The sequence below is a fragment of the Stegostoma tigrinum genome, chromosome 16 (assembly GCF_030684315.1).
Source record: "Stegostoma tigrinum isolate sSteTig4 chromosome 16, sSteTig4.hap1, whole genome shotgun sequence".
NCBI classification, from domain to species: Eukaryota; Metazoa; Chordata; class Chondrichthyes; order Orectolobiformes; family Stegostomatidae; genus Stegostoma; species Stegostoma tigrinum.
This window is the reverse complement of record NC_081369.1, coordinates 46611247-46683335: the sequence shown is the minus strand read 5'-3', so window position 1 is coordinate 46683335 and position 72089 is coordinate 46611247. Positions and strand designations below refer to the sequence as shown.

General features: G+C 40.9%; 1 protein-coding gene across 1 annotated transcript; it reads left to right on the top strand.

The window, feature by feature from the left end:
* The first annotated feature begins 17190 nt into the window (after positions 1–17190).
* On the top strand, positions 17191–56591 carry mphosph6 (M-phase phosphoprotein 6). Its single transcript, XM_048546764.2, has 5 exons — positions 17191–17377; positions 30495–30607; positions 44276–44366; positions 47039–47136; positions 54567–56591. Exons 1-5 carry the CDS (start codon positions 17327–17329, stop codon positions 54700–54702), a joined length of 489 nt encoding a protein of 162 aa, XP_048402721.1. The 5' UTR covers positions 17191–17326; the 3' UTR covers positions 54703–56591.
* The last annotated feature ends 15498 nt before the right edge of the window (positions 56592–72089 follow it).

Here is a 72089-nt window from a genome sequence, read left to right as displayed (position 1 = left end):
AACAAAACAGGACAATTCTGAATGGTGAAGAAAACCTTGGCTTAGGAAACATGTACAGTCCCTTAAGCGCAAAAGCAAAAAAAGGGAAAGAAACATCAAGAAAGATCAAATGCCTTAAAATTGTTTCAGTGCTGTGGTGTCAAATAATCCCACAGACCCAAAGAGTGTTGAAAAAAATATAGAATGCTTTCTCCGCAGGATAACTGGTCATCATCGTACTCTTAAGTAAAACTTCTTCCTTTCCAGCTTCTGAAAAAATTATGTCTTCACACACAAGGTTACACATGAACTGAAAGAACTCCACCAAGAGTAACAAAAGGATTTTCCTCAGTGAGAGCAATTACTTTAATCATGTTCTCTGAAATGCAGATATGTATGTCAGACATATTACCAACTTAAAACTAAATACTGAATCAATCCCCCTCAAAATCCCATTCCAACAAAGGATGAACGAGTGTGCATTTAAATGATAATTACATTTCTCCTGTCGTGCACAAGACAGCCAGGAATTGTTTGATGTGCTCTTTCCGCCTTTTACTTCCATTCCTTAATAAGGTGGGCCAAAGGGTATTCCCCACAAATCCTGATTTTTGAGTTTCAATTTTTGAAATAACCTACAGCAAGAGCCTTTAAGATGAACTCAAAAGGTAATGTTTATTAATAAAACATTAGAAGTGGACGGGATGAGGAACATCACTTCACTACTTCATCCACAAACACAAGCCATCAGGAAATCAAGAGAGGCAGGAGAGGAGATAGGTTATAAAGTGCAAGTTTTGGTAAATCTGGAAGTACTAAAAATCAGTTCATGTGAGTTACAACTCCCGAGTCTATTCCCCATAGGGTGTCCTTTAACAGTTTCCCTAGTGAGCTGGGCCCTGTAGTTTTCCGTCTTATAGAAGAAGTGTAAAGACTTCTGTTCAGCCAGACCATAAAGCATGGTTATGTAGAGTTCTATGTAGCACCTTAATATGTAATAAATGAATCATTGTTAGAAACCACTATATAATCCCTTTAAAAACAGTCTAACATACAGCAGTGATTGCTGATGCTGCCCTTTTTCCATGTCTAATTCCAAAGGGGCAAAAATGACCCACAAAATTCATGAATACTATAGCATTTTAAGGAAGAGAAAGCAGCCATCTTCAAATATTCAATTCGGTTGCCAAACACAACAGTAAATCTGTTCTCATCCTTGTTTTCACATTTCTTGATAATCTAGGCCTTTTCCCACCTTGTCCCATAATCCTCCCAAATCTCTCATGCTTCTCTAATTGTGGCCCACTGAGCATTCCGGATTATAATCACTGCATGGTGATGTCTGAGCTTAAACAGCCTTTGCTCAAAGCCCTGGAATTTCCACCCTAAACCTCTCCACCTCACATTTCTCTTCTAAGGCATATATTAATTATTTATGGATAATGCATGCATTATCTTTTAGTGAGTTACCCAAGGTACCAACTATGCACGCATTGTTTTCATTCATTCGCAGTTCTGTATTCTTGTCAGTCTCTATACGCAAGTTGCACGTACAACTTTTCAATCATGCCAATCTCTGGCAATGTGGTTGGTGACTGCAGAACCATGTTAAGTTCCTTCTCTAGAGAGTGCCATTTTCTTGTTATTTTTCTTGCTAGAGTGACTGCTGTTGTACCCCCAAGTTATAACTTATTGTTTCTGATGTTAGATGTCATCCAAATCAACGTTCCCTAAAATCCCTTTAATACGTATGGCACAGTGGCTCAGCGGATAGCACTGCTCCCTCACAGCACCAGCGACCCAGGTTTGTTTCCAGCCTCAGGTGACTGTCTGTGTGGAGTTTTCTCAGTCTGCCTGTGTCTGTGTGGGTTTCCTCCTACAGTCTGAAGATGTCCGGGTTAGGTGGATTGCTCATATTAAATTTCTCCTGGTTTCCGGGTATTAACTAGGTTGGTTGATTAGCCATGGGAATGGAGGGTTGCAGGGATAGGGCAGGGGTGCAAGTCTGGATGGGCAGCTCTTTGAAAGATTGGGGTGGACTCAAACGGCCTACTTCGGCACTGTAGGGATTCTACGTCATATATGTTTCAAGTAGAATGATCAAAGCTCTATGCCATTCTCCAGAATTGGCCTCTGCATTGATCACTACAATCTACCTGTTCTGACTTGTAGTTCTATGCTATCATTCATTGTAGACTTAAAATATCATCTCTTCATTTTTTACTCTTTCACGTTACTTAAATATTAAATTTAAATGGTGTTTTCCTTTTGTGGAGTCAGCTATTGAATTCTGGAGTTGATCTTTATCCAGTTTCAAAACTTACATTTAAAGTGGAACCCTTTCATGGTATCATATAATTTATAAAGTTGTGCCTTCTCCTTCTTTTACAATCTGGAACTACATTTGTCATCTCCACATCCTCAGTACTACTCTGCTATGTAAGAAACTCTAAATAACTCGTTTAAGAGGGTTATTTATTTTCGCTCACTGTTTCTTGAGGATTTTAAATACTCTGCCTGGTGTGACAGAACGTGCTTTTGAATAGATTGTAGCTTGGTAGCCGAAATAACTGCACAAAGGCTGGTATCCCACCACTAAGTCACCCTTTATTTAGGGAGATAGTAGGAACTGCTGATGCTGGAGAATCTGAGATAACATGGTGTGAAGCTAGATGAACACAGCAGGCCAAGCAGCATCAGAGGAGCAGGAAAGCTTGACGTTTCAGGTCAGGACCCTTCCTCAGATATAGGGGAGGGGAAGGGGATCCTGAAATAAATACGGAGACGGGGAGGTGGATAGAAGATGGATTCAGGAGAAGATAGGGTGAGAGGAAACAGACAGGTCAAAGAGGCAGGGTTAGAGCCAGTGAAGGTGAATGTAGGTGGGGAGTTGGTGGGGGGAGGTAGCGGAAAGGGTAAAAAAAAAGGTCAGTCCAGGGAGGACAGACAGGTCGGGGGGCAGGATGAGGTTAGTGGATAGGGGATGTGGGTGGGGCTTGAGGTGGAAGGAATGGTTAGGGAGACAGGGACTGGCTGGGCCGGTTTTGGCATGTGGTCAAGGGAGGGGAGGGGAAGATTTTGAAGCTTGTGAAGTCCACATTGATACCCTTGGGCTGCAGAGTTCCCAAGCAAAATATTTTGTACAGTACAGTAAATGTGGCCAGCCCACTCAGTCAATCCACTGGACTGAGGAGGCCCTAATCTCCTGGTTATATTGATGACCGAGGACTTTCCTGATTGATTAGCATTGTTAACCTGGGCCAATGATCTTGTAGTCAATGAGGTCAACCTGATTCCAATAACTATATCCCAACCCCCCAGTCCAGGGTTGTAGGCCTGGTCTTTGGCTTGTAGCTTTTCCTGTGACAATCTTGCCCCAAGTCCCATTTCTCTGATTTGGACTCTGATACAGGTGGCATCTACCAGACCACAGCCTGCCTCTTGTGTCTGGATCATCTCAGGACATTTTGTTTCTCTTCTTCTGGCAGTAATGGTGTTGAGACTGCATCCATCTTGGATCCTGAGGTTTGCTTGACACTAGATGGAGGGGGAGAACCTATGGTTTCCAACGGGTCTTGTGGCTGTACTGAGGGGCAGATATGTTTTGCTGCTGCCCTGGATGTGAGGTAACAGCTTTCAGATGACCCACGTGTTTGTTCAGGACTGTATCCCCTACCCAAACTTTGTAAGTCACTGGACCTTGTCAGCATCCAACCACGGCCACCAGACATAGCTTTTTGCTAGTATCTTCATCTCAAGTGCCTGGATGACCCTGGTGGAATTCAGCCATTATCTGGTGGCAACCTTCACAGGGGACAATCACCCTTGCTCCCAACAGTAAGATATTGTCCTCTACAGTGATCTGGTCTTGCCAGGTCATTTCAATCCTGGTTGTGATGGTCCTTCTGTTGTGTCTATTACCACCAGCTGTTTCAGTTTTGTTCAGGCAGGATCTTTGTGTCCACAATCAGATATTGTCAGCAATGATTGGAAGGGTGTCCAGGGAGTTGAAAACCAAAATGGACTTTTCCAAGGGAGGTACCACCAGTGGAATATCTGCTAGTGGGAGGCAGCTGAAGACATTCGCATTAACCACTTAGCTTCCTGGAAAGGGTTCTAACTTGTATGCAGTGGGTGTAAAAGCCCAATGCTGAATTCTACCAGAAACTATGGGCAGCACCATCCTGTCTTCCTTCAGTAGCCTAACAGGAGTTTCAAATCTGTTACTCTGACAAACTCCTGTCCATACTGGTGGAAGTTCCTCATACCAAAGATGACTGCCAAACTTACTTCTCTATTTAGAGATATTTGTGTTTGACATCAGCTAAAGTCTGGGAAGCATATGCTATGAGACACCAGTGATACTGTATGGGGAGGCATCACATGTTAGCACTACATCTCCTTCGAATCTCTGTGGGCCAACATCTTTGATGATGATAGCTGCTTTTTCACTTCCCTAAAAGCTACTTCTTGGCTGCATTTCCAAGGCTGACCTTTTTTTTCCAATAGCAGATGTTTCTAATGACAAGGCCAGTTACATTATTAATCCCACATACCAAATGGTCACTCAGCATCTCATTTAGTGCTAACTCAAAAGACACATGCCTCTGCCAGTCATATCAATCTCTTCAAAAATCCTGATATGAATTCCCCTAGTTCTCTAACAGTCGAATAAAACCAATAGTGTCTCAGCCTTAGACGAGGTTTGGGGTTGTAATATTCCTTCACCAACCCTGTCAACTCTTGGAAGGTTTTAGTGTTCAGTGCCTCAAGGAAAAGGTAAGTATAACTGAGAATGCTGCATGTTCGCAAGCAGTCAGAAAGCCTCCTCTTTGCTTTTTATTTGTCCCAATGTCATTTGCCCAGAAAATGTATTGCATTCTTTCTATATACTGGACCCAATCTTTGACAGCAGTATCAAGGGAGTCAAGCATCCCGAATAAAGACATGATGCCAGAAAAGCTTACCCAAACTCCAAAATGACGGTTGCAAGTGAATATTGTTCAGTCACATCCTGTTGCCACTGAAATAACTACACAGAGGCCAGAGGCCAGAGGCCAGTGTCCTGTCACCAAGTCACCTTCTATTTACCCGTGCACAATACACTGGCTGTGGCCAGCCAGCTTGGAGTCACTCCCCTGAAATGATGAGATTTTAATCCCCTGGTTTTCCAGAGCCAGGGTTTTCCTGATTGGCTCAGGTTTATAACCCCAATCAATGGCCTCAGAGTCAACAAGGTCAGCCTGGTTCCAGTTACTATAGTAGCTATGTCTGTAAATTCAGTTTAGCATGTATGGGCATTTTTTCTTCATGCTGTAAAGAATGTTTGGTCTTTCGTTTTTCTGTTTGTTTTGTTGTTGTTGCCTGACAGTAGAAAGAGGACTGCTTTAAAGACAAAAGATTATGGAATAGACTGCTGAACTTTTACAATACCTACCAACGCACATTGCAAGAGCTGTTAGCACTGTTGATTGTTTAAACAGCGGAGAGGGTTTTGGGGGGTGTTTCCTGCAAATAAGCTGAATTCAGAGCCTGAGTATAAAGAGAGATTTGGCCAGTAGCTGGTTTGTGGAATGGTAGCCAGTTGTAAATGACTACAGCCTTCTGCCTGCTGACAACTGTGTGATTGGCTCCATAGGTGCTGAATGGCTTCTGGATGAGATTGATAGGGTCAGAAGTCTTCAGACCTCTTGGAGGAGAAGTCCTGCCTTTCTTTCTGCAGAAATGAATGACTGGGCTGTCATAATGAAACTTGCCTGAGAGCCAGTCAGTTATTAAAACAGATGCACCCTAGAATACACATTGTTTTATTGATGGCTCTTGACCTGTGCTCTACTTTGTCAATTGCACAATGTTTATAAACAAAAGATAAGAGGATTTAAGTCCTTGCAGTTTCTATGATTAGCACATTAAAAAGTCTGGGGAATTTACAATCTTGCTGGCCTTTAATGAATGAAGATGTTTTTTCTTTGAATTAATAACATTTTGTCAAAGCTTTCTATTTATTCTATTGTTACAACTGGGTTCAATGGTTTCCTAAAGAACATATTGTAGGTAAATGGGCATTAAGTGCTGTTACTTGGCATAGGTGGCAGGAGTTGGTATGGGTGGAGCATGGAGAGTAGGAGTAAAAATAAGGAATAGAGGGCTGGCCATTGTTTTGCTGTAATTCATTCCATCTGGGTCTGAGTGCCAGACGTAGGCCTTTGAAACAGCACATGCCTGCAGATTCTAGGAGTGATGGGCACATATTCTCCTTTTAAATAAAAATCCTGTGTTGGCTAACAGTTTTTCTCAAGATGGGTACACCAAGCCGGGAAATTTCTCAACTCTTACTATCTGTTTTTAGCTGAAAATCCAATCTCATGTTAAACCCTCTGATGAAATAATAGTGATTCATTCCTGAAAGCACCCGTCATCCTGGACACCACCCCAAGTCCTCCTACCCTCCCTCGACCTCTTCATCTCCAACTGCCATTGTGACATCAATCGCCTCAACCTCTCCACCCCTCTCACCCACTCCAACCTTTCGGCCGCAGAACATGCAGCCTTCCGCTCGCTCCGCTCCAATCCCAACATCACCATAAAACCTGCGGACAAGGGAGGCGCAGTTGTAGTATGGCGCACTGACCTCTACATCACCAAGGCCAGATGCCAGCTCTCCGATACCTCCTCCTACTGCCCCCTTGATCATGACCCCACGCTCGAACACCAAACCATCATCCTCCAAACCATCCACAACCTCATCACTTCAGGTGACCTCCCACCCACAGCCTCCAACCTCACCGTTCCCCAACACCACACCGCCCACTTCTATCTCCTTCCCAAACTCCACAAACCTGACTGCCCTGGCCGACTCATTGTCTCCACCTGCTTTTGACCCACCGAACTTATCTCCACCTGTCTGGACTCCATTTTCTCCCCGTTAGTCCAGGAACTCCCTACCTATGTCCATGACACCACCCATGCCCTCCACCTCCTCCAGAACTTCCAATTCCCCGGTCCCAATACTTCAACTTCACCATAGATGTCCTACACACCTGGATTCCTCACACAGAGGGCCTAAAGGCCCTCCACTTCTTCCTGTCCCGATCAGTCCCCCTCCACTGACATCCTCATCCAGTTAGCCGAACTCGTCCTCACCCTCAACAACTTCTCTTTCAATTCCTCCCACTTTCTACAGACAAACGGGGTGGCCATGGGTACCTGCATGGGCCCAAGCTATGCCTGCCTCTTTGTAGGGTACGTGGAACAATCCCTTTTCCATACCTAGACTGGCCCTAAACCCCACCTCTTCCTCCGTTACAATGATGACGATCGGCGCCGCCTCGCGATCCCACGAGGAGCTCGAACAGTTCATCCACTTTACCAACACCTTCCACCCCAACCTTAAGTTCACCTGTACCATCTCTAATACCTCTCTCTCCTTCCTGGACTTCTCTGTCTCCATCTCCGGCAACCACCTAGAAACTGATATTCATTTCAAGCCCACTGACTCCCACAGCTACCTAGAATACGCATCCTCTCACTCATCTTCCTGCAAAAATGCCACCCCATTTTCCCAAATCCTTCGCCTCCACCATATCTGCTCCCAGGATGAGGCATTCCACTCCCGTACATCTCAGATGTCCTCATTTTTCAAGGACCGCAACATATCCCCCTCAGTAGTCCAGAATGCCCTCGACCATGTCTCCCGCATTTCCCGCAATTCATCCCTCACAGCCACTCCCAGCAATAACAACCAAAACAGAATCCCCCTCATCCTCACGTACCACCCCACCAACCTCTGGATCTGGTACATCATCCTCCGACACTTCCGCCATCTGCAATTCGACCCCACCACCAAAGACATTTTTCTCTCCCCATCGTTATCTGCTTTTCGGAGGGACCACTCTCTTGTCTGCTCCACACTCCCCTCCAGTGCCACCTCACCCAGCACTTCTCCCAGCAACCGCAGAAAGTGCTACACCTGCCCCTACACCTCCCCCCTCACCCCCATCCCAGGTCCCAAGAAGACTTTCCACATCAAGCAGATATTCACCTGCACATCTGCGAATGTGGTATACTGCATCCACTGTTCCCATTGTGGCATCCTCTACATCAGGGAAATCAAGCAGAGGTTTGGGGACCGCTTTGCAGAACATCCACACTCGGTTCGCACGAAACAACTGCACTTCCCAGTCGCAAATCATTTCACTCCCCCTCCCATTCCTAGGCCATTATCTTACCCTAATGCAAAGTTATGGAAAATGCAAGATTCCCGACAGTACGGTTAGTTCTTCAGTGGCACTAGTGCTAGTGCTTTGGAAGACCTGAAGCCATAAGATGATATGAATCACTTCTGAATGATCACTTCTGATGGTGGTTTGCCATAATAAGTAATGTGCTCGCATGAGCTTCATACTGCTATATGTGCCAGTAATGTGAGAGAAAGGATGATTGCTGTGTCAATCAAACAGTCTAGCTGCTTTGATGCATGCGTCATAAACAAGATCTGCAGGTGTACACGAGATATCTGCGCTAATCATTTTGTGTTGTCAAGGGGTTTAGCTGCAGGAGGGACCTCCACACTAGTGTTAGTTCAAAGGCCAGCATTCCAACCTGCAGATAAAATGCTTCTGTTTTGTTTTAAAGTATGGCTTCTTTTTGCAAGTTTTCTGGTAAACTGATGCAAACATTCAGGGAGGCCAGAAGATCTGGTGATCGAACTCTGTATAATATAAATGGACCATCATTAAACAGCACCTTGAGGTCTGAAAGCATGACAAACAATGGAACAATGGCTACAGTAAAAGGAACCTCTGCTGAGAAAGACGGAGCAAGGGTCTTCAAAGAACAGCCTATTAGACACTGGTTTCTTGATAACACTCTCTAAGCTATTCCAGGTACTCTTCCAGGCATTGTGTCTGAGGCAACACGGGTACAACAAAGACTTGGTCACAGAACTACAGTACCTCCTTCAACATGGCCTAGAACCTTGGACCAATGCAAGAAAGGTGCTGCAAACAGCAGTAGCAGTCAAAGCAATATTGAATTTCTATGTGCTGGTTCATTTCAGAATAGGACATTATGCATAGCCAACATTTTTCGATTTGCTACCTATCAGTGCATCCAAGAAATAATGATTGCTATCTATGCTAGAAAAGGCACACTCAAAATTGTTTGTCATTTGTCCAACTGTGGAATCCTGTTTAACAGTAGATATTGTGTTCTGGGTTTTGCAAGTGTGGTCTGGTTTAGTAGTCGGTCCTCTGCCTAAAATGAACAACCAAAGGAAAATGCTGTTCAGCTCAATCTACCAACCACTGGGACATACAGCCTATACACATCTATCGTTTGATATGATTTCACAATTTGGCAGCAGTTTTTGAACAATCCTGCTTGCTACACTAGCTAAACTAACATAAGTTTTAAAGTAATCAATGAAGCTTGTAACATGCTTTTTTCCACTTGCTGGAAGCAACATATATTTATGCACAGGAATCTATACTCTGCAAATAGAAGGACTAGTTTCAAGCCTTTCACTTTTCTTTGAATTACTTCAGAGATTAGAGGGTTGGGGAGCTGTTTTTCCATGTTATTTTCTCTATGAAAATTCTGCAACTAATCAGACATGTCTTGCCAACAAATCAATACCCTTTTCTCATGTCATGTAAATTGTTGTGATCATTTGAAATGTGGCATTCTTGTAATTGTCCTGAAGAGTGTTAGACAATAGCTTGGTAACATAGCTATCTTTTCAGCAATATTCAAGGTTAATGCTACCAAGTGACAGTAAGCTATACATTTATAATAATTCAGCTTTGGACATATAGCTGCAAATTGAAGACTCTGCTCCTAAACAGGAATTACTCACTGTATTCCACGGTTCTTGATTGAAAGTGGATCAAGATATGGTTAGAATAGGGCCATCTGCAAATCTCATTCTTTGTTACTGTTTTATGTCCATCGCAACAATAAAAGAAACAAGGGTGAGAAAGAGAATTTACCATTGTCAGCCAGTAAATTAAGATTAAGAAATTGTTCTTGAATGCAAAGGCTTGAACAGTTTCCTAATGGATGATCCTTGACAACGTAAAGGGTAGTTCTGCTACTTTAAACATATAATCTGATCTTTTCATCTGTTTTGATCCAATGAAAGATATATGTTTGAAGAAACCTCAGTTTCATGTTTGGCAATTGATTTTTCATTTGTTTGAATGAGTTTTTCCATGACAATGACATTATATATGAATTATATGATGCATTGCAATGTAACCTGCTTAACTATTCTGGATTTGTAAACAGAGATAATGGCTTTAATCAAGCACGTTTTTACATAGCTGTCCCCTCTTTAAAATTGCAATAGAATTAGGATGCAAAAAAAATGAAACTGTAATCCAAATATCTGCAGGAATAGCTGGCTATGTCTGCCAGCCATCAGCCCATATGGATTATTTTTTGGGGGGATTTATATGCAATTGCAAATCTTACGATCTCTGGAGCCCAACATAGTTTGCTCAGGGTTAGCTCTCCGCTGACCTTCACAGCTATTTACAGTAATAATACAATAAATAACGCATATCATAGAACACGATGCTCTTTGGTTCCACTGTGCATTATGAAATAAAATCAGTGAAATGGTCATTCAACACTTTTGCCCTTGGGTTCAAATATGATGTTGCATTTAGTACAACAAATGATGCACTTAATCTATAAAATGTAACGTAGAGAAGATGAAACCACTCTATCAACACAATAGAAGGCTAAAAAGGAGACGCTGGAAATTACAGTTTAAGAGGAAAATGTGGTTTACATATAGAATGCTGACGTGGAAGAAAGCTGAAGTAAAACTGGATGAGAAAACAAGCCAACAGCAGTGTAAAGTTCTGGGCGTAAAATTAACAGCTAGAGAGATAAAAATGCGTTCTGGAAAAACATTCCCGATAGTGGAAGATAAAGGAATTTAAACAACTAGTTTAAATTAACTATAAAGAAAAAGTCAATGTAATGTGATGGGTGTTATTCTATCTGTAAAAGAAGTAAATAAAAATTTTTCTTACAAACAAGCAATAAAATGAATAGGAATCCAACTGTGAAAAAATAAAAGCAAGGAAATTATAGCAATATAATTAAAGATTGTATTTATGTAGTGTCATTAATTTTAAAAAGCATTCCATGATGTTTCAACAAGATTTGACAGTCAGTTATTCAGACAGTCATCAGGAACTTGATCAAAGTAATAGGTTTTCTGAAACATCTTAAAGGAAGAGAAAAGAAGAATTGTGAAGATGTGGGCGCTTTGAATTAATAGCTGAGACAGCTGAAGCAACATTGGTCAGTGGCTCAATGAATGAAATAAGAAATGCGTAAGGGGGCTGAAAGTTGCAGGTTAAGAGTTACGGAGGTGCGAGGGCATGCAGGATTTGTGAAAAAAATGTGGAAAAAATAAAACTGAGTCATAATTGGATGTGAGTCAATGTAGGACGGTGAGCACAAAAGTAATTAGACTTGCTGCAACTGAGAGAAACATAGGCAGAAGCTCAAATGAGTTCAAATATGCAACTATTTTATTCAACTGAATAAATATCAAAGTTGAGATCATTCAGGAGAGTATTGGAATAGTCAAGTTGCAAATCAGTAAAGGCATGGGTAAAGGTTTGAGTAGCAGATAATTTTTCCAGGGGTGGGGGAGGGGTGCATGGGGGTGGCAGATAGAGTAGTAGACTCATAGAGTCATAGAGACATGCAGTATGGAAACAGACCCTTTGGTCCCGCTCATCCATGCTGACCAGAAATCCTAAATAAATTTAGTCCCATTGCCAGCATTTGGCCAAGGTGCCTTTAAAATGTTGTAATTGTACCAGCCTTCTACACTTCCTCTAGCAGCTTATTCCATACTTTTATCACCCTCTGCGTGAAAATATTGCCCCTTAGGTCCCTTTTAAATCTTTCCCCTCTCACTTTAAACCTATGCCCTCTAGTTTTAGACTCTCCCACCCTTGGGAAAAGATCCTGTCTATTTACCCTAGCCATGCCCCTCATAATTTTATATGCCGCTTAAGGTCACCCCTCAGCCCCTGATGCTCCATGGAAAATAACCCCAGTCTATTCAGCCTCTCCCTATAGCTCAAACCTTCCAACTCTGGCAACATCCTTGTAAATCTTTTCTGAACTCTTTCAAGTTTTACAACATCCTTCCTATGGTAGAGAGACCAGAATTGAATGCAGTATTGCAATAGATGCCTAACCGATGTCCTCTACAGCCACAACATGACCTCCCAACTTCTATACTCAATGGACTGACCAATAAAGGCAAGTACACCAAACGCCTTCTTTATTATCCTACCTACCTGTGACCTCACTTTCAAGGAATTATGAACCTGCACTCCAAGGTCTCTTTGTTCAGCAACACTTGTGATGTTACAGACAAGGAGGGGCTAATGGGAATGCATAGTGTGGAATATTACATGGTGAAATTTGTGACAGAATCAGAGGCTTGTCTCGATGTCAGCAGCATCTTGCTGCATCTTTTGTGTATCAAGGCAAGTTTTATACTAAGACAGTGGCAAGTTTCCAGTTAAGGGGGTTGTTGCTTTTCAAATGCCTTGTTCATGACCCAACTCACCTCAACTAGCTTCCTAGCACTGCAAATGTGCTGAACAAGCTAGACATTAAGAAATCTTAACATGGGCTTTGGAGCAGGTACTTGGTGATTTCAGCTCACTGTTGCTCCATGCCTCCAGGTTGCTTAGCACCAAATGGCATCTCAGGGGATGGTCCATGGGTTCCAGTCACATGCATCCCTTATCCATGGACATTGGCATTGGACATTTGCCAACTCTTTGTGTTCATCATGGCGCCTCTCCAATCCACTTGTCGGCTGCTTGGAACATACAACATAGAACATAGAACATAGAAAAGTACAGCACAGTACAGGCCCTTCGGCCCACGATGTTGTGCCATGGAATAATCCTAATCCAAAATAAAATAACCTAACCTACATTCCCCTCAATTCACTGCTGTCCACGTGCATGTCCAGCAGTCGCTTAAATGTCACTAATGACTCCGCTTCCACGACTACCACTGGTAAACTATTCCATGCGCTCACAACTGTCTGCGTGAAGAACCTCCCTCTGACATCTCCTCTATACCTTCCCCCTAACACCTTAAAACTATGACCCCTCGTGGCAGTCAATCCTGCCCTGAGGAAAAGTCTCTGGCTACTGACTCTATCCATTCCTCTCATTACCTTGTACACCTCGATCAGGTCACCTCTCCTCCTCCTTCTCTCTAGAGAGAAAAGTCCGAGCTCAGTCAACCTCTCCCGTAAGACAAGCCCTCCAGTCCAGGCAGAATCCTGGTAAACCTCCTTTGCACCCTCTCCAAAGCCTCCACATCTTTCCTATAATAGGGCGACCAGAACTGGACACAATATTCCAAGTGTGGTCTCAACAGGATTTTGTAGAGCTGCAGCATAACCTCGCGGCTCTTGAACTCGATCCCCCTGTTACTGAAAGCCAAAACACCATCTGCTTTCTTAACAGCCTTATCCACCTGGGTGGCAACTTTGAGGGAGCTATGCACTTGAACACCAAGATCCCGCTGTTCCTCCACACTGCCGAGAATCCTGCCGTTAATCCTATATTCAGCATTTAAGTTTGACCTTCCAAAATGCATCACTTCGCATTTATCCGGGTTGAGCTTCATCTGCCATTTCTCAGCCCAGCACTGCATACTGTCAATGTCTCGCTGAAGACTGCAATAGGCCTCAATACTATCAACGGCACCTCCAACCTTTGTGTCATCAGCAAACATACTAACCCACCCCTCAACCTTCTCATCCAAGTTATTTATAAAAACTACAAAGAGTAGAGGCCCAAGAACAGAGCCTTGTGGGACACCACTCAGCACTGACCTCCAAGCAGAATACTTACCATCTACAACCACTCTCTGCCTCCTGTCAGCCAACCAATTCTGAATCCAGACAGCCAAATTGCCCTGTATCCCATACCTCCTGACGTTATGAATGAGCCTGCCGTGGGGAACCTTATCAAATGCCTTGCTGAAGTCCATGTACACCACATCCACTGCTCGACCCTCGTCAACCTGTCTCGTGACTTCCTCAAAGAACTCAATAAGATTTGTAAGGCATGACCTGCCCCTCACAAAGCCATGCTGACTTCCTTTAATCATGCTATGCTTTTCCAAATAGTCATAAATCCTAACCCTCAGAATTCTTTCCAAAACCTTGCTGACCACAGACATAAGACTGACTGGACTGTAATTTCCAGGGATTTCCCTATTCCCTTTCTTGAAAAGAGGAACAACATTTGCCTCCCTCTAATCTTCCGGTACGACTCCCGTGGAGAGTGAGGAAGCAAAGATCTTCGCCAGCGGCTTAGCAACCTCCCTTCTCGCTACCCGGAGAAACCTAAGATAAATCTGGTCTGGCCCTGGGGACTTATCAATCTTAATGTTTGCCAAAATTTCCAGCACATCAACTTCCTCAATCTTGATCTGTTCAAGCCTGTTTTCCTGCTCCTCAAAGTTCTCATTCACAACAAGGTCCCTTTCCTTAGTGAAAACCGAAGCAAAAAACTCATTTAGGGCTTCCCCTATCTGCTCAGACTCCACGCACAAGTTCCCTACGCTATCCCTGATCGGCCCTACCTTCTCCCTGATCATTCTCTTATTCCTCACGTATGAGTAAAATGCCTTCGGGTTCTCCCTAATCCTTCCTGCCAAACCTTTATCGTGCCCCCTCCTGGCACTCCTCAGTCCACTTTTGAGCTCCTTCCAAGCAAGCCTGTTATCCTCTAGGAAGCACAGACTTGCTGCGGGGTGCACTGGGCAACTAACATTGAAACACTGCTGCAAGAACTTTTTGTGTACACACACAGGCAATCGACTCATGGAGTGGACTACACTGTATCTCAGGGCTGCTCTTTTGCTTGTAGTATTCACTCATTTAGCAGGTACCTGCATGCTAACAACACCCATACCTTGCTTGGCCCTCAGTTGTCTTGCCATATCAATTAGCGCAGTCATTCTACCAGGCAGCTTGTCTTGCTGGTCAGCAAGGGTGCTTACTTACTTGCTTAAATCAAAGTTGCAGCATGCCAAGAGATTCCATTACTCTGACAAGGGAAGGGGAAACTGATATCACATGTATCGCCAATCCTTGTGCACTTTCAGTGTCAGTGGCAAGTGCCCCTGGTTCATTACCAACTGCAGAATATTGATCAATGTGTACAACAATATATGATGCCATGGTGCAATTAAATGTAGATTTGCTGTGGGAGTTGCTGAATGGAGATACCCCTTCCTTCCTAGAAAAAAAAGTCAGAGATATTGCTCAGCTAGTCTCATACCCTCCTTGGCAACAAGTTGTTCATTTTAAAGATGCATTGATAAAAGCTTTATAATGGCCAATGTTGCATACAGAAAGCTGCAAGCTAAAGTCATTGTGCCAATCAAGCTCACTCCTTTAGGATTACGGACAGTTGTTCTTTCATGGATTTACTTCTCTCATAACCAAACATTAATTTTCAAAAGCAATGTCCCTTGAATAGTGTAGTTAAATCTTTTTAGACCCTTCTCAACAATATCAATCAGGCTCCTTTCAAAATTTTCCATAAATATATATTCTTAGAGTTTATTTTGCTCTTAAATGATAAGCTGCAGTGCCTACACCTGCTCCTTTTTTGTGGGGGTGCGGGATTTTTTTTGTAGTCTCTAATCTTTTGTACTTTTTTTCCATTTTCCATGCTGGTCTGATTATTTCCATCTCAATCAATCACATTCACTGTCTTATTTCATACAACAGTTGGGTACAATAGGAGTATAATCTGGAAAGTAATAGAAGTTATGATGAAGGATTAGCACCCTTTTGGGTCTACCAATCATCAAACAGTTACAATAATGTTTTAAACATACAGGTTATAAGAGAGAAAAACAGAAATTTCTGGAGAAACTCAGCAGGTGTGGCAGCAAATCTTTCCCCTCTCACTTTAAACCTATGCCCTCTAGTTTTGGACTCTCCCACCCTTGGGAAAAGATCCTGTCGATTTACCCTAGCCATGCCCCTCATGATTTTATATGCCGCTTAAGGTCACCCCTCAGCCCCTGATGCTCCATGGAAAATAACCCCAGTCTATTCAGCCTCTCCCTATAGCTCAAACCTTCCAACTCTAGTAACATCTTTGTAAATCTTTTCTGAACCCTTTCAAGTTTTACAACATCCTTCCTATGGTAGGGAGACCAGAATTGAATGCAGTATTGCAAAAGTGGCCTAATCGATGTCCTCTACAGCCACAACATGACCTCCCAACTTCTATACTCAATGGACTGACCAATAAAGGCAAGTACACCAAACGCCTTCTTTATTATCCTACCCACCTGTGACCTCACTTTCAAGGAATTATGGAGAGAGAAGCAGAATGACTGTTTCCAATCCAGTGACCCTTCTTCAGAACTGAACACAAAAACAAATGCTGGAGATTACCGTGGGTCAGGAAGCATCCATGGAGAGAGAATATATAATGTTTTGAATCTTCAATAGAGCTGACTGAAGTGTGGAGGGGGCAGGATTTATGCATTGGTTGGGGGTGGGAGTTGGCGTGTAGGGCGCTGGGGGAGAAAAGATGTTGATAGTTCAGATTAAGTGATCAGGATGTGAGAATGGCAGAACAATAATGTGTCCAACTGCCAGATTGGGGGGAACAGTCAGTCCCACTGGGGTGGGGGTGGGGGCAGGGGAGAGAGGACATGATGATAAGGTGAGTGATAATGGGAACTGCAGATGCTGGAGAATCCAAGATAACAAAGATAACAATTCTCTGATGAAGGGTCTCGGCCCGAAACGTCAGCTTTTGTGCTCCTGAGATGCTGCTTGGCCGGCTGTGTTCATCCAGCTCCACACTTTGTTATGATGATATGGTGACCCTTCTTCAGAACTTGCCCAGCAATTTCTGCCCTTGTTTCAGATTTCAAGCATTTTATTTCAGATTCTAGGGAGTATGTCTTCTGTTTGCGGATAAGAAAAAGAGGCAGCTGACAAAAATACTCAGGACAATTTACTTTGCTCTGTCAGCTCCGCTGTCTCTGAGCTGGATGGTGAGCCATCCTGTGCGAAGATCTTGCAGCAGTTGGACAGCTCCGCATCCTGCTTCCGGCCATTGATTAGCCAGGCTGCAGCGGCTGGGACTCGTCCGATCGATTGGTCGCGTCCGTTGTCAACGTGTTGCCCGGGACGGAGGAAGCGCCGGCGAATCTGGTGTGTGGTGTCTATTTCGCTTTTTGCGTTTCTTCGATTCCTCCTCCAAACAATCAAGAAAAAGATAAACAAAAAAAAACACACACAAAAATGGCGAGAGAGAGCGCTATGAAATTATCGAAAAACCTGCTGAAAATGAAGGTAAGTTTGAACTCCCGAGGCCTACTCGTGGGTTTTCTGAAACCTTCTTTTCTGAAGAAGGGTCCAGGCCCGAAACTTTCTGAGGAAGGGTCACCGCGTTAATTCTGATTTTTATTTTTCCTTCACAGATGCTGCCTGAGCTTTTCCAGCAACTTCTGTTCTTTGTTCCGAAACTTTCCTGCTCCTTTGCTGCTGCCTAGCCTGCTGTGTTCATCCAGCTCCACACTGTGTTACCTTTGACTCCAGCATCGGCAGTACTTACTATCTCCAACTCGTAATTTTCGCGTCTCGATGTTGGACTGTAGGCCCCGGGCAATGGCGGCAGCAACAGGAGGAGCAGTGGAGGTTGATTAATTCACTCGTGGTATTACCTCCTTTCCCCTCCTGCACACACCAGCAGTTTTGATTGGCAGGAAATCTTAATGTTGACAACTGCTGGACCAAAAAGTTTACTTTCTCAAAACGTAGAGTTGCATTTTTCTCTCACGCTGACTTCTTGACGTTGTCACCTGCTTGATGCCCCCATTATCATTTCAGGTTATTTATAGAACACCTCCAATGTGGAAATAAGCCATTCGGCCCACTAAGTCCACGCCGACCTTTGGAAGAGCTTCCCACCAAGATCCACCACCACCCTCCTACCTTTTGCCTGTAACCCTGTATTTCCCATGGCTAATGGGGTAAAACTTCTGTTTCAGCTGTTCAAAGCCTTATTCAGACTGTGTTTGGAAGATTGGGAACAGTTTTGCGAACAGTCCAGGCAACAGGCAGTCAAGAGGAACCTAGCCGAACTCGTCCTCACCCTCAACAACTTCTCTTTCGATTCCTCCCACCACCTACAGACAAAGGGGGTGGCCATGGGTACCCGCATGGGCCCAAGCTCTGCCTGCCTCTTTGGAGGTTACATGGAACAGTCCCTCTTCCACACCTACACAGACCCCAAACCCCACCTCTTCCTCCGTTACATTGATGACTGTATCGGTGCCACCTCTTGCTCCCCAGAGGAGCTCGAACAGTTCATCCTCGTCACCAACACCTTCCACCCCAACCTCAAGTTCACCTGGGCCATCTCCAACACATCCCTCACGTTCCTGGACCTCTTAGTCTCCATCTCAGGTAACCAGCTAGAAACTGATGTCCATTTCAAGCCCACTGACTCCTACAGCTACCTAGAATACACCTCCTCCCACCCACCCTACTGCAAAAATTCCATCCCCATTTCCCAATTCCTCCACCTCCGCCGCATCTGCTCCCAGGATGAGGCATTCCACTCCCGCACATCCCAGATGTCCACGTTCTTCCAGGACCGCAACTTTCCCCCCGCAGTGGTTGAGAACGCCCTTGACCGTACCTCCCGCATTTCCCGCAACACATCCCTCACACCCCTCCCCCGCCACAACCGCCCAAAGAGGATCCCCCTCGTTCTCACATACCACCCCACCAACCTCCAGATACAACGCATCATCCTCTGACACTTCCGCCATCTACAATCCAACCCCACCACCCAAGCCATTTTTCCATCCCCACCCTTGTCTGCCTTCCAGAGAGATCACTCTCTCCGCGACTCCCTTGTCCGCTCCACACTGCCCTCCAAACCCACCACACCCGGCATCTTTCCCTGCAACCGCAGGAAGTGCTACACTTGCCCCCACACCTCCTCCCTCACCCCTATCCCAGGCCTCAAGATGTCCTTCCATATCAAGCAGAGGTTCACCTGCACATCTGCCAATGTGGTATATTGCATCCATTGTACCCGGTGTGGCTCCCTCTACATTGTGGAAACCAAGCGGAGGCTAGGGGACCACTTTGCAGAACACCTCCGCTCGGTTCGCAACAAACAACTGCACCTCCCAGTCGCGAACCATTTTAACTCCCCCTCCCATTCCTCAGACGACATGTCCGTTATGGGCCTCCTGCAGTGCCACAATGATGCCACCCGAAGGTTGCAGGAACAGCAACTCATATTCAGCTTGGGAATCCTGCAGCCCAATGGTGTCAATGTGGACTTTACAAGCTTCAAAATCTCCCCTTCCTCCACTACATCCCAAAACCAGCCCAGTTCTTCCCCTCCCCCCACTGCATCCCAAAACCAGCCCAGCCTGTCTCCGCTTCCCTAACCTGTTCTTCCTCTCACCCATCCCTTCCTCCAAACTCAAGCCACACCTCCATTTCCTACCTACCACCTCATCCCGCCTCCTTGACCTGTCCGTCTTTCCTGGACTGACCTATCCCCTCCCTACCTCCTCACTTATACTCTCCTCTTCACCTATCTTCTTTTCTCTCCATCTTCAGTCCACCTCCCCCTCTCTACCTATTTATTCCAGTTCCCTCTCCCCATCCCCCTCTCTGATGAAGGGTCTAGGCCCGAAATGTCAGGTTTTGTGTTACTGAGATGCTGCTTGGCCTGCTATGTTCGTCCAGCTCCACACTTTGTTATCAGGCAATCAAGAGGGTTGTTTACTCTGCCTATCTTCCAAGGTTACGTCCACGCCTGAGTGTCCCTTGAGATGGAGCAAGAGTACAATAATGTACATGAGGCCTTCTGCAACCAATGCATACTTAAGGCAGGGGTTAGACAGCATCATTGACACTGACAAAGTTATTTTAATTTCATAAGTTCCCTATAAAGTTTTTGTTACAGTTAGGTGATAGTGCCCCATATGTCAAGCTCCAGTAAGTAGTCTGATAAATCTTTTTTGCCCTCCTTGCGGTCAAGAGAATAGCAAGAGGTCAAGATGGAACACTCACTTGACATTTCTGCCTGAAGAAGTTGCACATGCTTTTGTTTTGTTGTTTGCTCTGAAATTTTGAGCTCTATCATCATTGAGTCCATGGGTACATTTGGAATCTTCTCCCTTCATGATTAGGTGTGAAAGGACAGCAAGGCTTTGATGAGATCATTTGGTTACCAGGAGTGGGGGTGTGGTGTGTGCACCTAGCATCGTGGAGGGGGATATCATTTGGTCCCTCGCTATATGTCCAGCATTTTCCAGCTGGGTGCTCTCATCTCCTTCCCCATTTGATACTTAGTCACTTCTTCTGCTTGTGACCTTCCTCTTGCATATCTTCATTAGAGGACCTGCTAGCATGTCTTTAGTGCACCTGATGCTTTCCACTGTACTCTCGGCCTGTGGTGGCAGTGTATTTTTCTTCTGAGATTCGTCCTCACCATCTGCCATTCGTGTTGCTTCTCTACTGCTTTCTTCTCCATTGACTTGGTTTTCTCTCCAGTAGGTTGATCCTTCCCTGCAGTATCCTTTTCTCCTTTTTCTCACGCCTTACCCCATTCTAATTTTCTTTTGACTCACTTGCCTTGTTGGAGTGTGGTGCCGTAATGTCCTTTTAAGAACCACTGACCACAGTGCTACCTCTGGCCCATTTGAGCATAAGTGGCTCCGTGACTTGGACAGGCCTTGTTAAGGTATCCTTCCTCACCAAGCAGATTGCAGAATTTCATCCCCTCGCAGTCCTTCATCAAGTGCCCTTCCTGTTTACAGTTTCTGCAAATGGTTGCGTTGAAGTCTGCTACAATGTGCCATGACTCCTCTCCGATTCAACACCCTCTGGGTTGTCCCACATACATTAAGTAGCCTCACTTTCCTCCAGTTGCAAAGCTTTTGCTTCAACCTAAAAAGTTTGTAGCCACTCTTACTCTCTATGACCATGAAGTTAAAATCACACCAGGGTTGGTGCACCATTTTATAGATAATATTTAACTCAATAATGTAAATGATGCACTAATGTAAACGTGTTAATTTTGCTGGATGTGTTCATATTCTTGCCTATTTAAATATAAACATTCTTTGTTTCAGCAGTTACTTTGCCAAAATACTGATTGTTGTTCATTGAACATTGCAGAGGAACTTGAGTAAATTGAACGTGCAATTTACTCTTAGAACAAATACAAGAGTTGGTATTGCAGTGTGGAGTGTGAATGCAGTGCAAAATAGAAATAAATTTAAGTTGATTGACAAAAGAACCAGAAGGGATACGAGAGAAAACACCTTCACACAAGTTATTAGGATTTGGAATACACTGCCTGAGGTTGATGGAGGTGTATTTAGTTGTAGCCTTAAAAAGAGAATTGAATAAAAAAAGGAAGGAAGAAGAATGTCAAAGATACGGGAAAGGAATGGGGAATTTGATTAGCTGGAGGTTGTGTCTCCTGAACTCCTGAAAAGTTCACATTGTGCGTGGAGAAAGGTCTGTGCAACCATTCCTGTGAAAGACTGTCAGTAAAAACATGATATGCACAATGAATATAAGTAAACAAGATGGAATGATGTCACTAGCAATACTGACAGGCACATTTTGCACATGTGCGCTGAGAGCATTCAGGGGTTGTCGGCAGACATTCTCTTTGCTGGAACAAAAGCATGAATTGCTGGAGAAACTCAGTAGCATCTGCGAAGGGATAGTAGAGTTGATGTTTTGGATCCTGTGATCCTCCTTAAGACATGATTGTGGGTAGGAAAAGTTTGGTTTGTTTGTTGAAGATGGCGTAGGGGAAAGAGTGTATGATAGGTGGAAATGGAGCGACTGGTGGAGGTGGAAATGGAGAGAGGGAACAATGGTTGGGCATATAAAGGAATGGGTAATGGTCAGCCTGGGATAATCCAATAGTAGCTGAAATTAGGTTGGTTGTGGTAGCATCCCATGTGATGGCAAGACATGGTATGTGGGGAAGGACATGGAAGAGAGCTCTCAGGCCCTAAAATTATTGAATTCAGTATTGAGTCCTGAAGGCTGCAAGGTCCCCAAGTGGAAAATGTGGTGCTGTTCTTCCAGCTTCCACTGAGCTTGCTGGAGCAGTACAGCAAACCCAAGACAGAGATGCTGGCCAGGGAACGTGGTGGTGTGTTGAAGTGCCAGGCAACCGCAAACTCTGGGTCATTTTGTGGAAAGAATGCAGATGTTCTGTAAAGTGGTTGCCCAGTCTACATTTCATTTCCTTAATATAGAGGAGAGTATATTGTGAGCGACAATTATAGTAGACCAAATTGAGTGAAGTGCAGGTAATTTGCTGTTTTACCTCGAAGATGTATCTGGGGCCTCGGATAGTGAGGAGGGAGGAAGTAAATTGGCTGGTGTTACACCTCCAATTGAATCGAAAGGCATCATGCAGGTGTAGAAGGCATTGGGAGTGGAGGAGGAGTGGACCAAGGCCTCCCAGAGGGAATAGTCCCTGTGGAGGACTGACACGGGTATATGTGTCTCGTGTTGGCATCCTGCTAGAGGTGGCGAAAATGGCAGTTTATGATCCTTTGGAAGTGGATGCTGGTTGGGTGGTAGTGAGGACCAAGGACACCCCATCACAGTTGCTGGAGGGAAGAGAGGGTGTGAGGGCAGAAGTGTAGGAGATGGGTCAGACGTAGCTGAAGCATAGAAGCCCTGATGGAAGATGGATGTGGAAAGGATTCTTGTCCATGGTGAAGAGGAAGTTGCTGGAGCCTGCAAGTTGCTAATTCTGAAATTGATGTAATGCATCAGGAGAATCACACGAGTGAGTGGGAAGGGATTGGACAAGGGGAGAAGAAAAAAATCAAATTGAGGTAGGTAGAAATGAGTTCTGTGGGGCAGGAACAAGTAGAAACAATGGATCTGTCCGGGCAGTCTTGTTTGTGGACTTTGGGAAGGAAGTGGAAATGGGCTGTGCTGCTTTGGAAGACTATAAGCTTGGAGTCACTGGGGTCAGATTATCAGATGAAATGATATTAGTGACTATCAGGGATACAATAGCTTGGTGTTCACTGGTGGCATCATTATCCAAAGGAAGACAGATGAAGGTGTCCAAAACCTAGTGCTTAACTCCTCAAAGTAGAGATCAGTGCACCAAACAATAATATTACCAGTTGTCAGCAGGCTTGATTACAAAGTCAGGGTTGGTTCTGAGAGCATGGAGAACAGTCAGTTCAGGAGATAGGTATGAATGGGTGAGGGGAACAAAAATTGAGGTGATCAATATGATGTTCACCGTTCTTGAACAGATGGTTGAATGCAGCTGAATTATTTTTTGACTGCAAACTTGATAAAACCAGGCCATTTGGTCTAACTCTTTGTATTTCAGATACGCTTTATTCAGTCGTATCATTGATTCCATGACAGAGGGTCTGAACGTAGGGTAACTATGTCACAGGTCATACGAAATGCTTGCACTGCCAGCAACTCCAAATCTTTACCCTGTGTATCTTCAAGTAATATTATGATGTCTTCATGAGTACATGGTATACTTTCCGTGATCTGTAGCCAAATGATCACTGTGTCCTGAATATAAGACATGTCCAGGCCTGCTCCATACCGTACGGGCCTTGTCCTGAGCAGTACTATTCTATTGACCATATCATATAATCATCAAAACAGCAGATTTAATGGTTTCATAATACAATTTAAAAGTGTTAACTTAAATAGGTTGAAATGCCAGAAGGCCATTGTGAATGATGTGGCATCAGTTGTTTTGCGAAGTCGGGGGAGTCATTTAAAAAAAAATTACTTATCCTAGCTACTGTTCTTGGATCATTCAAATTCAGAAAGGTCCAGTTGATGATTGATCATTTCAGGCAATACATTTATTCGTTAGACTGCTAACCAAGCTAAATCTTTGAAAAGTGGCACTTGATTAATAAATTTTACATGCATGCTACAACACTCAGTGATTGCCTTGTATTAAAGTTTATGTCCTAGACTTATGAGGCATTTTGAAAGCTAATATTGCTTGACAGAAATTGTGGAGCCATCAGTTTTTCAACATTTCCGTATCATCAGCCTTTGGAATACATCAGAAAGTTATGCCATTTATCAAAAACGACGATGAGTGCTACTATAGGTGGGACATGTTTGATTGGTGAATTGCAGATTTTAAGGAATTTGGATATTTCTAGAATTTTTATGCAATGAAATTACTTAATACTACAATATCGATAAGTAATTTTAAAAAATAATTACATGGCTATAACCTTTGCATTTTTCAAGAGCTATTTTTCCCTTCGAGCAAAGTGTACATGAACATAACCCTCTGCTCGTACGTCATTTAACCTGGCTATAAAACTGCCATGTGTATGTTTCAGAAGCTTACTTGTGAAAGAGCAATTACTCAAGCAGCGTGTTAAAATCGTTCGCTGATATAGTATCTGCCACTTGCAGTTCTACTTTCGGACCTGCTGTCCTATTACCCGCAAGGATTGGAGATGTGGCCTGTAACTTGAAGATATAAACCTCACTTCATCACACAGGTTCTGTAATCTTCCTTATGAATGCTGCATAAGTTATAGTTTTGCGCACTTTTTTTCCTAATCTATGTGAGTTCAGCTGCATGGCTGTGCAGGCTGATTAACGAAATGTAGTGATTTTTTTTGCAAGTTGATATCACTTTCAGTTTTCATCTTCAGTATTCTGTAGGAAAACAATTTGCAGATTATGCATTTTTGCAGCATTATTTACCATATATTTACAAATCAGTCTGCAGACATAGGGGAAAATGTTAGTTTAACCACTGAATGAATGCAAGCAAGTGAATGAATACAAGCGAGTGTAGCCTGGAAAAACAGATCAGGTTTTTTTTTAAATTAAAAAGTTATAGGCTAACATAGTGTGCAGAGTTTCAACCCTGCATTTTGTTTGACCTGCTTTCTGCAAAAGAATAGGTTGAGAGCTACTGTACTGTGAAAGTAATCTAAATTCTTATAGAAAATGCGAATAATATTCAGCAGACCAGGCAGCATCTGTAGAGAGAAACAGATGTTAATGTTTTAGGTCTGTGACACTGTATCAAAGTCAGAGACATGAAATAATATGTTTCTCTACATACTTGCTGCATGTCCTGTTAATTATCTCCTGGATTTTTATTTGTTGTTTCAGCTTTCCAGCATTTGCAGTATTTTACGCTTGTCTGTTCTTAGATAATTATTTTGTACCAATGACTGCAAACCTTTGCAAGTTGAAATAAAGTCTGGTTCTTTGCCAGGTTGATATACAAATGCAGATCATAAGTTTCTTTTTCTTTGCCTTTCAATGGTAAAAAGTTTCTATGTCTTCCCTTCTCCCCTCCCCAATTTCCCCAAAGGAAAATTTCCTTTACTCCTATGGATGGCCTCTCTTACTTTTGATGAACTTTATTTCCCCCACAGTAGCTCTTGTGCAGTTGGCTGTTTAAGGAGCTCCTCAATGTACACTTGCTGTCCTTGGCCAACTGCTGCTATCTTTGGGTCTTTCTTTCCAAATCTCCCTATCTTTACCGTGTAAGTTCCATTGGCTCCATTACAGGTGTACTGTAGTCTAATTTCAGGTTAGTTGCCAGTTTGTATTGCCACTGCCCATTGCTCTACCGTTTCTGCATAATACTTCCGTCAACAAGCTCTGAATCTTCACATTCCTGAACTTCTGGACATCATCAAAAATACACTTCTGCACAAACTGCAGAATTCCATTGCAAAACTCAGCTTTTATATTTCTGATTATATTTCAAATTAACTTTAACCAGCTTCAGCAATAGCTGCTCTGCTACTGTGATGGAGGATTTGTGGGGCTCGTGTTTCATCCTGAGAATACGGCTGAACTATTTCTTCTGGTTTGTCAACTTTAGCTATGTTGCCCAGCGTTATTTTTGTCTGGGATAGCGTATCTTTGGCTCTTCAAGTATTTTATAGTAACCTCATATCTTTCTGCCCTGAAAGCAGGTCTGCAGGTCTCCATTACATGTGTATTTTAGGCTAATTTTAGGTTAATTGCTAGTTTGTATTGCAATCTTAGCTAGCTCAGCCTACACTTTCACCACCCTTTGCACGCAGCCTGTAGGCTGGTGGACTGATCTTGCCAGTCTCTTGCCTGTCTAACCTATCCTTTCTAGTGCTGATCCTGAATATGCTGCTTTGAATGTTGGTGTTGGAAGGAGTGGATGCTTGTGTATGTGATGCCAATGAAGAGGGTTGCTTTGTCCTGGGTGATGTCACGTTTTTTGAAGTGTTGTTGGAGTTACACTCATCCAAGCAAGTAACCTGTGCCTTGTAGATAGCAGAAGGGCTTTGGAGAGTCAGAGGGTTAGTTACTTGTTGCAGTATTCCTAGCCTCTGATCAGTTCTTGTAGTCTTTTTGTCTGTGTGATGACCCCATTTGAGTTTCTGGTCATTGGTGGCGCCCAGGATGTTGATGGTGGAGAATTTAGTGATGTTAACACTGAACATTGAATGTCAACAGTTGTTGGTTAGTTTGTCCCTTAGTGGAGATGTTCGTAGCCTGGCATTTACGCAGTGTGAATGTAAGTTGTCACTTGCCTGTTCAAGCCCGGATATTGTTAAGATTTTGTTGCATTGCACGTCAGATTCTGAGGACTTACAAAGAGTGCTGAATATTCTCCAATCATTGGTGAACATCCTCATTGATGAAACAATTGAAGATCATTGGGCCTAGGATACGACTGATGAAGTCAGGTAGAGATGACCTGGAGCTGAGATGCCGGATCTCAGATGGAAGCATGATTCACTACTTCTGGGATAGCAATCGTTTAGGTTTTGACCTTTTATTCAACTGCTCTACCTATTGAATCCCCCTATTAAAGCAATTTATAACTAGAGAAACCATTGAAGTTTCCAAATATGACTTTGAGATTTCAACCCCTTTCCTTTGGAAAGGGAATCTTAAAGCAAGTAACAGGCCTGCAGCCATCTTTATACATATCTTTTATACTTGCCTCCTTTTAATCTTTATCTTAATCTGCATGTACCTTTTCATCTAATAATGTTGTCACTTTCACTTGAAAAGCTACAACAGTAGCTTTGCAATTATCTTGTCTAAAACTAAAGCTTCGGTTGTGTTTTCTTTTGTAAATTGAAACTAGTGAAAATGAGAAATAGCTAAACAAACAATACAAATTCATAGTTCACCACTTACCCTGAGAATGTTTGCTTTGATCATTACAATCCCGTATTGTTAAAACTCTCTTCTTGACTCTACTAATCTTGCAAACTATTACCCCATCTCCAACTCCATCACCCCTCTCCAAATTCTTTGCATGTGTTGTTCAACCCCAGATTTGTGCTGTCCTTTCCCAAAATTCAGTTTTAATCCCTCTAGCCTGGTTTCTGTTTCTGCCAGTATACTTAAATGGCTGTTAATAAGGTCACAAATAGTACTATTTGATTGTGATAAAGACATGCTGCCCCCCCCCACCTTTTTTTTTATTTTTGATGCGTTTGTACCATTTCACATGGTTGATCACAGCAATCTTTTCCAGCAGTACTCAACTAATATATGTGAGGAAAATGTACTTGTCTGGTTTCATTTTTATTTATCCAAACATAGCAAGAGAATCACAAACAATTGCTTCTTTTTCCACTTCAGTCTTACCTCTGTTAACTCCTATAGATAATCAGTTGTATTCCGACTCAACTCTTTTGCTGCAGAAATTCTCATTCATGCTTCAATTACCTTGGATTAGTCACATTTGGTCTAAATCCCTTGGAAATTGTACCTAACGAAACATTTATTGCGCTTATCTTGAAAATTTCAATTGATCGATCTTAGGGGTAGACTGCAAATTTTCACTATACTTTGTAAAAAACCAGATTGCTTTCTCATTTCCTTCCTAGTGACAGTTTTAAGAATATACTAATTTCATTAAGAATATACTAATTTCATCTGTATAATCCATGCCTCTGTTATCTTTAGACTTCGCTCTTCCAATGCACTCTTTACTGACCTTCCACGTTCTACATATAGTTGAGATAATCCAAAACTGCAATTGTGTTCTAACACTTACCAATTTCTGTTTACCCACCATCCCTCCTCACGTGCCCATGCTGGCTCTTGTTAAGCCCATGGACCAGATCATTCCTCTCAAAATACATTCAAAAAATAACCTAGACCCTACCTATTACTTATTCTAAAGGTACATATGAGGAGTTGCATTCCAGATGCAATTTTTTTGGTCAAAAACTTTAAGCAAAACACACTTCATGTTTACAGTACAATTTAAAATACAGACAAAATAAAATAAAAGAATTGGTTTAACTGTAGCTATTAAAATACTAAACAAAATAATATGTTAACTTTAAGGAGAAACTTCTCCAGCCAGAGAGTGGTGAATCTATGGAATTGACTGCCACAGAAGGCTGTGGAGGCCAGGTTATTGAATACATTTAAGACTGAGATAGATAGGTTCTTGATTATCAAGGGGATTAAAGGTTACGGGGAGAAAGCGAGAGAATAGGGTTGAGGAACTTATTAGCCATGATTGAATGGCAGAGCAGACTCGATGCGCTGAATGTCCTAATTTCTGCTCCAATGTCTTACGGTCTTATGCACCATTTAACTGTTCCAATAGAGTAACATCCTGTAAATACACTCTTGACAAAGGCAAATTCAGTGAAATAGATTGTCTCCCATGCAATTCTAGCAGCAGGAAGAGAACTCCAGCTTGAAGCTGTAACAGTGAGAGGAATAAGAGCTTCCACATCCAGCTTCAATACCCTGGCAACTGCAGAAAGTTAAAATGAAAAGTCCTGGTTCTGCGGGATTTTGATCTCCACCCATTCAGGCTGTCGCTATTGTTCCAATTTGGCGGAAAAACCTCAAGGCCTTGCAAGTTGTTTACGTTATTGGCTTTGAGCAGACTACTTGGCATTCCTGTATTAATCGTTCTTCGTTAAAATGAAGGACAAGATACACCTCTTAAAGCCAAGTATCATCGCACTGCCATACGACAATCTCAAATCTGTACACTCCTCTAATTCTGGTTTCTTGTACATTTCAAATTTTAATTGCTTAACCGTTGGGAGCAGTATTTTCTGCTGCTGAGGCCTAAGCTCTGGAATTCCTTTAACTTTTCTACCTCAATCCTCTTGTGTAAGACTCTCCTTAAAACCTGTGTCTCTAATTGGTCATCTGCCCTGATATTTTCTTTCATAGCTGTGTGATATATTTTGTTTTACAATGTCCTCATGAAGCACTTTATGAAGTCTTAAGTGCTCTACAAATGCAATTTTTTATTTGTGGCCTTGATGCCCAGTAATTTGCACTATATCAGTTGGGCATTACTCAATAAACATTGCAGGGTTCACAAATGACAGCGAATGCAAAATCTTACTTGACCAACATGTCTTCATAACACATGAGATGATTTCAATTTGCCTTTCTTTAAATACAAACATAATTTGTTTCTCGGTAGATTTGTTCGGTAATTTGTTTTTCAAGATTTGAATTTTTTTTTCTATTGATTTAACCAGTCAATTTTATAATTCATGTTGCAGCGTGACCGTTTAAAAACACGAAGGAAAACATGAACATCTAAAACACTTGGTGAATTTATTATTTTTGAAACGGTCACTGTTGCCTTGTAGACAAAGGCAGCAGTATTTTTCCATAAATGACAATGAGATGAAGTCCAGTTAGGTTGAGCTGTTTTTAATGATTTTGGTTGAGAAATTAAACATTTACTTAGACGATGGATACACACCCTCTCTCTTGAGTCTTCATTGAGATATTTTGCATACGTTATGGCAGTTGAGGATAAAAGCAGTGCAATGTGCTATTACTGAGATAACAAAGTGTGAAGCTGAATGAACACAGCAGGCCAAGCAGCATCTTAGGAGCACAAAAGCTGACGTTTTGGGCCTCGACCCTCTCTGATGAAGGGTCTAGGCTCGAAACGTCAGCTTTTGTGCTCCTAAGATGCTGCTTAGCCTGCTGTGTTCATCCAGCTTCACACTTCGTTATCTTGGATTCTCCAGCATCTGCAGTTCCCATCATCAGTGTGCTATTACTGTAGTTTAAATTATTTGAATTTGTTATCAGTATGTGTGATTATTGTTCAGAAATGGTTTTATTCTATACAACTGATAAGATGTTATTCATTTTTAGTTTGGATGCAAAGGAAATAAGAGGTTGATATGAATAATTTTGTCAGCTGTTCTATTTATATCATACTCAGACTTTAGCAGTATTTTCTGTTTCAGTTGATAAGTAAGGAATTAAAAATGTTATACAAAGAATCTTTACTTTCAGACAAATTTATTGGAAAACAATAACTCCAATATACTTTTAATCTTGGATGTACTTTAAATCCCTAAGTTAAAACTTTTACTGTTAATTTTTCAGTGGAATTGATGGTTGCTTTTTGATCTACTAGTTTATGCAGAGGAGTTTGGATACAGAAACTAAGAAACAATTGGAAGAAGAAGAAAAGAAGATAATTAGTGACGAGCACTGGTATTTGGATTTACCAGAATTGAAAGAAAAGGAGTAAGTAAACTACTCTTTACAAAGATTTATTAATGACTCCACTTGAATAAAGTTTCATCATTCCTATCCGAAAAATTCTAGTTTCTAGAATTCAAAAATAATTATGTTCTCAACTAGGATGTAAGATCAACCAAGCTTGCTGAGTTAGATTTGATTCTGAGACTTAAGTACATAGAATTTTGATGCAGGAGCAGATCGTTTGATTCTTTGAGCTTGATATGCTGTTCAATATTAACATAGCTGTTCAGTACCTTGTCTCCATTTTTGCCCCTTATCTTTTAGTCCCTTTGGCCTTAGGAAATATCTAGCTCCTTTCTGAAAGATTTCAGTGTTTTGCCTTTCTGCTTTATGTGGCAGAGATTTTCCCAGGATCACCACTCTCTGTGTTTCTCCTCATCTCTGTCCTAAAAGCCTCCCCTTTATCCTTAGTCTGTGACCCCTGATTCAGGACTTCCTGGACATCGAGAACATCCTTTCTGCGTCTGCCCTGTTTATTCCTGTTGAGAGTTTTTGAAGCTTCTATGAGGTCCCCCTTAGTTCTTCTAAACTCCAGTGAATGTTGTTGTAACCAATCCAGTCTTCTCTTGTACGTCATCATGGAATTATAGAATCCCTACAGTGTGGAAGCAGGCCATTCAGGCATTGAGTCCACACCGAGCCTCCAACGAAAATCCCCCCCACCAGACCCACCCTCCATTCTATCCCTGTAACCCTGCATTTCTGATGACTAGTCCATATCCCTGGACAATATGGGCAATTTAGCATGGTCAGTCCACCTGACCTGCACACCTTTGGACTCTGGGAGCAAACCAGAACACCTAAAGGAAATCCACACAGACAAGGGGAGAATGTCCAAACTTGACGCAGATGTAGGGAGAATGTGCAAACTTGACACAGACAGTTGCCCGAGAGTGGATTTGAATCCTGGTGCTATGAGGTAGTGGTGCTCACCACTGAGCCACCGTGCCACCCCCACATCAGTCCCACCATCCCAGGAGTCAATATGTTAAACTTTCTTTACACTCCCTCAGTCGCCAGAATATCCTCAGTAAAAGAGACTGAAACTGCACACAATACTTCAGATGTGGTCTTCAGGTACATTTCCTGTCAATACGATTGCCTGTTCAGTGGTGTATTCTCCACTTGCTTGTATGCTCTCCTTTAAGAATGTTTACAACTTTCCTTTGGATCATTATCTAACTTTACTAAATATTTACACACATGCATTTCAAGATTATTTCAAACCACTTTTGTCAAGTGAACAGTTAATTTGAGCAAATTCAAATGGTGTGCTTTGAATGAGTGCTGAGAAGTTGAGAGACTTAAAAACTGTATTTTTGTTCTTTATTTGTGATGAATATTTTACACATGAAATAGTTGACTTAATACATTGATACATTGTAAAATAGTTAATAGAACATTATCACATTTTCAGTGATGGTTTTGAATGCAATTTTATTAGGATCAACATGAAAATGATGCTGTATGGAGCTATAGTGACTAAAATTCTGATAGTTTATAAATTGTTTGTCACTTCAAACATTCATGCTGTACAAAGACCCAGTCTAATTAAGTTTACAATTACAACACTGAGAATATTGTGCAAATAATTTTGATGGCAAATGGTTCTTAAAATGTCATTTAGTTTTAAGCATGATCAATACATTTAAATAAGGGTGGAAGAACTGCTTTCTGAAGTTTGGATCCCAAAGAGGAACGTTCAGAGCTCTGGGAGTGACTTTTCAATAATCATAGAAGTGATTGGTTGTCCTTGTAGGGGAGTTTATATATATTAACATAAATTATGTTCCTCCAGATTTTATCGAATTCCTTCATGTGTTGTGATACCTTGCTGTCATCACCAAACAATTCTCTCAAACTCTCCTTGGCCATTAGTTGTGATAGTTTGATTGGCGTCTCCGAAACTAAAACAAAAGTGAGCTTGAAAGTGAATGTGAGATTAAAAAAATCAAAATGTAAAACCACTTAGAAGTTATACTAGTGTTTCAGATACCAGGAAGCTATCATCTGTTATCCAGCACTTGGCATATACGTTGATAAACCTTACACCCTTAGCCCAGTGACAGATTTATAGAGGCAATTTTGTGTGATCCAAGAGATGACAGTCTGTAGGAATTCAACTGTAACAGTTGAAAATGCTGCAGAAAAATGCTGCGATAGAAATACTAACAGCAGTTTGTATCTTTCTGCATGTTGTTGATCTAATTATTGATACAATGAGAGTTTTTTTAAGCATGTACAGGAACATTCCCAAAGAACTACAGTTGTCACGGATCATAGATGGAAGTGTAATGTTAACAGACCAGTTAAGAAACACCATTGGTCAAGTTTCTGATAAAATAAAATTCTTTTTTTCTCATGTACTTTCAGGCAGAAACAGACAGGTAGATGTTTTATTACTGAAGTCAGAAACTTGTTTTCTTATCAGCATCTGTTGCCAATTTGCTTTCTATCTCTGCCTTCATTTCTGAGCTTACCTTACTAAATAGACCACATAATTTCCCTTTCTGATCCTCATGGTGGTTAATATTATAAATGATTGCCTTTTCTCAGGTATTGTCCACTTAGAATTGTAGAACATTACAGCACGGTACAGGCCCTTTGGCCCTCGATGTTGTGCCAACCTGTCATACCGATCTGAAGCCCATCTAACCTACACTATTCAATGTACTTAGTTGAGAACCATCTTTGATCTTGTTCTCATAGTGCTGCTTCTATATAATGAGCTCATCATCTTAAAGCAAGTTATCTCTACGGATCCATTTTTGAACTTCTCTTTAACACATTTCTGATCTTACTTAGTAAAATAGACCTCATCAAAGTGAGAAATTATATCCTCTAATGCTGGAGAGCTGACTTTCCTCACCTTTCTTCTCTGCAGCCTGTGATGTGGTCAATCACACCTACCTCCATTGTCCAACCAAGTGGCTCTGCTTGAACGGGCCCCACTCTTTCCTAACTAATTACAGAAAATCTCTTGTAATCTCTATTTTAGCTCTCCAATGGTCTGTTCTTGAACTTAATTGACAACATCATCCAAAGACGTGGTGAACTGGCTCGAAGGCGTGTGATGTTCATGTCAGTCATGCCTGTTTCTGGTAGAAGAGCTCTGGACTTAGTAATGATTAAATAATGCTGATTCAAGGCCAACATTGCTATTTTAGATGAACACTCACTCAAACAATTTCTAAACACTGCACAAAGCAGCATGAAAGACTGCTGCCCAGTAGTACCACTTAAGGGGAGCATCAGCTTTCTGGTTCATTTATTCTGTTGCTGTTGCTACAATTCTGCGCTTTTTTTCATGCTTTCTATAGTTAGAATTTTCAAAGATCTACATGAACTGGTGTGGAAGAAACTGCAGTACTTCATTCCGACTTCAAGCCTTTGGTACAAATTAGTTGCTCAGACCCATGACTATGTCTGGCAAAATAAGCAGAGGCCATCAAAGTGGGCACAAGTGGAAGGAGATGGTTACATCCATTTTTCTGTCACTCATCAATACATTGTTCTTTTGGCCATAATGAACATAGAACATAGAAGAGTCCAACACAGGAACAGGCACTTCAGCCCACCCATATCAGTGTCGACCGTGATGCCATTTTAAACCAATTCCGTTGGCCTGCATGTGGTCCATATCTGTCTGTCCCTGCCTACTCATATGTCTGCCTAAACGCCTCGTCAGCTTTACTGTTGTATTAGTTTTTACCCTGGCACAGTTTTCCAGGCACCTACCGCCCTCTTTGTAAATTACCTATCTTCCACATCTCCCTTAAACTTTACCCCATTCACTTTCACCCTTTGCCCACTAGTATTTGATATTTCGACCTTGGGGAAAAAGACACTGACTGTCCACCCTATCTATCTCTCAGAATTTTATGTACTTCAATCAGGTTGCCTCTCCCTCTCTGACGCTGTAGTGAAAACAATCCAAGATTTTACAACCTTTCCTTATTTTTAATGCATTCCAATCCAGGCAACATCCTGGTAAACGTCTTTTGTACCCACTCCAAAGTTTCTGCATCATTCCTATCGTGTGGCTACAGAACTGTATACAATCCTCCAAATGTGGCTGAACTAAAGTTTTGCAGCTGCAACATGACTTGTCAACTTTTATACTGAAAGCCCTGACTGATGATGGTAAGCATGATGTAGGTTTTCTTTGCCACCTTATCCACTTGTGTTGTGGGTCTCAGTGAGCTATGGACTTGCACCCCAAGATCCCTCTACATAGTTGTTGCAAAGTGTACTGCCATTTATTGTACATTTCCTCTTATATTTGACCTTCTAAAATGCATTGTTTCACACTTGTCGGGATTAAAATCCATCGGCCATTTCTCTACCAATCTTTCCCGCTTATCAATATTTTGCTGTATACTCGACAAACTTCTTCACAATTCACGTCTCCACCAGTTTTTGTGTCATCTAGAAACTTAATGAGACCAGCTACATTTTCATCCAAATTGTCTATATAAATTAAAAACAACAGAGGTTCCATGATGACAAAGTGTGGAGCTGGATGAATGCAGCAGGCCAAGCAGCAGCTTAGGAGCACAAAAGCTGACATTTTGGGCCTAGACCCTTCATCTAATACCACTGGCCACAGACCTCCTGTCAGAGAAACACCCCTCCATAAATACCCTCTGTTTTCTATGACCAAACCAATTTTATGTCCTATTTACCAACTCACCAATGATCCCATATGACAGTCTTCTGGATTACCCTCCCATGAGGAACTTTGTCAAGTGCTTTAGTAAAGTTCCATGTAGACAGCATCCACTGCCCTATCCTCATCCGTCATCTTTAACACTTTGAAAAATTAAAATATGAGACAAGATCTCCCCTGCATAAAACCATACTGACGATCCATTATAAGACCATTCTTTTCCAAATACAAGTAAATCTATCCCTAAGAATCTTCTCCTGTAATTTCCCAACCATTGATGTTAGGTTTACTGGCATGTAATTTCTTGGATTATCCCTGTTGCCCTTCTTAAACAAATTAACAACATTGGGTCTTCTCCAGTCTTCCAAGATGACACAGAGATCTCTGTCAAGGCTCCAGCAATCTCTTCTCTTGCCTCCCTCAGTATCTTGGAATAGATCCCATCAGGCCCTGGGGACTTATCTGCCTTTGTGTTTTTTGAGACACCCAACACCATCACCACCACCTTAATATCGACATGTCCTAGAATATCAGTGGACCTCTTCCTAACCTGACCATCATCCATGTTACTCTCTTTAGTGAATACTGATACAAAGCAATCTTCTAACTCCATGTGCAAATTTGTTCCTTTGTCTTTGGGATCTATCCTCTTGTTCCTCATATAATGCTGTTGGATTCTCCTTAATGCTACTTGCCAGGGACATTTCCTGGTTCCCTTTTGCCTTCCTACTTCCTCAAGTGCTTTGTCTAGTTTCAGTTTCCTAAACCTTACATATGCTCCTTTTGTATTTTTGAGCAATCTTTCAATCTCTCTCATCATCCAGGGTTTCTGGAACTTGCCATTGTTAACTTTCATCCTCACAGGAACAGGCTGGTCCTGAACTCTGATCAGCTGGCCTGTAAAAGTCTCCCACATGATGCAGATTTGCCCTCAACTAGCCATTCCCAATCTTTATTTTTCCAGTTCCTACCCAATGCTATTGTAACTGACCTTCCCCTAATTTAGCACTTTCACCTGAGGATCAATCTTATCCTTACTCATAACTGTCTGAAGGCTTGTGGAATTATGACCACTGTTCCCAAAATGTTTCCCCACTGAAACTTCAATCACCTAGCCAGGCATTTTCCCTAATTTGAGGTCTGGTATGGCCTGTTCCCTCGTTGGACTATCTAAATATTGTTTCAAGAAACCCTCTTACATGTACATAACAAATTCTCCTCCAAAAAGCTCCTGGAACTAAAGAAGTTCCAGTCAGTGTTAAAATGTAAAATGTTAAAATCACCCTCTACAGCAATCCTGTTTTTTTCACATCCTTCCATGATCTGCTTTCATATCTGTTCCTCTGCCTCCTGCTAGCTGTTGGGAAACATATAACCCCATCATAGTGATTTGCAACTTCCCTATTCCAGAGTTCTGCACAAATGGCCTTGCAGGATGAGCCTTCTAAGATGTCCTTTCATAGTAATGCAACAACTCTTCTTCTTAATTGTTAATGCAACTCTCCCGCCCCTTTTATATCCCTCTCCGTGGTGTCTCGAACATTTAAACCCTGGAACATGGAGCTTGCCAGTCTTGCCCTGCTGTCATCCAAATTTCAGTAATGGCTGCAACACTGTAATTCCATGTACTAATCCAAGCTCTATGCTGATTTGCCTTACCTGTTCGACTCCTTTCACTGAAATAAACATAATTCAGACTGCCAGTCCCACTGTGTTCATTAACCTGGCCCTGCATATTCCTCCTATTAGACCTGATTAATCTGTATCTTCTCAAAGGTTGCATATGCTGACCTACTACTCTAGTTCCTCTCCTCTTGCCACACTAGTTTAAGCCCTCCTGAGTGGTACAAACAAACCTCCCTGCAAGGATATTGGTGCGCCTCCAGTTTAGGTGCAATCTGCCCTTCTTGTACAGCTCCCTCCTGCCCTGGAAGAAATCCCGATGATCCAGATATCTGAAGCTGTCCTTTGTTTTCCGGCTGTTTAACCACGCATTCAACTGTATTGTCTTCCTGTTTTGGTCCTGTCGAGCATGTGGCACGGGGGATAATCTTAAGATTACAACTCCAGAGGTTCTGCTTTTCAACTTTCCACCTAACTTCGAATTCTTTTTTCAGGGTCTCCTCTCTCTTCTTGCATTCATATGAGTACCAGTGATTATGAGAACCTCTTGGCTGCTAACCCTCCCCTTTCAGACTACCTTGTGCAAAAAAAACAATTCAACAACACATTCCAGTCAGATTTACATCTTCAGATTTTTGATCCATGGAGGCAGGTGACCTGGGGTTAGCTAATGTGGTTCCTTTGTTCAAGAAGGCAGCAGCGATAGGCCAGGTAATTACAAGTCAGTTAGTCTGACGTCAGTGCTAGAGAGAGTATTGGAAAAAAATTCTGAGGGACAGAATTAACTGACACTTGGAAAGGCAGGGATTGAGCAGGGATAGTCAGCACAGAATTGTCAGAGGGAGATCCTGTCTAATTTAAAATTGTTTTTGTTTGAAAGGGTGACTAAATATATAGATGAAAGTAGTGTGAGTGATGCGGTGTACGTGGACTTCAGTAAGGCCTCTGACAAGGTCCCGCATGGAAGGTCTGTCCAAACCTTAAGAGCCCGTGAGATCCAAGGCAAGTTGGCAAGCTGAATCCAAAATTGCACAACTCCAGGAATTAATTCACAAGAGTTTTCTTACTTGCCAGAGATGACTCCTAACTGTTGGACATTTTCTCTTTGATCCCATTAATTCTGTGATGTCACAGTAGGTCAAGTGGCTTGTCTAGAATTCAGGTCCTGTATGTATGTTTAAATTGTAATGAAGTCTGGAACTGAGTGATTATGATTAAACCCATTGGTAATCTAGTCTTTGTTATTTTGTTCGTGCAATGTGAGCATTGTCGATAAGGCCAGCATTTGTACTTGAGAATGCACTGGTATACAGCCTTTTGTAAGGTATGAATGTGCTTGACAAAACTCATATCATTGTTGTATTGATGATTGGAACGAAGCTAAAAGGGCATAAGTTGATCAGGAACAAAAGCACATCCCTCCCTGATGTGCTCAGTGCTTTTTATGCTTGGTTCGAGCAGAATGCCAGTGGTATAGTGTGACCTGCCCTGACAGCCCTATACGCACCTGTGCCCTCTGTCACCACTGCAGATGTCAGATCAGTCTTCTTGAAAGTAAACCCGAAGAAAACGACTGGCCCAGACGGAGTCCCTGGCTGTGCACTCAGATCATGTGAGGACCAACTGGCAGACATATTCGCTTACAGCTTTAACCTCTCCTTGCTATAATCTGATGTTGCCATCTGCTTCAAGAAGACTACCATCATCCCTGTATCAAAGCCTGCTTCGATCCCCTGCAGTTTGCCAACTGGCAAAACAGGTCCACAATCCATCGCCATTTCACTAGCCCGACACTATTCTCTGTAACATGTGGATAACAAAGACACCCACGTCAGGCTCCTACTCATCGACTACAGCTCCGACTTCAACAACATAATCCCTACCAGACTAATCTCAAAACTCCAAGACCTAAGCCTTGGCTCTGCCCTTTTCTGTTGGCCTGACCCACAGACCACAATCAGTGAAGATAGACAACAGCATCTCCTCCAAGCTAATCCTTAACACTGGTAGCCCACAAGGATACTCACTCAGTCCCCTGTACCCACAACTGTGTGAGCAGATCACCACATACAAGTTTGTTGCTGACATCGCTGTTGCCAGCTGGATGTCAAACAAAGATGAGTCAGAATACAGGAAGGCGAGAGGGTGCTTGGAACTGTGGTGTAATGATAACAATCTCTCTCTCAATGTCAGCAAAACAAGAACTGATCATTCACTTCAGGCAGTAAGGAGGAGGACACACCTCTATCTGCGTCAACAGAACAGAGGTGGACGTGGTCGAGAGCGTCAATTTCCAAAGAGAGACAATAAATAACAATTTTCCTGGACCTCCTATGGAGATGCAACGGTCAAGAAGGCACAACAATGCCTTTTCTCCTCAAAGTTTAGAAAATTCAGCAAGTCCAAAAGGACCCTCGCCAACTTGTACAGATGCACCATAGAAAGCATATTATCTGGGTGAATAACAGCTTCATACAGCAACTGCTCTGCCCAGAATTGAAAGAAACTGCAGAAAGTCGTGTGCGTAGCCCAGACTACCATGGAAGCCAACCTCCCATCCTTGAAATTCATCTATACTTGTTGGCACTGAAAGGCTGCCAACATCATCAAAGACCCCTCCCATCCAAGTAATACTCTCTTCCAACCTTTTCCGTTAGGCAGAAGATACAGAAGCTTGAACACATGCCCCAAAGTTTCAAGAACAGCTTCTTCCCTACTGTTATTAGACTACTGAACGGAACTCTCTAATTTTCAATGTAATGTTGATCCTGCTTTTGTCCTCCTCCTATGCAGTCATAACCTTGTATGCCTCGCTCTGTCTGTGATCCATATGTCTTTGGTTGCTATGATCCACCTGCTCGCAAAACAAAACATTTCACTGTACTTTTGTACATATGACAACAATAAATCAAATCAAATTAAGTCACCACCATGATGCTGTTTAGACCCCTATTTAACAAACATGACTGATTTGCAACCTAACCTACGAACCTTTGTCTATACCCCTTAGAATAAGCACATGACTTTTTTTAACAGTCGGACTGCGTTAAGATTGCACATCTTTAAGAGAGCGTGCATGTCCTGTTTGTTCCACATGCAACACATTTCTCATTGCAGTTTGAATGCACGCTTGGAAAGGAGACATTGCCCATAACCAATCGAAATAGCTTCATTCTCTCCACGTTATCTGTTCTCCTGAATCAACTGAAAATGTTGATCAAATAACCTGGTAATCTTCTAACTTCTAAAGGATATAACCCTAGTCTGTGTGTTTATTGCCTGGTGGAATGGGATTGGAAATAAACTGAAGGTGCAGGATATTTGAAAAATTAATTGTTAAAATATTGTTAGCCTAAAATGTTAACTTTGTCACTCTCTCTGCAGATATTGCCTAAGTATTTTCACCATTTACTGTTTTCATTCCTAGCTTTTGTAAACTTTTCTCAAGTTAATCCTTGGAATTTGGATATCATCCTGATAAATCTACACTGTATTCCCTCCAAGGCCAAAATATCCTTGTGACATGCTCAGAACTGAATGTGGTCTTGTTTTGTCACCTTTTGTATTTTCACTCTTTAGCTGTAAATTGGGGTAGGAATTGTTCTAATTTCTATGGGCAACATTTACCTCTGCATTTTCCACAGTATTGGGCAGATGCCGGTGCTGCAGCTGTACTTGAACAGCTTAGGTGGAGACAGGGGCTATGTGGCAGCATTACAAACAGAATGTTGCAATGGCTTTAACCAATGTACTCAACCATTTTCTAATGTTGTATGGAGTAAATCGAATGAGCTGAGGGCTGTAACAATATGAACCTTTGGAGAGGGCTGAGAAGTTTACCCAGATTTATCAAGCTAAATGACATAAGATGTAGTGTGTGATGAAAAAGTTATTGTTCAAAGAACTTTTAAAAGTCGTGGATGTACGCTCCTTTCAAAATGAGTATATTAGAAAATTTAAAATAGATAAGAAAATCCAATATATCCAATAATAAGAAAATGATCATTCAACCTGCCTATACACTTTATTCTTCTTTAACTATCTAGGGTCAGTGTGTTTCATGGTTAAAGGCAAAATTACAGCATTGTGATAAAATCACCAGCAGTAGAAATTGCCGTACAGCATGCATTTCTGTAATATAAATGTAACATTTTTTTTCTGTACGCACCTCACAAAGAGCTTTATTTCCAATAGCCTAAAGGCATAAATGCAAGTTCACCCGCTGACATTTGCGTTTGATAAGGTTATCTGGATAAAGCTAAATGACTTTAAATGTAGTCAGAACACAAACCAAAGAATAAGAATGAGAATGTAAATGGAAGTGTTAGAGGGGAGAAACCTGTTTGAAAATTATTTAATAGTAATGAATTAATAATAAATCTATTCTTTTCCTTGAGCAAAATCCCAAAGGTCAAATGTCATCTCCTGTTATATTTACGGTACGCACTCCTACTCATCTGGAGAGTGAGCTATAATTGACTTGAAACTGGAGCATAAGGTCACAAGTGGTGAGTGTACAGAGATGGCTGATGAGTACCACTAAAACCGAATGGAAAAGCAGTACGTAAGTTGAACAAAGACCAAGTCAATGCACAATTATCTGCTTCCAACTTATGTTTCTTATTTTTTGGGCATCCTAGCAGATGTTTCCTTCCCAGTTTGTAAGCTTTGCACAATGATCCACCTTCATCCCTTTACTCATTTCAAACTCAGATCTTGATCTCAAAGCACTGGCTATTAGTAAGCAGACATTAACAAATTTTAAAATGTGGCGAAGTGTATTTTTGTTTAAAAATCAAAAACACATTGTGTGGCATGATTTGTCAAAATACATCCAAGCAGGGTGTGAGGGCCCTTGGCAGGAAAGGAGATTCACTTGTAGAGCTCCAAGAATGAGAGATTTCAGTTACAGGGTTAGGTTGAAAAATCTGGTGTGGTTTCCTTGCAGTAAAGAAGATTGAGATTGGATTTAGTAGAGCTGCACAGATCATCACAGGATTGGATAAGGTAGACAAAAATATCCATTCCCATTTGCTGATGGCCCACGGATGACAGGGCACAGCTTTAAGGTTTTGGACAAAAGATGCAGGGACGATGTGAGGAGGAATTTTAAGCACAGCAAAAAAGTTAGAATTCATTGTGTACAAGAGCCTGAAAGCAGAGATGGTTAATGATTTCAGAACGAAATTGGATGGACATTGGAGAGAAATAAACTTGCAGGGCTGCAAAGAAAGAACAAACAAACAAGACTGATTGATTTGTTTGCTATACTAGGAGTCGCCATGGACTCAATCAGCTGAATAATCTTCAATCTGTTGTGGTTCTGAAACATTAAGCCAGAATCTGGTTGGTCTCTGAGGCACAAATAAAAGTTCCCATAACATTAGTTCAAAGTAGAGTTGTGAAGCTGTATTTGGTGTCCTGACCAATGTTTATCCCTAAAATAGCATCTGGAAATACATTTTCTTCCTAACAACAGTAGCTGCACTTCAAAAAAGGTATTTCCTTGGCTTTAATGTACTTTGGGTCATCCTGAACATGCAAAGGATAATATATAAATGCAAAGCTTTCTTTCCTCACTCTTTCCAAATGTCATAATTCTAAAATCACAGTTGCATTTCCTATTGGCTCTGATGGTCCTGTGGAAATATTCATACCATTTCATTTTTTTTTATCGCTGCAACAGCCATAAAGAATTTATGCTAAGTGGACTCTACATTTAATGTCCTTTCAATTGTAGACCTCCCAAAGCTATGGACCATGCACTGACTGTAGTTGAACCAATGTTTTGTGTAAATTTATCAGTACTACAGGTACTTTGCTGTTGTACTCTAAACCCCTATTTATAAAATCCAATTTTCTATTGACCTTTCAATCAAACGTTATTTGTCTGTATTGGCACTTTGAGAGAATTAATTTTTATCATGAAAATGTCAACACTGATGTCCAAATCACTCCTGCTGATACTTACCAAGCTCCACACTTGCAGCTGAGCAATACTAGTTGTACTTAACCATTCCTCTGCTTCATAATCAAAGACCAGCCTTTCTGTCCTATCGTCTTGTTGTTTGGAGGTCTCTGCTGAGATCACTGTGTTTTAGCTTAATTTCATTCAAAAGCCTTTTTTCTAAAAGAAACGTTTTATCTTTGCCTGAGCTCACTTCTTCTGTGTTGGGTAAAATGTACTGTGTAAATTTATTTAGTGAAATTGGCTATATTTCATGTTATTGATCCACTTACTCTCATTTCAATTACCCACTGACATGTCTGTAGTAAACCATAGATTATTGTGTAAAAGTTAATGCCATCACACCAAGGTCTGAATTTCAGTTGTCGAAAGTAGCATAGTAACTTCCTTTACTATGTATTTGAAATTATTTATTGAGTTTAATTATTGTCTCTTAACAAAAATGATGTCTTCATTTAACATTCTCCTCTTTAATGTTATTTCAATTTAAATGTAATTTGCTGATTTCTTTTGTTTTACATCTTTCGATTTAGCATTGTTTCAATGCTTTGTTGACATCCAATGCCTGTACTGCACTGCCTGCATTCTAAATACCCTCTCCCCTTTGTCTGGGCTTGGGTAAGCATTTTTGTTTCCTCTCCTGTTTTTTTATATCTGCCGGTCTTATATCACCCTGGCCTCTGGCCTCGCTTCCTGGCTGCTTGCTGTTACCCAGGTCTTGCTTTCCTCCAGCAAATTCCCGACATTGTTCTTACCTATAGATTTCAGGTCAGTTTTCCCTTCATTGCTGGTTCAGCTCCTGGGCCTTTGATTCCCTCCTGGTTATGAACACGGCGATGTTGGAGGAAAGATAGGCATCAGAATTGGACCTGTTGGGCTTCAGTTGAAGCAATGCATTAGGCCCGAATTGATACTTTCGAAATGCACTGTGATGTGGGGCATTGGTGGGCCAAGATCCTTTGGGGAGACCATCCCCACCAAGATGGTGAACGAAGCACAAAAAGAAAGACTGTTAGTCACTAACAGTCTCCATTAATACTTTCTCACCCTCCCAGCCTGATTGTTAGCAACTCCTTTGTCTGTTCAACTGTCTGCCTCTCCCTTTGGGCTTTATCCTATCGTTTACTCCCTACCCCACCCACCTTCCTGTTTTCTGCATATGAACTGATTTTTTGCAGCCACCATCGGTTGTGAGGAAGGGGGTCATCGGACCTAAAACGTTAACTCTGTTTTTTCCTTCTCAGATGCTGCCAGACCTGCTGGGCTTTTCAAGCAACTTTGTTTTTGTACCTTCGACTTCTGTCTATTAAATAATTCTGGTGTTTAATTGTCTAAACTCTCAAATTTTTTTTTAAATAGCTAATTCAGCTGTATTGGTAATGTGTTTCAGGAGTCATATTATTGAAGAAAAAAGCTTTGTGCCTTGTGAAGAAATGTTGTTTGGCCGAATGTCTTTTAAAGGTTTTAATCCAGAAATAGAGGTATGTTTTTATATGAAATCTAATTTTATGCCTTGATCTCCATTGGCCTTTTGATGAAGGAATTTATCAGCACTTATTTTTTATAGCTGAATACAATGAACTTCTATAAATTACATGTTTTAATGTTATTAAGTTAATTGGGATTGCTATTAAACAGACATTGCTGTTCTGTGGAAGGTCATCGGACCCAAAACATTAACACTGATTTTTCTTTACAGATGCTGCGTCAAGTGTTTGAAGTCTTTTAAGTCAACATTTTAAATTGTTCAGATAGAACTGGCGTGCACTGCTTAGAGAAGGGTGATTCATGAATCTTGTTAGCACCATTGTATCTGGAAACATTCACACCCTTTGTGTAGAATAGATTAGACAATTAAAATCGGCAGGTGCAACACTATTTTATGCACAAATATTTTCAATACTGTGTATAATTCACTATTGCTTTGGGATGATTAGGAATAGTGAGACAAGTTGGTTGCAGGAATGGAGAAAATGACTGCACGAGATGGTCAGACCAAACCTAAGATGACTTAGGCAGGGAACATGCTGAACTTAGAAGATGACAAGAGATTTCTTGGGGACAGGGCATCAAAGGGTAATGTTTATGCCATGCTAAACCTACAAAATCATTAAATGGAGTGTATTAGAACATGAGCTATGAAACTTATTGATTAGGATGCAGTTATAACATTGCTTTGATTGTCTTATTTTAAAACAAACCAGGACTAGAGAGTAACACTAAAGACACATTGCGATGAAGTCAAAGGCTATATTTGTGTGAAGTGACAAAATAGGTTGAGAACCTGATAGTGGTGTTTGAAATTATGATGGATTTGATTAGGTTAATTAGTAAAACAAGGATTTCCCCATTTGCTAATAATACAACAATTAGAGCATAAATATATAATCATTACTGCAAAGGAGATGAAAGGGGACTTTCTTTTAAAAAAATATTAGGACGCAGAATGGGCAACTGCAATGATGTTCTAAGCTGAATCCATAATAACAACTTGAAAGTAGTATGAATGTACATTTAATGGTAAGTTGGACGGTTATGGGGTGAGGACAAGACATTTTGGACTAATAAACTCATTCAAAGTATCAGTACTCATATGATGGTCTGCAAGGCCTCCTGTGCTGACCAAGAGACCTAGTTCATTTGTGAGTGAACACATGTATAGCTAAGAAATTGGAAGTGTTGTATGTTTTTGTCTGCAGCAGGTCTGTTTGGTAGGTTAAGAGAAAAATGAATGCTGAGGGGGTATTGGAGAGAATCTTGTCAGGATCAGTGGTTTGAAGCTGATGCACAATGGCAAGACTTGAGGCAGTCTGAAGAAGTTGTCATGCATGGTCTTCTTTCTTGAGAAAGGATGTACTGGCCCTGGAGGAGGTACAGAGGAGGTTCACTAGATTGATTCCAGAGTTGAGAGGTTTGGCTTATGAGATTGAGTACACTGGGACTATACTCATTGGAATTTAGTAGAAAGAGGGGGGAGCCTTCGGAAACATATAAAATTGTGAAGGGGTTAGATGTAGAACTCAGAAGCATAGCCTTAAATAAGAGGAGCAAAGACTGATTCATCCAAAGGGTTGTAAATCTGTGCAATTCCCTGCCCAGTGATACAGTTGAGACTACCTCATTGAATGTTTTTCAGGCAAAGATAGATTTTTGAACAGTAAAGGAATTAAGAGTTATGAAGAGTGGGTGCGTAAGTGGAGCTGGGCCCACAAAAAGATCAGCCATGATCTTATTAAATGGTCGAGCAGGCTCGATGGGCCAGATGGCCTACTCATGCTCCAGTTTCTTATTTTCTTGTGTTCTAAGGTTAAAATCTGTGAAATCAAACACAGGTGATTCTGCTGCAAGTTAAAATCACTGTGGATCACTTGCAGAAAAAGGGGGATATAATTTATGTAGTGAGGAATTTGAAGGAGACATGGGAGTTTCAGAGAATAAAATACTGGTAAAGAGAGATATTAACAAGGGCATCTTTTCAATGAAAAAGGAAGTTTTAAATGCAAATTTTGTGCCAAACATTCTTTTTTTGCTTAATATTGTACTTATAAAGCTAGACTTTTATATTAAGTAACAAAAATAGATTTGTAGCTGTGCTAACATGTAGAAGCCAATATAAACAGGAGCCATACTGCAGAGATACTCAACTGAACACTCAAGTCAGGTATTTACATCCTAACGTAGCCACTTTTGAAGCTGAGATTGAATTCTATAAACTTAATAACATATGATCCAGCTGCTGTTCATTTTAAAAATACAGCTGGTTCACTAGTGTCTTCCAGAATGCCTCACCTCACCAACGTAACTTCAGTTTTTGTAGATTATTGTTAATTCCATCTGAAGAGACTGAGCAAGCCACTCTATAATAGCAATCAATATGAATTTGGGCAACCTTGATTATTTACAGTGCATTATCAGTTTCGCGCATTCCCCTAACATCAATTTTTTAAAAATCTTATTAATTTTAATGCCTTAAATATACCAGCAAATTAGAAATTTTAATAGCCAAGTGCCTCGCTTTGGCTTTAAATTTGGAAAGTGAATCATAGCAGAAATTTATGAACTATTTTTAAAACAATCTAGTGAAATCACATTCAACATTATGCCACAATATTCATGTTGTAAAGTTAATAGATAAACGCTGCATTTATTCCAGAAACTGGTTGCACAGATGTATTCCCAGAATGAAAATGAAGAGCCTGATGAAGATGTTAAGATGGAGGTAGATGTATCCGATGTAGAAATGGCTAGGAGGTAAGCTGTTCTATCTCCATGGAATGCGGCTGTACATATTAACTGAATTTATCTACTTGACTCAGAATATAACAGACATTTAATAGATTGAAGTTAAAACGCAGTGCATATTTTAAGGTAAACTCTGAACGTTATGATTTCAGCAGCTTCTGAGGTGTTACAGTATATCATTTTAAAAGAGGCTGTTTTTTATGATAATCATAAAGCATGAAAATAATGCTGGAGTTTAAACAGAACAAGATTAGTGAATCATCAAAATATAACTAGAATAAATGACCTCAATCTCAAGAAAGAGATTAGCATGAATAGATTTGTTGATTCAACCATTCTGATATTAAGCAGTACAACTGTTAGGAAATAGTTGGATGCTGTGAGATGAGTAATACAGCACGGAAACAGGCTCTTCAGCCCATCGTTATTAATTCTGACCGACAAACACCGAGAGTCTGAATTCAGCATCTCAGAGATTTCTATCTGTTTTAAAAAAAACATGAGGAACAGATTGACTGTTACTGTGTCAGTCATTTCTGCATGATGCTTGAACAGTTATACACACAGTCAAAACTATTAAAGACAAAAGATTTTTTAAAAAAGTTTAGATAATAGAGCACTGTTATCGTATCACATTCCACTACTATCTTCAAATGTCTCTAGTGGCACAAAATATCACTGTACTCTGCTTATTGACAGAATAACTATCTTAGAATGTTAATCATGTTGCAGATAATAATTTGGGTTATAAGTACTATATAGTTGTTAATAAATGCTATAACCTTCATTCGAATATTTTAGTTGTACTTGTGCGGTTTTGAAATCCCAGAGTACGACAATGCTGTGAAACATTGAAAGAATAACAGCTGCTAGTCCATTAATCTTTATTGCTTGTTTAATAACTCATTTACTTTAAGACTCATCTGAGTTTCAGAAGTTTGTCTGAAAATGTATGATATATAGCAACAAATGGTTATTGTACAAGTGTGAAAGTTTCATTATCTGTGATGCTAATTTTTTTCATAATTTTATGAAACAAATATATCGCATTTGTTTCTGTTTTGCTGAAGCAAGCCATATCATGCTGATTTCTTAGCTATTGCTGCTGTGCTGGTTGTTGAAGAGAAATCTGCCTTAACCCAGACCAAGCTCCATTTCACTGCTGGCTATGGTATTTTTCTGAAGTTTACACTTTCTGCGAAATGATTTTAGCTTTCTGCTTGCTTCCTGTGACCTCTGAAACTGAAAGAATTGCGGATGCTGTAAATCAGGAACAAAAGTAAGTGTTGCTGGAAAAGCTCAGCTGGTGTGGCAACATTTGTGAAGAAAAAAAAGTCAGAAAAAAAAGTCAGAGTTAACATTTCGGGTCCGGTAATCCTTCCTTTGTTCTGCATCTTCACGACACATGCTATATTGCTTGATCCTTTGTCCAGTAATAAGGCCTAAAGGAGGGTGGGAAATTAAGGCTAATAACTAATTCAAGTATAATGTTTTGGCTGAAAATGGGGCTGATTTCTGCACTAAGTATATAGAGTCAAAGAGTTCTGAAAAGCATGGATACCAACCTTTCTGGCCCAACTTGTCTATGCCAACCAGATATCCTAAACCGATCTAGTCCCATTTGTCAGTGCTTGGTCCCTATCCCTCTGAACCCTTTCTATTCGAGTTCTCATCTACATGTCTTTTAAATGTTGTAATTGTACCCATATCCTCCACCATCTCTGCCAGCTCATTTCATACATGCACTACCCTCTGAGTGAAAGGATTGTCCCTCAGGTCCCTTTTAAATCTTTCCCCTCCCACCTTAAACCTATGCCCCTAGCTTTGAACACCACTACCCTGGGACAAAGACTTTAGCTATTCACTTTATTCATGCCCCCCCCATGATTTTATAAACCTCTCTAAGGTCACCCCTCAGCCTGCAACAGTCCGGGGAAAAGAGCCGCAAGAGGCGGCAAGGTGGATCAGTGGTTAGCATTGCTGCCTCACAGCACCAGGGACCTGGGTTCAATACCAGGCTCGGGCAACTGTCTGTGTGGAGCTTGTACGTTCTCCCTGTGCCAGTTGCTCTGGTTTCCACCCATGGCCCAACGATGTGCAGATTAGTGATAATGGGAACTGCAGATGCTGGAGAATCCAAGATAACAAAAGTGTGGAGATGGATGAACACAGCAGGCCAAGCAGCATCTCAGGAGCACAAAAGCTGATGTTCCGGCCTAGACCCTTCATCAGAGAGGGGGATGGGGAGAGGGAACTGGAATAAATAGGGAGAGAGGGGGAGGCGGACCGAAGATGGAGAGAAAACAAGATAGGTAGAGAGGAGAGTAGAGGTGAGGAAGAAGGGGATAGGTCAGTCCAGGGAAGATGGACAAGTGAAGGAGGCAGGATGAGGTGGTAGGTAGGAAATGGAGGTGCAGCTGAGGTGGGAGGAAGGGATAGGTGAGAGGAGGAACAGGTTAGAGAAGCAGAGACAGGCTGGGCTGGTTTTGGGATGCAGTGGGGGGAGGGGACAAGCTGGGCTGGTTTTGGGATGCAGTGGGGGGAGGGGAAGAACTGGGCTGGTTTTGGGATGCAGTCGGGGAAGGGGGGATTTTGAAGCGTGTGAAGTCCACATTGATACCATTGGGCTTCAGGGTTCCCAAGCGGAATATGAGTTGCTGTTCCTGCAACCTTCGGGTGGCATCATTGTGGCACTGCAGGAGGCCCACAACGGACATGTCGTCTGAGGAATGGGAGGGGGAGTTAAAATGGTTCGCGACTGGGAGGTGCAGTTGTTTGTTGCGAACCGAGCGGAGGTGTTCTGCAAAGTGGTCCCCTAGACTCCGCTTGGTTTCCACAATGTAGAGGAAGTCACACAGGGTGCATTGGATGCAATATACCACATTGGCAGTTGTGCAGGGGAACATCTGCTTGATATGGAAGGTCATCTTGAGCCTGGGATAGGGGTGAGGGTGGAGGTGTGGGGGGCAAGTGTAGCACTTCCTGCGGTTGCGGGGAAGGTGCCGGGTGTGGTGAGGTTGGAGGGGAGTGTGGAGTGGACAAGGGAGTCACGGAGAGAGTGGTCTCTCCGGAAAGCAGACAAGGGTGGGGATGGAAAAATGTCTTGGGTGGTGGGGTCGGATTGTGGATGGCGGAAGTGTCAGAGGATGATGCGTTGTATCCGAAGGTTGGTGGGGTGGTATGTGAGAACGAGGGGGATCCTCTGGGGGCGGTTGTGGCAGGGACGGGGTGTGAGGGATGTGTTGCGGGAGACGCGGTCAAGGGTGTTCTCGACCACTGCGGGGGGAAAGTTGCGGTCCTGGAAGAACGTGGACATCTGGGATGTGCGGGAGTGGAATGCCTCATCCTGGGACCAGATGCGGCGGAGGAATTGGGAATAGGGGATGGAATTTTTGCAGGAGGGTAGGTGGGAGGAGGTGTATTCTAGGTAGCTGTGGGAGTCGGTGGGCTTGAAATGGACATCAGTTTGGAGCTGGTTACCTGAGATGGAGACTGAGAGGTCCAGGAAGGTGAGGGATGTGTTGGAGATGGCCCAGGTGAAATTGAGGTTGGGGTGGAAGGTGTTGGTGAAGTGGATGAACTGTTTGAACTCCTCTGGGGAGCAAGAGGCGGCGCCGATAGTCATCAATGTAATGGAGGAAGAGGTGGGGTTTGTGACCTGTGTAGGTGTGGAAGAGGGACTGTTCCACGTAACCTACAAAGACGCAGGCATAGCTTGGGCCCATGCGGGTATCCATGGCCACCCCCTTTTTCTGTAGGAAGTGGGAGAAATTGAAAGAGAAGTTGTTGAGGGTGAGGACGAGTTCGGCTAGGCGGATGAGGGTGTTGGTGGAGGGGGATTGGTCAGGCCTGTGGGACAGGAAGAAGCGGAGGGCCTTGAGGCCATCTGCATGAGGAATACAGGTGTGTAGGAACTGGACGTCCGTGGTGAAAATGAGGTGTTGGGGGCCAGGGAATTGGAAGTCCTGGAGGAGGTGGAGGGTGTGGGTGTTGTCACAGCGTAGGTGGGGAGTTCCTGGACCAAAAGGGAGAAAATGGAGTCCAGATAGGTGAAGATGAGTTTGGTGGGGCAGGAACAGGCTGAGACAATGGGTCGACCAGGGCAGGCAGGTTTGTGGATTTTGGGAAGGAGATAGAAACGGGCTGTGCGGGGTTGGGGAACAATGAGGTTGGAGGCTGCGGGTGGGATGTGCAGATTAAGTGGATTCGCTATGCTAAATTACCCATAGTGTTTAGGGATGTGTAGGTTAGGTGCCTTAGCCATGGGAAATGCAGGGTTTACAGGGATAGGGTAGGGGGATGGGTCTGGATACTCTTTGGTGGTTGGTGTGGACTTGTTGGGCTGTATTACCTGTTTCCACACTTTGGGGATTGTATTTAAAACAAAACCTATTTGCCTCTCCCTATAACTCAAACCCTCCAATCCTGGTAGCATCCTTGTAAATGCAAAAATATGAATGTTAGGGAGGAAAAAATGCGTTTGTTTTATTCATCAGGTCAGCTTGTACGTCACAACTTACATTAAGTAGTTTGATTAGTTAAACTGTAAATTTAATATGGTATATGTGTTTCCCCAGTCTTTGTTTAAGCTACTGCCAGAGTTTACTTCCCACATTACAATGGTGATTACACTTCAAAAATACACCATTCCTTTGAATGTACTGCGATGCTGACAAATGCCATCTAAGTGCACGGATTTTCAAGCTGATTTTACTGAATCTATAAATCCACTCGTCACTGGTTCTCAACCTTAACTTAGTCAAAACTTTCCTTTCTGATCTGTTTATAATCACAACACCTCTGCAATTTGAACCTTCGCTGTTAAATAATTGCACATTTTGGTTCCCAATTAAGACCTGATTCCATTCTATCTTTTTTTCTTTAGCTGCCTATCTTTTCTGTTTCCTCCCTGTAATTTAGTCATAACTTTTACTTCTCCCATCTCCAGTTCTTTGCTTAAGCTGTTCTTGAAAACAGCCTGTATTACTCCATTCCCTCTCTGATCATGACCTATCTCATAATCTAGACCTCCTTGGATAAGCTCACAGCTACCATTGTCATTCTTAGTGTTATAAAGAAGACCTTTTAGTTCTTTCCTTAGGCATTCCAACTACACTGTACTCCTAAAGTAAAAACTGAAAGAACTGCAGATGCTGTAAATCAGGGAGAAAAGCAGGAGTTGCTGGAAAAGCTCAGCAGGTCTGGCAGCATCTGTGAAGAAAAATCAGAGTTAATGTTTCAGGTCTGGTGACCCTTCCTCAGAACTGATGGTAGCTGGGAAAATATGAGATAACGCAGTGTGGAGTTGGAGGAACACAGCAGGCCAGGCAGCAACAGAGGAGCTGGAAAGCTGACGTTTTGGGTCGGGACCCTCAGAAAACCTTCTTCAGAAAACCTTCTTCAGAAAACCTTCTTCAGAAAACCTTCTTCAGAAAACCTTCTTCAGAAAACCTTCTTCAGAAAAGATTTCTGAAGAAGTGTTCCAGCCCAAAACATCAGCTTTCCCGCTCCTCTGATGCTGCCTGGCACGCTGTGTTCCTCCAGCTCCACACTGTTATCTCTGACTGCAGCAGCGGCAGTTCTTAATATCTCTTTAGCTGGAAAAATGTTGTTTTATATGTAGAAAATTGGGAGGGGGATTGGAGGGATTAAGAGATAGGATAGACCCTGAACAGAGAGAAGTGCAGTTGGATAGGCAAAGGAGTTGATAATGATCTGGCTGGGAGGGTGAATACTGGTGAATGGGGACTGTTGGTGACTAACAACAGGGGGTGTGTAATGAAAGGCTATGTAATAACAAGGCCAGGCGTGTGGGGTGTGCGAGAGTTTAGGCCCTAAAATTATTGAACTTGGTATTGAGTCCAGAGAGCTGCAGGCTTCCCAAGCAAAAAATGAGGTGTTGTTCCTTCAGCTTGCGTGGAGCTTCGCTGGGACAATACGGCAAGCCAGAAACAGAGTTGTTGGCCAGGGAACAGATTGAAGTGTTAAAGTGGCAGGCAACAGGTAGCTCACAACCATTTTTGCAACCAGAACGTAGATGTTCTGCGAAGTGGTCACCCAATCTATGCTTCATTTCCCCAATGTATAGGAGATAACATTGTGAGCAGTGAATGCAGTAGATTAGATTCTGGGAAGACCAGGTGATGTCTTGCTTCATCAAGAAGGTATGTTTGGGCCATTGGATGGTGGGGAGAGAGGAGATAAATGGACAGTGGTTGCACCTTTGCCAGTTGCAGGGGAAGGTGCAGTCGGCCAATTGTTGGATGTGTTGTGGGTGAAGAAAGAATGGACCAGGGTGTCCTGGAGGGAACAGCCCCTGTGGAAGCTGGACCAGAGGGGAGGGGAATATGTGTCTGGTCGAGTCTTTCCAGGGAGGAAAGACTCAATCACATTCTCTCAGTTCCTCTGTCTCTGTCGCATATGTTCAGATGAGGACAACTTCGACAAGGGAACCTCCAAAATGTCCACCTACTTCCTCAATCGACGATTTGCCAGCACCGTTGTCGACAGGGCACTCAACCGGGTCCGACCCAGCTCCCGCACTTTCACCCTTTTCTTCCTTTCTGCAACCGCGATAGGGTTCCCCTTGTCCTTACCTACCATTCCACTGCATCCACATCCAGAAGATCATCAAATGCCATTTTGTGCTCTTCTCTCTCTTCGGGCCCTATCCTATTGTTCGCTCCCTACCCCACCCCCCACCATATTTTCTACATATAAACCAATTCTTTCCCACTTACCATCAGTTCTGAGGAAGGGTCACTGGACCCGAAACGTGAACTGGGATTATTTTTCTTCACAGATCCTGCCAGACCTACTGATCTTTTCCAGCAGCTTATGTTCTTGTTGCACTGTATTCCTATCTTACCAGTTCGTCTAGTGCACTTGGAACTAACATTTACTTGCAAGCTGCAGTTTTGTTGGGGATGATCACATTGTTACTTATGCTTTGAAAACATGGTACAGAAGTAGCAACAATGAACTCTTTACTGAAGATTTATCATCCATCTAAACTTTCTATTATCTGTTGTGCCCGTTCAGTTGTGCAGCTTTTATTATCAAGGTGTACCTTGCTCCCTCATCCTGTGGCTACTTCTGGATTTTCACTTTGATCCACCTTCTTTAAAATATTAATTTTATCTTATCACCTTCCCTTTTGTCCTACATTTTTCACTGAGACTCTCTCACCTTTCTCTGCTTTGGCTGTCTCCTGAAATACTATTGGCTGTTGATGATTCAAACTGCCACAACTCAACGTGCATTCCTGTTACTGATTGCACTAATCTTTCATTTCCTAGCCTTTCCTTCCATCAACTGTCATGTCAAAAGGTAGTAATACTTTGAAGCATTAATTTTACATATTGATGAATAATGTGCAACAGTTAACATGACAAACTGTAAGCGTTCAGTGAAGCATTATCAAACTTTGTTTTTTCCAGATATGAAAGCTTAGTGGGAACCATAAAAAGGAAGTTTACTAAAAAGAGAGATCGATCGGCTATTCAAACTGAAGAAACAGAAGCTAGCAGCAGGGGTGGTAAATGCAAGAAGACATTCATTAAGCCTCAGGAATAAATAACACAAACGTGTCTTTAAATATTTCCCTACATATGGCAATGAACTTCCTATCTGAAACTCTGCAGCAGCTGGATGTTTATTGTAATTATGGAAATATGATCTTTTGCATACTAAAATTAGAAAGTATTACCACTTGCTGCAATGAAAATGTTTTCTGAAGATAAATGGATTCTGCTGTTTCCTTGTATTGAACAAATACTGATCATTCTTGATTACGTTTCTGCAACATGTCATATGCACAAGTAAAATTCAGCTCACTTGTGCTCAAAGTTGACTTGAAGGAAAAAAAAGTCCTGGGACAAAATCATATTAAGTATATGGTGGTGCAAACTTAATATATTTATCTTTTACAGGTATAAAAACCAATATATAATTTGCTTTGTTTCTTCTGCTAGTAATACCCTAATGTGCTGCAAGTATAAATCTTGTTTTTATGGTGGAGCAGATTATCTTATTCTGCACCTGTCAGGGATCTTTTCTTCCCATGTCCATTAGAAGCATTAAAAAAATCAGTGATTTGGCGATGTTAAGGTTTTTATACCGCACCCTCCATATACTGGCTGAATCGTTTCAAGTGTTCCTGAGACTTGATGCATACACTTCGTGTTCATCAGCCTGTTTGTCTGTACCAAAGTAGAGGTTGTGAATTTCCTCTAAGCTCATTGTCCATTGAGTTTTGTTTTTTGCCAAATTCCAATTTTGTTCTTGGCAAAACTGAGAGTATAATCTGTTTTGGAACTGCAGCTGTATTTCATCATTTACAGAAAATGCAGTACAGTGAGTAAGTAATTATCCCCTGCCTTGAGTTTGATTTAGAAATTAAAGTCTTATTTTATTAAGTACATTTTTAATATTCAAAATTATTGAAATCCTTTAAGACAAAGTCTAGATACTTACTTTATTATAACTTATAACTTCATAATTAATAAAAGTTTTATAGAGTAGATTTGGAAGGGACATTCTATGAGGAGAAAATAGAAATAAAGCCAAGATTATTAGATCTGAAATTAAGTCTTATTCTAGCAAACCAGACTCTCTTCTGAAACATTCTCATGGGGAGGAGTAATGATTTTCTTTACATTTCCAAAATATACATTTTTTTTACTCATATTTTGACAGAAGATATTTCCAATTGCAGCTCCACACAAAACCACAGAGCAAATATGGCCTGCACCGTAGATTTTGATCAAATTGTATCCTCAGGTCATCAAATTAAATAATAATCTCAGAGGTTTTGAGAAGTATGTCAGTTTTGCATATTGCTGCCACCACCACCATTCTACTGTTCCAATGAATATGCACAATAGTCAAATCAAATTATTATCCCAGTGGAACAGCAGCAACAGAAGCTCCTACTGCCAACAGATGGAAGAATGAACAATCTGTGTGCACATCTGTGATTTGCATTTTGCCACAGGAAATGTGGTTTTGTTGCATGTCGGACTTCAAATGAGATCAAGTAAGCCCAACAAACTGTGGTGACATGTAGTTGCATGCTAAAGTCATGCAGGTATACTGACCAAAAAAGTGAATGAAAGTCCGGTGGAAGAAATCAGACTCCATTTATGGAGCCAAATCCTGGTGCCTCGCTGCTTGGCTTTCGGAATAGGAAACAGAGAAACTTGCTTGAATTTTGAACATGACTTTGGTATATTTAAAGCTTTTTTAAAAAAACTTCTTTTCAATCTTTACTCTTTCATGGAATGTGGATGATGCTGGTAAGACCAGCATTTGTTGCCCGTTCCTAGTTTCCTGAATGACTACCTTGCTAGATCATTTCCGAGAGCAGTTAAGAGTCAAATGTTGGATAACGGGTCATGTGTAAGCTAGATCAGGTAAGATTTCATTCCCTACAAGATACTAATGAAGCAAACGGATTTTTAGCAATGATACCATTACCATTACTAAAACTGTCCTTAGATTTAAAACTTATTGATTTTAAATTCCACCAGACACCAGTTACATTATCACTAGGCCACTGGCTCTCCCTTTGTATTTTTGTGTTTATCTTTTCAGCCTTTGTTAGTTGGCAGCCTTAGCAACTTGGTCATGGGAAGAAATTTTAAAATGAAGCGATTCATTATTAACAGTTGCCTACTCTTGACTAGAATTGGTGGGGCTAAAGTGAACATTATGATTTCATGGTTAGATGGTTCAAAGTTGGATGCTTTTCCAAATTCAATCAAGTAACCAAAGATAAGTTAACACAGAATGGTGACTTGAGACCATCCAAAAACAGTGGTGAATGATTTTGTTTTTGTGCGTAATAAGCCAGACCCATTTTATGTGTGAGATATACTTTATTTAACATATTTTGTTTCATACATAAAAGACTGTTAAAATTCTGAAAAGATAGATCAAACAGAAGTCTTTTGCACCCTGGGCCTTGGTTGATGTCTTGCCCAGACTAGTAGAGTGAATTTTTCTGTGCTGGCTGTCTGAGTCCGGTTCAAATTGGGTATTAGCCCCCAGTACAAATCAATACTTGATAATTTGTACCAAAAGTTACCTGCCATTGGAAATTGAAGTATCCCACTGGTACAACCTGGGATGTTTTTCCTAAGTTGGTGATTCAGTCTGTATGGACACTACATGATGGTACAGAGAAGCTGTTTCTGTTTCTAACCTTGTAATAGTTGGAACTGCTTTGTGCTGATGTTTGATATTGGAAACTCCCAGCATTGATAATGTCATCTTAATGAGAACAGAGTTCCCAAAAAGTATCAGTGATAATGGGAACTGCAGATGCTGGAGAATCCAAGATAACAAAGTGTGGAGCTGGATGAACACAGCAGGCCAAGCAGCATCTCAGGAGCCCAAAAGCTGATGTTTCGGTCCTAGACCCTTCATCAGAAAGCTCTGTGTTCATCCAGCTCCACACTTTGTTATCTTCCCAAAAAGTATCTTGTTTTTTAAAGAAGAGATTAAAATTCCTGAACTATACAAGGTTCCAAATCTCTGCACAGATCATATATTCCAAGGCTGTGTCAATTTTCGCTGCATTATCCATTCAGTACCAACAATGTACGCTCCTCGGAAGGTATTTTCTGTTTTCATTTATTAATCCTTATGCTGCTGCAGTTGGTACAAACGGTTGTTACTCTGACTATGACCATTGTTTGTTTTACCTTTGACATAGCTCTCCATTGAAACAATGCATGCACTGGCTTTAAAAACATACCAAACATGCTCATGTGAAAGTTGGTCTTGTTAAAATTGAATGCTCCCTAGTTGGTCTAAAAGCTATATACAACAGTCAGAAATCAACTTAACATTTTACAATCGGAGCCCAAGATTTCAAAGCCAAGTACAAGCTCTGTGATTGGTTCAAAAACCTTGTCTTGTTCTTCATTTAAAAAGGTTACACTTGAGAGAGACAGTAACAGTTCATTTGGAGGCCATATCCCCTGCTGCCTTGTGGATTCTTTTGCTTGCCATATTAGTTCTGCCAGGAAGCATCTGTAGAGAAAGAGAAAAGGAATTCTGATCAGAGGTCATTTGTTTGAATTGCTACGTTTTTTTTTCCCCTATCCAGATGCTGCCAAAGGTGGGCATTTTCAGAGTTAATGTTTCATGTCTATTGTCCCATCTTCAGACCTTATAAATGTTAACTCTGTTTTCTTTCCTCAAATGCTGCCAGACCTGCTGAGTTTTCTCCAGTTATTTCTATTTTTTATTTCAGATTTCCAGCATTCGCAGTTCTTTGTTCTGTTTGGGCATTTTCAGCAAGTTTCCGTTGCTGCAAATACTGGAAATCAGGAATATTTTGCTTTTGTAAACATTTAGCTTCTTAAGGATCATCATGATTATTGGATACTGTGGAAACAACACTATCAAGTGCAACCTGTCATTGCAGATGATGCTGTTATAATGATATAGACAAACTGAAAGGCCAATACTCAAAAAAAAACAAACTGCAAAATTAGCTGCTATTCACTGGATATTGCCCAAATAAGATTTATTTTCTACAACAGATAAAACATGCAGAAGCATACAATAAATTAGTTTTAAGCAGAAAAATTACAGCTTTGAGATCTGTGAACCTTAATTATGGCAATATTGCTCTATTCATGGTGCATTATACTAAGTATCGTTACTTATTGGTATAGTAATCATAATCCTTATTTGAATATTAGAGGAACTGCAGCTGTTAGGAAACTTCAAATAATATTTTGGCATTATAAATGCAACAAAGATTTCATTGTTCTGAGGAAGGGTCACTGGACCCGAAATGTTAACTTTTGTTTTCTCCTCCACAGATGCTGCCAGACCTGCTGAGCTTTTCCAGCAACTTTGTTTTTGTTCCTGATTTACAGCACCAGCAGTTCTTTCAGCTTTTAAAGATTTCATTGACCTTTACTGTCAATATCTCAAATATTTAAAGGACAACTAGCTTTTGGGCTTAAATTAAGATATGTTATCATGGGGGGTAGTATTAATTCTTCTTGATGTATTTTTGAAGTGCACTTGTCATTATCTGTTGATGCACAGTTTGCTGATCGAATGAACTTCTATTCAAAGTATACCAGCATGATTTTGTAGCACTTATACCTGTGATGCATTAATTTTTGATTTAAACCCCGCTCCACATAATCGACATTGAAAACCATTACTGGAGTGTCAGATTAAAACAGTAGAAGCTAAAGATCCTTTAGTCCTATACAGTGAATGTTAAAGTATTCTCCAGGTATTACATGCAATGTTCCATCTCTGTCAGTACAACCGAAAATAGGTTGACAAATCATTCTTCACACTGTGGAGCTTGCTGAGTGTTGAATGTTTGTCATGTTTGTTCCACATAACAGTAAATCACTAACTGAAGTTTGAGCAATATAACAGTATTAAATATAAATATATGTACATAACTTTGTGTGGCAGAGAAATTAGAATGCATTTAACAGTTTTGTGTTTAAATATGAACAGTGGGGAATGAAAGTCTGTTTCATTTTGGGGATCATCGTTTATATAAAGCACCAAAAACTTATACGGCTTCAAATCTGACTGAGTAATGTGCCTCAACACCAAACTCAGAAGATGACCTTACATCAATATGAAAATTAATACTTCTCCGCTCTTACCATCTATGTGACACCAGTTTGATGCTGAATCATAAGCAATCTATACACGGCTTCCGCTCTTGACGAATGGAGTCGAGGCTCCTTTCACACAGCTGCAAAAAAGTTTATTTTATTCGGTTTAAACTGTGATTCTTGAGAATAAAGAATGGTGTACTAATTGAGTGCCAAATTGTATTGTAAAACACTGAGGATTTAGATGCTCCATATACAGTTACCTGGCTAAGCGTATATATATATATATAAGTGCCTCAGAACTGAATCAGATGATATTTGTCCAATTATAACTATTACAAATGATCTACTTACATTGTCTTTGATTCAACACATCTATTTCATTTAAGACTCTTCATTTAAGAGTCTCTTATGAGTTACCTTTTAATAACTTTTTAAAAGTCCCACCATTTAAAAAAAATATTTTCATGGCTTGCTGAATTGAAGGCTGGAGAGATAGGGCAGCGAATGTGACAAGCTGGTTGGCTCTTCAAGGAGCTGGTACAGACACGATGGCTCAAATGACCTCCTGTCCTATAAAATTCTACGATTCTGAGTGGTTGCTGGGAAGGCCAGCATTTGTTGCCCACCATTTGTGGTCATTTCAAAAGCATTTAAAGAGTCAACCACTTTGAGAGTTTTGATCTGACATGTAGTAGGTAAGGACAGCAGATTTTCTTCCCAAAAGGTCATGAATAAACCAGATGTAGTTTACCCCCAATCTATGAAAAACATTTTGGTCACTATTATGAGAATTGGTTTATAATTCCAAATCTTTTAATTCATTTACTTTAAATGCCTCTCGTTGCCATGGTGGAATTTGAACCTGTGACTCCAGACCACTAGTTTTGAGACTGGATTACTGGTACTATAACAGTGCCACACCATAACTGACTATTCCTAATCATTATACTCCACCTCACACAATTCCAATAAAGTTGTTAGAAAACAGCTTTTTTCAGAAACACATTGAATGGAATTAACTTCATTCACGCAATACGTTTTAATTATTAATTTTAATTGATTCCTAGATGCACCTTTTGGAGTCTTGAGATTGAAACAGGTAGGTAAAAATATAACCGTTAGCTGACAGTGGACAAATGATATTACTAAATTAAAAAAGATTCTTGTGTACTTCTTGTCTCGTCTGAATTGATTGCCCACACGCAAAAATTGAATGGAAATATGTTGCACATGTTTAGATTAGATTAGATTCCCTACAGTGTGGAAACAGGCCCTTCGGCCCAACAAGCCCACACCGCCCCTTGAAGCATCCCATCCAGACCCATCCCTCTATAACCCACACACACCTGAACACTATGGGCAATTTAGCATGGCCAATCCACCTAACCTGCACATCCGGAGCACCCAGAGGAAACCCACGCAGACGGTCGTCCGAGGCAGGAATTGAACCTGGGTCCCTGGTGCTGTGAGGCTGCAGTGCTAACCACTGAGCCACCGTGAAATTCCCCATCAGTCTGGATTAAATTCATTTCTGTACAGTTTTCCAATACAATGTGCCATGCAATCACTGGTTTATTTGAGTTATTTGACAATTCATTTGTGTATTTATATATAATGTGTTTTGGAAACTCAGTGCTATTGATTTTTAATGAGCTGAGGTAGACTGCTAAGTCACAAATGAAGTTGTGAGTGAGTCATAGTTTGCAGAAAAAGAGAGATCATATGTTGGAAATTTTCATAATGCATTTTTGTTTGTTGCATATGTAAAGAAAAGAATTAAAAAGTAAGAGATTGGCTTCAGTTAGTTTTTTTTGTGCATGGGTTGTAATGTGACTGAAAACAACAAGAATTTTAGTAAGGTTATTGTTTCACAGTAGATTGAGAGTGTTTACATTTAGAAGATCTTGTTAAAATGAAATTGCAGAAGAAATACGTTTTTGTAATTAGAATATAATAAAAATATCAGTAGGATATACACTTAAAAATGCTGGACTTGTTTAAATATAGTTTCATTAGCATTTAGAAGTCATGTGATCATACATAATTAGAAATATTTAAAATGCAAACTAAATGCAATGTTGACACCAGATTTATTTAGTGAACCGATACTTGTGCTGTGGAAGTCACTAAGAACACTGAAAATTATGCTGTATTTCTTGTATAACATTCAACATCCATCATTTCAAATAGCTCACATTATCACCACCATCACTGACATCCGATGACTCTACAGTTCAAAGTATTTTCGCTAACCATATGTAAGTCTGATAACACACAGTAAGCACTTAAACTGTTAGATGCCTTCATAGTTCAAGTGAATGAAGTATAGTATCTCCATGAAGATATTAAAATTTTTGTCACAATGCTCTACTGATTTAAACAAGTATTCTGTCATGTGTTCTCTGATTCATAATATGCTTAGTTTTATTTTGCCAAATGCTATAATGATGATTTTATTTATATTCACTGAGTATTGAAGTGCTTTTACTTTGTCAGTGTATATTTTGTGTATCCTGCCAAGCCTACATAGAGCAAACAGCCCTTTATTTAGATGCTGATAGATACCAGTAAGTCTGAAGAACAGCAGATTAAACCTGACAGGTGTCCTTATTTGGAAGTCAATGTTTTGTTGATCTGTTTCTATCATGTTTGTCATTTATTTACTGATTGATGGCGTTACAATTCCAGCTAAAGTTTTATGCTGTCATAGTAGAATCTTATTTAAGCTCATCTTATTTTCTACTGATATTAGAAATAAAGCAACATGTGAAGAAAGCCTTCATAAGTGTAAGTGATATTATATAGTATGTATTGTAATCTCTGTGAAAAGTAGAAATCAAAATTGGATTTGAAAGAGCTGGTTGTTGTAAATCCCAATGGTTTGCATTTTAGTTGTCAAATAAAATTGATTTTATAAGTTTATTACATTCTTGCTGCTCAGACTTCCTTCAGAGTCTGTTAGTCTGTTTCACCAGAATAGGATCACTTGGCATTTAGCCGGTTTTTGGGAGATCTAAAATCTAAAATTGCTTTCTCTTTAAGCAAATCTGCATCTGTGATAAATATATTCAGTTATGTAGGAGAACATCCATGACTGTTTTCTTATTCTTCCTTATTGTTTCTCTCGATTTCAAATTATTTCTCCATCTCTGCAGTCATTCAGTTGGGTAAACTGCTGAGGAGTTGAAGCATACAGAGGAAGATACTGGGTTAGTTCCACAAAAAATGTAGCTGCAAGACCAGATCAAGGGTAAATGTTCGGTAGTAAATAATTTGCTAGCAGATTCTTCAGAAGTTTTCCATCTTCAATACTCAAGTCACAAGTGTGGTGGAATTTTCTCCTTTTTGCCTAGATGTGTGCAGCTCCTTCACACTCAAGATGCTGAACATCATCCAAAAATTTAGTTTGTTTTTTCAACTGCCGTTGCATGCAGGTTGTACAATGTGCAGGGCATTGTCTTTGATTGCAGCACCTAAATCCACAACCTCTACAACTAGAAAAATAAATGCTTTGGGCACAGTGACAATAGGGTCACCGCCATGTCACAGACCATTCTTACTTTGGAATATATCGCTGTTCCTTCTTTGTCACTGGGTCAAATTCCTAGAGCTCCATTCCTTACAACATTGTGAGAAAACATACCTTGCGGAGGCCACAATGGTTCAAGAATTGTTCAGTTCGATGCCACATTTGCAAAGACAGTTAGAAATGACCTATAAATGTTGGCCTGCCAGTGATGTTCGCATCTTGTGAATAAATTTTAAAAGAACACTCCTAAACCGGTATTTGTTCCTCACTGAATTTATTGATAAGATGCTGCAGGTGAATGCAGGCCCTAAGAGGGAAATTCTGTAAGTATCTGGAGGCTTGACAGAAACAGGATTGTTTTATGCCGCACGAAAGGTTTAAGAGCTGATAACACTGTCTAGGCTCTGGGAAGTGGGGTGGAATGGGATGATGGTGGCATAACAACTGTATGGCAACAGTTTAAAAATTCTACCATGCTTAAGGCAGAGAAAAGATATATAAACAGCCCTTTTTAAAAAAAATGCGGTGAAACTGCCATACATTTTAACAATATTACATTGTTAAAGTTAGTTGAGCTAGATTAACCAACTACATGTACAAAATATCAAATACTAAATATGTAATGGCAAGTTTTGTTTCAATGATTGGCCACTTTATTCTAACAATTCAAATAAACATGAAAAATTACAACGGTAGAATATCAGAATTTAAATACCAATTGTCAAGTGAAAGCAGTTGTAACTAGTTAAGGAAAGTAATTTAATATACATTTGTTCTATTAAATCAGATAAAAGATGTTACATTTACCTTTAGACTTTGTGCTTTTCTCTGAGGGATTAATATACTGCTCACAGTAAGTTGTTGATCAGAGTATTGTCAGCAGACGTTAGATGCTTTTCCTGAGTTAAGAGGAAAGGTGAAAAGTGGGCCTGTCTTGCAAGGTTACTGTGCCACCCAGAGGCCAGTTATGTAGAATCACAGTTACAGACTTGAGAATAGGGCCAAGGCTTCATCTTTTCCATTGGAACTTGATATTGGGATTGAAATGGGGATCAGAGACCTACAATGTGTGATAACAGTCACCTCAGCAGAGAATTCCCCAAAATGGCCAATTTTTGGCCAGAAGGCGACTAAATAAAGGGAGCAATTAGTCTCTCAAAGTGAGAGGTCTTTCACCATGAAAGGAGTAACAGTTTGCAGTTCATTTCAGGGAAAGAAAGGGTATCTCAATTTTGAGACTCTTTCTCTGCAACTTTTTTAAAATTGCAACTGTCTTTAGCAATGTCTACACTTATCTTCACATCCACAGATTTTAACAATGTGGAACAGGCTTCCAGTTAAGCAGTTAATGGTAATTCACTCAAAACTAATAAAATAGAGATGAATTTGTATAGTAGAGTTTGAATGCTGACATAAACACAGGTCAACATGTTGTTTATATTATGATAGTTGTGTAACTGTAGCAATGGAATGTACCAAGACTGTAGGAGGAGCATGTAAACTATTTGGCTGATAGAGTCTGCTATGCCATTCAATGAGATTATGACTGATCTGGTGATCCGCAAGACTAATGGCTAGTTCTCCCATAACCTTTGATTCTCTTAGTGATTAAAATTCTATCTCAGCCTTGAACATACTTAATGACCCAGCATTGACAGCTCTCTGCAGTAAAGAATTCTGCAGCTTCACCACCCTCTGAGAGAGCAAATTCCTCCCCATCTTTGACTTAAATGGCCAATCCTTACTGTGAGATTATGCCTTCTGATCGTAAGCTCTCCTGCAAAGGGAAACAATCCCTCAGCATCTACCCTGCCAAGCCGCTGAAGAATCTTGTTTGTTTCACTAAGGTCACCCTCTCTCTTCATAACAAGCCAATGAATATGGGCCAAACTGAGACAACCTCTCCTCATAGGAAAAATCACTCCATACTGGAATTAACCTAGTGAATTTTTTCTGGACTGCTGCCAATGTCAGTGAATCTTTCCTTTGATAAGGGCAAAAACTGCTCACAGTATTCCAGGTGTGTGGTTTGACTTGTGGCGTGTGAAGTTGTAGCAAGACTTCCCTATTTTAATACTCTATCCCCTTTTGGAGTAAAGACCAACATTCAACTTGCTTTCCATTTTACCTTCTGAACTTGGATGCCAGCTTTTTGCAATTCCCACAGAAGAAGCTCAAAATTCTTTTGTTCTGTAGTCTTTATAATAAAAACAGAACAATGAATAATGATTAGCTGTCCATTCTTCTTGACAAAATTCATAATCTCTCATTTTCCCACGTTATATTCAATTTGCACAAGTTTTCGTCCATTACATAACATGTCTATATCTCTTTAACTTTGTGTCATCCTCACTGTGTGCATTCCCCCCATATCTGTGTCGACTACAAACTTAACAACAGTACATTCACTTTTGTCAGTGAGATCATTAATATGCATTATAAATTATTGTGGCCCCAACACTGATGCCTGTAGCACTCCACCAGTTACTTTGCCATCTTGAAAATGTCCCCCTTATCCCTTTGAATAAGTTAGCCAACCCTCTATCCATGATGATATAATATTCCCAAGACCAATGTTATTAAGTAGCCTTATGTGTGGTGCTTTGCTGACCACCACTTGAAAATACAAACATAATGCACTGGTTCCCCGAGATCTATCCTGCTTGTTACCACCTCAAAGAATTATAATAAACTTGTCAGACATAATTTCTCTTTCATAAAACTATGCTGATTATGAATTAATATGCAATTCTAAATGCTCTTAAATTGCATCCTTTATTCTCAACTCTAACATTTTCCCATTAATCGATGTTTAGTTAACTGTCCTGTAGTTACTTTTTCTTCGTTTCCTTCCTCTTATTCCTTTGAATAAGGGTGTTATATTGGCAGTTTTCAAGACCTCTCAGACTTTTCCAGGAAGTGAAAATCCTTACAAGATTTAAAGTGTGTCCACTATCTGTGGCTCCTTCCTTTACTATCCTTGGATGCTGTTCTAGGCTATCAAAGAATCATTACAGTGTGGAAAGAGGCCATTCAGCCCTTAGAGCCCACACAAATCCTCTGAAGAGCAACCCACCCTGACCATATCCCCTGTAACACAGCATTTACCACCTAATCTTCACATCCTTAGATACTATGGGGAAATTTAGCATAGCCAATCCACCGAGCCTGTGCATATTTGGATTTGAGTACCCAGAGGGTGCCTGTGCAGACATGAGGAGAACATACAAGCACCCCACAGACAGTCACCTAAGGCTGGAATCAAACCCTGGTCCCTGGCAGTGCTAACTGCAGTTCCAATGAAGAGATTAGGCCCAAGCAATTTATCAACCCTTTAGTTCTTTGAATTCTTTTTCTCCAGTGATTGTTATTCTATGTATTTTTCCCTCCTTTTTCCCCTTGATTTTACATTTTTGCCATGCTTATAGTGTCCTCTACCATAAAGACTGATGCAAAATATTTTCAACTCTTCTGCCATTTGCCGGTTTCCTATTATTTCCCTAGTCTCATTCCCTGAAAGAACTATGCTCATATTGACATCTTATACCTTTTTATATATTTAAAAAAGCTCTTACTGTTCATTTTACATTACTTGTTGATTCACCCTCGGTTTATTTTCTCCCCTTTATTTTGGTCTTTTTAGATTTAGATTTTAGGTTTTATTGTCATGTGTGCTCATGTATGGAAGTATAAGAGTACAGTGAAAAGTGTATAATATAACTACACATAGAGCCAAAGGTATGCAGGTACCAAAAACATTTAGATGCACAGTAGTAAGAGAAATGAGTTAAAAGGTTAAGCATTACTTCATAAAATAATAGAAAAATAAAGAAATAGGTAATAGTTTGCATGGAAGTCTTTCTGTTTATCTCGCTCTGCTGCCTGTTCTCAACACCACCACCACCACAGATACTGTTGCTGCTGATTACAGCCACTTCTCTGATTGCCACCGGTGCCTTGGGAATGTGCCCAGGCAGGATCCACTTGCACGCCAAACTAAGACACTGCCATGAGTTGTCAAGAGACCAGCCAACATTACTGCTAAGAGAGTAAGTTGAGAGACCACGCCGGTACCCACCGTGAGCTGTTGACAGACCAGGCTGAGGCCCACCACGAGCTGCTGAGAGCCCAAGCCGGGACCCAACATGAGCTGCCGAGAGACCAGGCCAGGACCCACCGCAAGTTGCCGAGAGACCTGGCCGGGACCCACCATGTGCTGCTGAGACACCAGGCCAGGACCATCACAAGCTGCTGAGAGACCAAGCTGAAATGCCCCAAGAGCTGCTGACAGACCAGGCCAGGACCCCCCATGAGTTGCAGAGAGACCAGGCTGAAAAACCCCACAAGCTGCTGAGAGACCAGGCCAGGACCCACCACAAGCTGCCAAGAGACCAGGCCAGGACCCACCATGTGCTGCCGAGAGACTGAGCCAGGACCTACCACGAGCTGCCGAGACATCAGGCCGGGATCTGCCACAAACTGCTGAGACCCGCCAAGAGACCAAAAGAGGGAAAATGAAGAAGGAAACAGAGGAGCTCTGATTGGAGCATCCAACTCCTCCACCATCTTGACCATTCGTTGGATTTTACAATCGTCCCAATTCTCTGGTTTACCTCAAATCTTTTGCTGCATCTTATGTATTGTTTTTGTTCTTTCAGTTTGATGCTGTCCTTACTTTCCATGTTTGATCATGGTTGGCTTATTTCTTTCCTGGAATCCACTTTTCTTGCTCCTTTGTAATGATCTTCATTTAAGTTGAGCACAGTTGTTCCTGACCCAAGTTTCTCCCATTCAAGCTCAATACTAAATTCCACCATGCTATGTTCTCTGCTTCCTTGGGGATTTCTCACTTTCAAATCATTTATTAAGCCTGCCTCCTTGCACATGAGCACTAGAGGATACAATGGCCAAGTGGTATTATTGCTGGACTGTTAATCCAGAGACCCTGGGTACCTGGGTTCAAACGCTGCCATGGTAGATGGTGGAATTTGAATTCAATAAATATTTAGAATTAAGAGTCTAATGATGACCATGAATCCATTGTCAATTATCAGGAAAAATACACCTGGTTCACTAATGTCCTTTAGGGAATGAAACTGTCATCCTTACCTGCTCTGGCATACATGTGACTCCAGGCCTGCAACAATGTGGTTGATTCATAACTGCCCTCCGAGCAATTAGGGATGGGTAATAAATGCTGCATAGCCAGCAACACACTTATCCTGTGAAGGAATAAAAAAAAAGTCCAGAATAGCTTAATTGTACCCCTAACATATTGTTCTCAGAAATTGTCTTGAATGCACTCAATGAATTCTTCCTCTAGCTACCTTTATCAATTTGATTTTCCCAATCTGCATGAGGATAAAGGTACCCATCATTAATGCACAGTCTTTATCCTACATGCCCTCATTATCTCTCAATTTTATTCTCTGTCCATTAATAAACGTACATTGTGGGGCATTGGATGGAATGGAGCAACAGAGCAATGACGACATACAACTCCTCCCTGTCATCTTCCCCTTGTAGAATCCATATGGGTGAAGTTAAAAAAATGATTTTCCAATCCAAGAATATTTCTTCCTTTTGTTCTTATTCCTTTTAATATTAACCCTTTTCTTCCTTTCCGTTCTATTTAAAAGTTAAATATCCCTCAATATTTAATAACTGGAAACTTTGTACAATGTTAAATGGCTTGTGAAATTGCTCGAAGTTTGATTATTTTCAAAAAAAAATTACATCTGTTGATTTGTCTCCTGCAATGATATCTGACTTGAATCATTCGGCACTACACATAACCACTAAAGTCTTGGATTTAAATTAACCTAGTTGCATAAATATTTCTGTCGAATCCAATGTGTTTTCCATCATAGGAGTATATATTACAAGAAGTTAAAAACTTGAAGTGATGTTATATGTGTTTTAATATAATCTTCGGAAAGTTACATGTGTTAAACTTAGTGCTGAGTGTGCTAGTGCATAAGAAGAGACATTTTCTTGTACTTTATGCTTTGCTGGAATGACCAGAAGGTCACCTTCATTGGTTAGATGATTAGTTGCTTTGAAGTTGTGTCCATGTCCTTGTCACACTCAACCACGCTGAAATGTAAATGTATGGATGACAGTTATCTGATTTAGGTTCCTTTCCCTGATGAAGCAAGCACAAAATTTGTTTATATTTTAAAAGCAAGGAGCATTAACCCTGAGGTTCAAGGGCAACGCTTTGTATTTATTGATTTTAATTTACAATAGATTAAAATGAGACTGCCTTGCATGTTCGAGGTGATCTCAGAATTTAACACCACATGCAAAATGATAGTTGAGATGTCTGTGCATAACAGTTGTCGCTGGCTTTAAACATGTCAGTACATGTCATCTAGCTGCCCTACAATTTGTGGCAGCCCTTTAAGGTACTTATCCTGCTTTAGAAGCGATGATACACCACAGGCCTTCATGTAATATGTTTTGTAATCCTGCTTCACCCATCACAGTATACGACCTGAGAGATTTAACTCCAAAGCTGCACACATTTTATGCTCCTTGTAGATACCTGTATAGTCTTCTGTCTGAAGTATAGCTGAGATGTTTAGCTACCCCCCTAATTTGTATAAGAAAATTCAGCTACTCATAACTCACTGAATTCAAACCAGAGGGTAATTGAAATTGATTCTACGTTCAACATCAGCAAGATTATTTTTTAATGCGAAGTAAGTGATGGATTGAAACATATAAAATAATCAGAGCATTAGATAGGGTGGATAGGGAGAGCCTTTTTCCTAGGATGGTGACGGCGAGCACAAGGGGGCATAGCTTTAAATTGAGGGGTGAAAGATATAGGACAGATGTCAGAGGTAGTTTCTTTACTCAGAGAGTAGTAAGAGAATGGAACGCTTTGCCTGCAACGGTAGTAGATTCGCCAACTTTAGGTACATTTAAGTCGTCATTGGATAAGCATATGGATGTATATGGAATAGTGTAGGTTAGATGGGCTTGAGATCGGTATGACAGGTCGGCACAACATCGAGGGCCGAAGGGCCTGTACTGTGCTGTAATGTTCTCTGTTCTCTGATAGCCTTCCAGTACTGCAAATCTAAGGATGCTAAAATTGGGCTCAGTGTTTCTAGTCAAAGAGGGAATATAAGCTGGACTCCAATGTTTGATTAGTGTTTGGTGACCAGTAGTGAAATGCAGATGTCTGGAAGTCAGCTGAGAACAGGATTGTGTCCGATAGTGGGGTTTCTGCAGCAAAGTCATCTATATTTGAAGAATAGTCACTGGGATGAGGTGCCTGAGGACATCCACTATTTATCACTGAGAGGTTCACACTGTCAAAGGAGGGAAAATAAATAAGTTAACTTGACAATTAAGAGACTGAACTGAATTTGAGCTGTAATGCAATGTACATCGCCAATTGGAAGCCAGTTAAACAGGGCCCTGCAGAGGATTCTGCAGGTACTTATATTGAGATTAGTTGCATTAAAAAGGGCAGGGAAGGTCAGCTTGCCGTGAAGCTAAGCAACAATGTGCTGATTAGTGCTATTTCACAAATAAACAGGAGTTGAAACATTTATAGTATTCTTTGCCTTCTGTTAAATATGTAGCAGGAAACTGTCAAATGTGTAATCTTTACAAATGCTTCAAAGAAAGATTTGCATTTATAGTGCTTGTCATGATCACAGGATGTCCCAAAGTGCTTCACAGTCAATGTAGGACTTTTTTTAGTGTGGGCATTGTTATAATGTAGGAAATGCAGTAGCCATTTGCACAAAGCAAGCTCCCACAAACAGCAATGTAGTCCTGTCTGTAGTATTGGTGGAGGAATAAATATTAGCCAGCGCATTAGGAATAACACCAGAGCTCTTCTTTGAAATAATACCATGGAGTATTCATAGCCCCTAAGACAGCACATGAGGTTTTAGTTTCACATTTCATCTAAATGACTTGATTAAATCTATAGTGGGATTTAAGATCAGGTAAATAATTCCAACTTTAATTGCAAATACCAACCTGTAGTTTGAAAAATAGAATTAGTGACTTAAGAGATATACAACCAGCCGAAAAAATGTGAAGTGCATCCAATAAAGAAGCAAGTTGAATCCGAACAGCCGATATCAGCCATAACATATGTTCAAGAATTAATGTTCTTGTACATTACCCAACTTGGATCGATGATTTTGTTTCTTCAACCTTATAAATAATGATATTTTCCAAAATTGTGTGTTGTTAGTGGATACAGTTTCAAAACAAAGGGTCACCTCTCTAAAATGGAGATGAATAATTGGAAACAAAAAGAGAAATTGTTAGTAAAGCTCAGCAGGTTTGGCAGTATCTGTGGAGATAAAGCAAAATTAACAAATCTGAAGTAGGTTCGCTGGACTCAAAGTTTTAACTCTGCATTTTCTCCACAGATGCTGCTAAATCTGCTGAGTTTCTCTGGCAATTTCTATTTTCTTTCCAGACCTTCAGCATTCACAGTTCTTTGTTTAATTTCACTTAAGGAGTATTTTTTTTCTCTGAGTGTCAATAGTGTTTGGAATTCTCTCCCTCAATAAGCTATAGAGGCTAGATTATTTAATATATTCAAGGCTGAGCGAGATGTTGTTGGTTGAACGTTAAGGGGGAAGTCTAGTGTAATATAGAGCAGGCAGGGAGATGAAGTGAACGCTATTGGATCTTATTGATTGGTGAAACAGGCTAATGGGGCCAAATGGGTTATTCCTGCTCTGACTTCTTTAGTTCATACGTACAACACTAGAACATAGATATGTGTTTAAAAATGCATGTTAGTCGAACGCCAGACAGTGTTGCAGCCAAGGTACATATGT

Coding starts and splice junctions, on each gene's coding strand:
- mphosph6 (XM_048546764.2), top strand. CDS start 17,327: ATGGCGAGAGAGAGCGCTATGAAATTATCGAAAAACCTGCTGAAAATG. Junction 30,608..44,275: donor CCAGAATTGAAAGAAAAGGA/GTAAGTAAACTA, acceptor AATGTGTTTCAG/GAGTCATATTATTGAAGAAA. Junction 47,137..54,566: donor GATGTAGAAATGGCTAGGAG/GTAAGCTGTTCT, acceptor TGTTTTTTCCAG/ATATGAAAGCTTAGTGGGAA.